The sequence below is a fragment of the Aptenodytes patagonicus genome, chromosome W (assembly GCF_965638725.1).
Source record: "Aptenodytes patagonicus chromosome W, bAptPat1.pri.cur, whole genome shotgun sequence".
Classification (NCBI taxonomy): Eukaryota; Metazoa; Chordata; class Aves; order Sphenisciformes; family Spheniscidae; genus Aptenodytes; species Aptenodytes patagonicus.
This window is the reverse complement of record NC_134981.1, coordinates 29,088,020-29,160,108: the sequence shown is the minus strand read 5'-3', so window position 1 is coordinate 29,160,108 and position 72,089 is coordinate 29,088,020. Positions and strand designations below refer to the sequence as shown.

Genomic DNA, 72,089 nt, shown 5'->3' with positions numbered 1-72,089 from the left:
GACCACCACATCTCCCACCAGTCCTTCTCTGTTTGTAAGCAGCAGGTCGAGCAAGGCACCTCCCCTGGTAGGCTCACTTACCAGCTGTGTCAGGAAGTTGTCTTCCACACACTCCAGGAACCTCCTAGACTGCTTCCTCTCTGCCGTGGTATATTTCCAGCAGACATCCGGGAAGTTGAAGTCCCCCACGAGAACAAGGGCTAGCGATTGAGAGGCTTCTGCCAGCCGCTTGTAGAACGCTTCATCCGCCCCTTCATCCTGGTTGGGTGGTCTATAACAGACTCCCAGCAGGATATCTGCCTCGTTGGCCTTCCCCCTCATCCTTACCCATAAACACTCGACAGCATCATCATCACAATCGTTGAGCTCTAGACAATCGAAACACTCCCTAACATACAGGGCCACCCCACCGCCTCTCCTTCCTTGCCTGTCCCTTCTGAAGAGTTTATAGCCATCCATTGCAGCACTCCCATCGTGAGAGTCACCCCACCATGTTTCTGTGATGGCGACTAAGTCATATCTCTCCCGCTGCACAATGGCTTCCAGCTCCTCCTGTTTGCCGCCCATGCGCTGCGTGCATTGGTGTAGATGCACTTGAGCTGGGCTATCGATTTCGCCCCCGGCATCGGCACACCACCCCTAGGCTCATCTCTAGTGAGCCTGGTTTTATCCCCTTCCCCCTTCGAACCTAGTTTAAAGCCCTCTCAACGAGCCCCGCCAATTCATGAGCCATGATCCTTTTCCCCCTGTGAGACAGCTGGACTCCATCTGCCGCCAGCAGGCTCGGTGCCGTGTAAACCTCCCCATGATCAAAGAAGCCAAAATTCCTCCGATCGCACCAGCCCCTGAGCCACGTGTTGATCAGGTGTGTTTTCCTGTTCCTTTCAGTATTCTTCCCTGCCACTGTAGGGATAGAGGAAAACACTACCTGTCCTCCTGATCCTTCAACCAGTCGCCCCAGTGCCCTGAAGTCCCTTTTGATCACTGCAGGACTTCTCTCTGCAACCTCATCACTGCCAGCCTGTAAAACCAACAGCGGGTAGTAGTCGGAAGGTCGTACCAGACCAGGGAGCTTCCTAGTGATGTCTCTGACCCACACCCCAGGGAGGCAGCAGACTTCCCTGTGGGATGGGTCCGTTCGGCATATCAGGCCCTCTGTTCCCCTCAGAAGGGAATCGCCTATGACAATTACCCTCCTTTTTTTCTTAGCAGAGGCAGTCATAATGCGTGGGGCTGACTGCCTCACCCTAGGCAACCCCCTGGATGGACCTTCGTCTACATCCTCATTTGCCTGGCCCTCAAGTTCCAGGGCCCCATATCTGTTGTGTAAGGGCAACCGGGAAGGTGAGGGAGGCCGGGCGGGGGTTCGCCTGGCACCCCGAGCAGGGACCTGTTTCCATTCCCCCCCATCACTTAGGCCCCCTCCTTCTGCCTGGTGGCAAGAGGGCAAGGGATCCTCTGCCTCTTGTGGAGCCTCCATCTGCTGCCTTTGCCTCAGGGATGGTAGGGTGTGGCTCCACCAATCTCTCTCCCTCTCACACTCCCTGATACTCCTTAACCTTTCCACTTCCTCCTTCAGCTCTGCCACCAGGCTGAGCAGATCATCCACCTGGTCACACCACACACAGGTGTTGTCTCTGCTGCCCTCTGGTACAAGTGACAGGCTCAGGCACTCCCTGCAGCCAGAGACCTGGACAGCTGTATGCTTGCATGAGGGCTCCATCTGGGTTGCCACATTCCTTCTGGCGATAGCTTTCAACCAAGTGGTAACCATAGCTGGTCCTCTTCTGCGAAGGTGACTGGCCGCCTTTAAACTGCCGCCGTCCCTCTTGTCCCGCCCACGCTGAGTCAGAGCTGCCGCTTGTCAGGAACTCCCTCCTCCGGCTCGGGGGGGGGGGGCGAGCTGAGGCACCCTCTCACTCCCTGCGCTTTTGCCTTCACGGGTTTTGCCGCGGTTTTGCAGCTTCAGGAAGGGTCCCCCGGCGCGATCCTCCGCTCCGGAGCCCCTCGCCTCGGTGGCTTCGCTGAAATGGCGGGTACACTGGGTTTTAAACTGCCGCCGTCCCTCTTGTCCGCGCCCACACTGAGTCAGAGCTGCCGCTCGTCAGGAGCACCCTCCTCTGGCTCGGGGTTGGGGGGGGTGGGGCTGGGGCACCCTCTCACTCCCTGCGCTTTTGCCTTCGCGGGTTTTGCTGCGGTTTTGCCGCTTTAGGAAGGGTCCCCCTGTTGAAGAGTATCTTAAGTTTTACTGAATCTTTAGGTTGTGAAATAATCAACTATAAGAACATTTCGATTCTAATAAGTTAGCCCCTATTGTAGCGTTATGTATTGGATGCTGTGTTACTTATTATTTGAGGCTGTGTTGCTTGAAGTCCCTATTCCCTATTCTCTGGACTCTCTAGACCATAACCAGAGCCCCTAGGTTCTATTGTATATGGGATGAGTTATTTGACAGCCTGGCAAGGTAGATATCTAGCTGGCCAACTTGGCAACAAAACCTACTTTTAAGGTGTCCTGAAGTGAACTGCCTTCATTATAATACTAAAATACACACCCACAGGTCAAGAAGACCCTTGCCCCAGGTGAAGACCCTTCCCCCGCGCAAGCGTAGTAACAGAAGAGAATGACATAACCAATATTATAGCTATATGTAAATCACTAACCAATCATTGTAACTGGGAGTGCACTACCTTATAATTTTTGTATATAAATGTAATGGTGATCTAGCCATAGGTGTGCTTGATTTGTGGAGATTCCACCTTGCACCCGGCGCCGCAATAAAGAATGCCTGCTTTCTAAAACTCCAAATTGAGTCTTAGAGAGTTCTTCATCTGCCGATTTACGGTAACACCCCAGCGCAATCCTCCGCTCCGAAGCCCTTCACCTCAGTGGCTTCGCTGAAATGGCGGGTACACTGGGTTTTAAACTGCCGCCGTCCATCTTGTTCCCGCCCACGCTGAGTCAGAGCTGCCCCTCGTCAGGAGCTCCCTCCTCTGGCTCGGGGGCGGGGGGGTGGGGGGGTGGGGCTGGGGCACCCTCTCACTCCCTGCGCTTTTGCCTTCGCGGGTTTTGCCGCGGTTTTGCTGCTTCAGGAACGGTCCCCCGGCGCAATCCTCCGCTCCGGAGCCCTTCGCCTCGGTGGCTTCGCTGAAATTCGCAATCAAGCAAGCGAAGCGGTTAAAGCCTCTCTGGTACGGAGGACGATGGCTGAAATATAAATATGGGGAGGCCTGGCAGATTGATTATATCACACTCCCACAAACCCGCCAAGGCAAGCGCCACGTGCTTACAATGGTGGAGGCAACCACCGGATGGCTGGAAACATATCCCGTGCCCCATGCCACTGCCCGGAACACTATCCTGGGCCTTGAAAAGCAAGTCCTATGGCGACATGGCACCCCAGAAAGAATTGAGTCAGACAACAGGACTCATTTCCGAAACAACCTCATAGACACCTGGGCCAAAGACCATGGCATTGAGTGGGTGTATCACATCCCCTATCATGCACCAGCCTCCGGGATAATTGAACAATACAATGGACTGTTAAAGACTACACTGAGAGCAATGGGTGGCGGGACATTCAAACATTGGGACACACATTTAGCAAAGGCCACCTGGTTAGTCAACATGAGGGGATCTGCCAATTGAGCTGGCCCCGCCCAGTCAAAACTTTTACGTACTCTAGAAGGGGATAAAGTCCCTGTAGTGCACATAAAAAATATGCTGGGGAAGAGAGTCTGGGTTATTCCTGCCTCGGGCAGAGGCAAACCCATCCGTGGGATTGCTTTTGCTCAAGGACCTGGGTGCACATGGTGCGTGATGCGGAAGGATGGGGAAGTCCAATGTGTACCTCAAGGGGATTTGATTTTGGGTGAGAATAGCCAATGAAGTAAATTGTATGATGTTAATTACTATGTAATACTGTATATCATCACTTCTGTGGTGGCTATATGCCATATCAACGGTATCACAGTAAGAATCACCCAGATTAATGAAGAATGAACTTTGATGAAACCAAGCTAAGTGCAGCAATGATAGAACCAGACAAGTACAGTAGTGATGGGACCAAAACTGGCTTCAGCATGCAAAAAATCCAACACCGCACACCATCTCTCCTGCCCTGAAGGACTGTTATGACAGATGAAACCAAAATTCATGGAGTAAATGAACCCAACAGACATTTTAGAGGGATGGCCCATAAACGAAGGGAATGATATCTGTGTGTATATATTAAAAGACAAGAAAAGTGGTGATTAAGTAAAATATATTGGAAAGTGTGGGGACCTGGGCATGACGTAGATGGTATAGAATAAGGACTGGATACTGTCCTGGTTTCGGCTGGGATAGAGTTAATTTTCTTCCTAGTAGCTGGCATAGTGCTGTGTTTTGGATTTAGGATGAGAACAAAGTTGATAACGCACCGATGTTTTAGTTGTTGCTAGGTAATGCTTACACTAGTCAAGGACTTTTCAGCTTCCCATGCTCTGCCAGCGAGGAGGTACACAAGAAGCTGGGAGGGAGTATAGCCAGAACAGCTGACCCCAACTGACCAAAGGGATATTCCATACCATATGATATCATGCTCAGCATATAAAGCTGGGGGAAGAAGAAGGAAGGGGGGGACATTTGGAGTGATGGTGTTTGTCTTCCCAAGTAACCATTACGCGTGATGGAGCCCTGCTTTCCTCGAGATGGCTGAACACCTGCCTGCCCATGGGAAGCAGTGAATGAATTCCTTGTTTTGCTTTGCTTGCATGCGCGGCTTTTGCTTTACCTATTAAACTGTCTTTATCTCAACCCATGAGTTTTCTTACTTTTACTCTTCCGATTCTCTCCCCCATCCCACCGTGGGTGGGGGGAGTGAGCGAGCGCCTGTGTGGTACTCAGTTGCTGACTGAGGTTAAACCACGACATGACCTTTGGAAGAAGGCGCAGGCAACTCAGGAGGACTACAAGGATGTCGTGACGCTATGCAGGGAGAAAATTAGAAGGGCCAAAGCCCAGCTAGAACTGAATCTGGCTGCTGCTGTAAAAGACAATAAAAAAATGTTTCTATAAATACATTAGCAACAAAAGGAGGGCTAAGGACAATCTCCATCCTTTACTGGATGCGGGGGGAAACATAGTGACAAGGGATGAGGAAAAGGCTGAGGTACTTAATGCCTTCTTTGCCTCAGTCTTTAATAGTAAGACCAGTTGTTCTGGGGGTACCCAGCCCCCTGAGCTGGAAGACAGGGATGGGGAGCAGAATGAAGCCCCCATAATCCAAGGGGAAATGGTTAGTGACCTGCTACACCACTTACTTAGACACACACAAGTCTATGGGGCCGGATGGGATCCACCCAAGGGTACTGAGGGAGCTGGCGGAAGTGCTCACCAAGCCACTTTCAATCATTTATGAGCAGTCCTGGCTAACCAGGGAGGTCCCAGTTGACTGGAGGTTAGCAAATGTGACGCCCATCTACAAGAAGGGCCGGAAGGAGGATCCGGGGAACTACAGGCCTGTCAGTCTAACCTTGGTGCCGGGGAAGGTTATGGAGCAGATCACCTTGAGTGCCATCACGTGGCACGTACAGGACACCCAGGTGATCAGGCCCAGTCAGCATGGGTTTATCAAAGGCAGGTCCTGCTTGACTAACCTGATCTCCTTCTATGACCAGGTGACCCGCTTAGCAGACGAGGGAAAGGCTGTGGATGTTGTCTGCCTGGACTTTAGTAAAGCCTTTGACACCGTTTCCCACAGCATTCTCCTGGAGAAACTGGCTGCTCATGGCTTGGACGGGTGTACTCTTCGCTGGGTAAAAAACTGGCTGGATGGCTGGGCCCAAAGAGTTGTGGTGAAGGGAGTTAAATCCAGTTGGCGGCCGGTCACAAGTGGTGTTCCCCAGTGTTGGAGTTTCCCTTTGTTCAGTGTCGACGACGGAGCGGGAGTTGCGATTCCGGAGTAATGACAGATCTCAATATGAGTATGGTCATTCTCTTTTATTTACACTTATAACAGGGCTTATATAGTTAACTGCTATGGACACGCGCTACCTGCAGCTTGCAGATAGGTTACAGCCTTGTGTTCACGCGCATCTATACTCTAGCAGATTGGCCCGTTCTTTCTGATCATGCGAAATGCCTTCATGGTCTTTATCTTGTTTTTCTCCTTCCAGCTGCACATTCCTTTCTCCGTTATTTACTGCTTAAGTGCCTTGTCATGCCAGGTGGTGCAGTGTTTGCTCATTAAAAATCAAACTCAGGAATGTCCGTTAGTGAGACTCCCATTCCCACATCTCCCCCTTTTTGTTTTACTAGAAACACTGCTGAAACCGATCTTTCAATCATTTTTCGTATACATTGCAACAAACAGGGTACACAAAACAAAAATGCATATAAATACTATTACACATATCCCTCTTAGCTTGGCTAGTCCTTTTAACCAGCCACGAGGAGGAGCTGTCTGATACCCGCAAGTCTGCAAACGCAGCAGCCAGGGGGTCTTTCTCCCCGGTCACTCCCCCATCATTCACCGGAACGGATGGGGTGGCTGGGCACGCTCTTCATAACAACCTATAATTGGTTAATCACAGCTGTCCACGCACTCACAACACCTTCGGACACGCTCTTCATAACAACCTGTAATTGGTTAATCACAGCTGTCCATGCGTTCACAACACCCTTCTCATCGGTAGCTGCCGGCTGGTCCCGCCGATCTCTGCCTCCTCCTTATCCCGGGTGTTGTTCCGCTGTTGTTGTTCATCACGTAGTGAGGCTCCTTCTTCTGCTCAGGGAAGGATGGTCAAGGTCACCAGCCGTCTTTGTCAGCATATCCCTGCTACTGTTAAAAACATGGGTTGCTCAGGGATACTAGATCGTGCCCCTGCTGTACCAGCCACTCCTCCACAATTCCCCCTTCTTGTTTTTGAGCAACCCAGACTTGATTAACAATTTTCATAATTGCTTTCTTCACACAGCTAAAAATTATACAAGAGCATATACTTATTACTAATATAACAATTAAAATGCGTAAGCTTTCTTTTATTAAACTTATTATCCAAGATGGCAGTTCCCCAAATATATTCTTAAGCCAGGTATCGAATAACCCCTGATCTTGTTGAATATTCTTGGTGTGGTCCTTTAACCATTGTAGCTGTTTGTGGATTGACTCCCCATGGTCAGACAGATTCATACAACACATCCCTTCAAAATCCTCACACCCATGTCCTTGTGCTAGTAACAGAAAGTCAATAGCAGCTCTATTCTGTAAAATTGCATGATGGAAGCTATCCTGATCTGCAAGTAATTTTTCAATAAGCTCTGTTGTCACATCAGCCTGCTTTTTAGCCCAACAAGCTAATTTCCCTACCTCATTTAGGGCCCTCGCAGCTGCAGCGCCTGGTACAAATAGTGAAAGGAAGACCTTTTCGGTGTCGCTAGGCAGAATTACGTCATCACGACAGTCTGGGGAAAGACCCGTGGCGGCTCTTTTTCGTCTTTGTTGTTGCCCTTTTCTTGTTACGGTTTTCCACCAATTTTCTCCCGGGGCCAACAAGGTCAATTTTCCTAAGTAGCATGGCCCTCCTACAGCATTTGCTGGGATACCCTGCCAGGCCCTGTCCCCACATATTAAAAATACCTGTGGGGGCAACGCCTTTGGGGTACCATTGTTCCAGATCCCTATTCCTCCCTTTGTTTCCGCTGCAGCCGCTCCTAAAGCATAGCTATTACCACTGTCATTGGTACCACAAAAATCGCCCGCATCCTGATACTTGTAGTAAGATGCGTGAGAGGTGACATTAGTCCACCCTGTCCAATTTCTTGCCTGGTAGAAGTGGATACCCGTCTGTAGGGGTCCCCCAAATATAAAACATGTCTGAGTCCAATTTTTAGATGTATTTCCAACTCGCATCGACCCTAATAGTTCCAACTCCTGGGGATTCCAGGGTAGCGAGTGATTTAATCCTTTTATCAAGTTAGCACTACAGTTGCTAGTTGCAGTCACATTAGTACAACTGCCAGTACTGAACCTGGCAAAGTCACCTTCCTTATATCCAGGCATACCTAACAAACAAGTCCTAAACGGCTCAGTTGCTGAGGCGAGGGAAAGGCAAAACGCGGGCTGCCCTGTTTTATTTGCCCAGGTTACCCACATATTTTCCCTTGGGTTAATGCGATGTATAGTTGCTGACCCTGGGATTATTAAGATTAGCCCAATTACGATCACATCTGCCTGGCTCAACATTTTCTCTTCTAGGCGAATTGCCTTTCTTTTTTTGGTTTGGTTTTTTTTTATTTTTTTTATTTTTTTTTAAATATTTTTTTATTTTTTTTTTTTTTTTATACAAACAATAATCAATTTGGCAGTTTCGTGAACTGTATTTCGTGTCCAGTGGTTATTAATATTCTATACAGCACTATTTCTTTCAGATAGCAAGTTTCAGATCACCTTTGTGCGCGCGTGCACCGGGCATACCACTTCTTATCACAATGGTAACACTGACACAATATTCACGGTACACACCGTAGGCACTCTTTGGTTTTGTTTTTTTTGTTGTTGTTGGTTTTTTTTTTTTTCCTCTTTTTTTTTTTCTTTTCTCGCTCTTTTTTTTTTTTTTTTTTTTTTTTTTTTCCCCCCCCCCACGTATCGCCCCCCACAAGCAATCGACAAAATGACTATACGCTTCAGTGGCACCTTGCTGTACAGAACTAAAGGATGGAGTGGATGAACCGGGTAAGGCTAAAAAGGCATCTAGCACCAGTTTGGCAGACAACTGCAACAAAGCAATAGGAAAAACCAACTGAGCATTAATATCATTAAACCTTCCCGTCCCCGTTATCATTTCCGCGGTAATCCCATAGAGGGGATCCCCCTGCGTTTGATGCTGTGCCGCAGCACTTGCCGCCCGCCGTGACCATTCCGACCCCCACAACAAATACTGCGTAGGTGACAATAAAAGCCGCATAAGGTTTTGGCAGTCAGCAGGGCACATCAGGTCAGCCGAAAAAATCCAGATTACAATTTGACGTGAAGCTTCTGATTTTATCCCATACTGGGACACAGTGTTTTTTGCTTGCTGTAGGATTTTCCAATCGTGAGGTGCCCACTTATTGCCGTTATTCTCTTGCAGCACAGGAAAAGCACTCGCCCCCAAGCTGGATACCGCTTGCCACTGCCCGTCCAGCATAGCGTCTCTAGCCACTTCGCTCCAGCGTCTGGGCTGCACCGTCGCTGGTGGCCCAGGGAGGCAAGGGGGTAGGGATTCCCCTGATGCCCCGGACAGGTGCTCCATCCCTCCCCTCTGGGCTGTAATTGTTAAGTCCTGTAACTGTTGCACCACCTTCTTCAGGAGCTCATTAGTCTCAGCCATACTCTGTTCTTTGCTGTCACCCTGTGGCGGAGTAGACGCACCTGAAGAGACTCCTAGAGGCGGGGCTGTTGGCCACGGAGGGGTTAACGGAACCAGCCGCTCCTCCTCTCCGCGTCGTCGCTCTTCTGCGACCGCCTCAGGTGAAAGAGGGGCCCCGTTACCGCTAGTTTCTGCATCTTTGCAGTCCGTAAGCGGAGGGTACGTTTCAAGCAGTTCAGAAGCGCCGTCACCCCCCAGAACACTATACTTGGCTTCCAAGGCAGTTCGTTTGGGGGTACCCGACATACCTCGGACTGCAGACGGCCCAAAGAACCGAAACAGTCCAGATGTTGTATTCTTCGGTCTATCAGGCAAGGGTTCTGGGGCTAGCATTTGAGTGGCTGCACAAGCCACCTTTCTTTCAGCTTTCATGGCTTTTAAAGTCTCTGACACAGACCTCCATAGTTCCCGCACTGTTTTAATCTCTTTCTTTGACTTTTCATCCCCCGTGATAGTCTGCTCCCCCACAGTATTGCCAAGCTCTCGCCACTCAAGGTCAGAAAAAATAGTTTGACTGTCCTTAAAATGTCCCCAACGTTGTCCTAATCAACGTACATAATTGTTTTACCGTTGTCTCGATCCCTCTCTTGGAGAGGATGCTTACGAGCAACACAGCTGCCGCCTCTGTTTCCATGATAGCGGTCGCTCACTGGGAGGCAGTTGGCCAGACTGCTCCGTTATCTTATCCCCCTCCGATCATCGGGATAGTACAACTCCCAGCCGCTTTTCTCCCGCTCCCCTTCTCTCGCTGCTCTTACCGCAGTCTCGAAGATATGCGCCGAACCATCCTCTGCTACCAGATGTCGGAGTTTCCCTTTGTTCAGTGTCGACGACGGAGCGGGAGTTGCGATTCCGGAGTAATGACAGATCTCAATATGAGTATGGTCATTCTCTTTTATTTACACTTATAACAGGGCTTATATAGTTAACTGCTATGGACACGCGCTACCTGCAGCTTGCAGATAGGTTACAGCCTTGTGTTCACGCGCATCTATACTCTAGCAGATTGGCCCGTTCTTTCTGATCATGCGAAATGCCTTCATGGTCTTTATCTTGTTTTTCTCCTTTCAACTGCACATTCCTTTCTCCGTTATTTACTGCTTAAGTGCCTTGTCATGCCAGGTGGTGCAGTGTTTGCTCATTAAAAATCAAACTCAGGAATGTCCGTTAGTGAGACTCCCATTCCCACACCCCAGGGCTCAGTATTGGGGCCAGTTCTGTTCAATATCTTTATCAATGATCTGGACAAGGGGATCAAGTGCACCCTCAGTAAGTTTGCAGACGACACCAAGTTGGGCGGGAGTGTTGATCTGCTCGAGGGTAGGAAGGCTCTGCAGAGGGACCTGGACAGGCTGGATCGATGGGCCGAGGCCAATTATATGAGGTTTAACAAGGCTAAATGCTGGGTCCTGCACTTGGGTCACAACAACCCCATGCAACTCTATAAGCTTGGGGAAGAGTGGCTGGAAAGCTGCCTGTCGGAAAAGGACCTGGGGGTGTTGGTCGACAGCCAGCTGAATATGAGCCGGCAGTGTGCCCAGGCGGCCAAGAAGGCCAATGGCATCCTGGCCTGTATCAGAAATAGTGTGGCCAGCAGGACTAGGGAAGTGATCTTCTAAGTAGCCGTCCTGGTTTCAGCAGGGATAGAGTTAATTTCCTTCCTAGTAGCTGGTACAGTGCTGTGTTTTGGATTTAGGATGAGAATAATGTTGATAACACACTGATGTTTTAGTTGTTGCTAGGTAGTGCTTACACTAGTCAAGGACTTTTCAGCTTCCCATGCTCTACCGACTGAGAAGGCTGGAGGTGTGCAAGAAGCTGGGAGGGGGGCACAGCCAGGACAGCTGACCCAAACTGGCCAAAGGGATATTCCATACCATGTGATGTCATGCTCAGTACATAAACTGGGGAAAGCTGGCTGGGGGGGCCGCTGCTCGGGGACTGACTGGGCATCGGTCAGCGGGTGGTGAGCAATTGCATTGTGCATCATTTGCTTTGTATATTCTTCTTTTTATTATTTTATTTCAGTTATTAAACTGTTTTTATCTCAACCCACGAGTTTTCTCACTTCTACTCTTCCGACTCTCTCCCCCATCCCGCTGGGGCTGGGGAGAGTGAGTGAGTGGCTGTGTGGTGCTCAGTTACCAGCTGAGGTTAAACCACGAAAGTAGCAAGTGATAGGACGAGAGGAAACTGCCTTAAGTTGTGCCAGGGGAAGTTTAGATTGGATATTATGAAAAATTTCTTCACTGAAAGGGTTGTCAAGCATTGGAACAGGCTGCCCAGGGAAGTGGTTGAGTCACCATCCCTGGAGGTATTTAAAAGACATGTAGATGTGGCACTTAAGGACATGGTTTAATGGTGGACTTGGCAGTGTTAGGTTTACAGTTGTACTCGATGATCTTAAAGGTCTTTTCCAACCTAAATGATTCTATGATGCTACACATAAAGTGACAGATACTGCAGACAAGCAAGCTGCACCTGCACGAGTGAACAGAACGTGTGGAGGGACAGAAAGCTGAGCAAAGCAGCCGAGCTGCGAGGGAGCAGCGGGAGGTCCACACTTCATTGGCAAAGGCAGATTGTACAAGACGTGCAGTGGCAGACAGGAAGAGAGGACCAAGCAGGTCCATTTTTAGAACTCACTGTAGAAGAAGATGAAAAGGCCTTAATAATTTGCTACTGTAGGACTGTGGTTTGACCCGACCACGAAGACTGTGATAGCAAAGATGGCTTCAAGCACCACTCCACCTTGTTCATCTCCTTGTGCTGCCCCTCAGTGTGGGGACTGACGGCACGGACTCTGGCAGGCAGCAACCAAAGACCCTTTATTATGGTTTAAGCTTTCCTTTTATACAAACCCAAGTGTTCACGCGCTATCATCAGCTTACTGATAGGGTACAGCCTTTTGATCACGCGTCTCTACACACAAGCACATAGGCTATTCTTCTATAAACACAGCAGTTCTCTGACCTTTAACTATTGCTTCATTTTCCTTCGGTACTTTCCCACTTCCTCCTTTGCGATCTTCTTACTTGTTATTCTCCTCTCAAGGACACAAGGCTCGGTCGTCAAGGTCAAACGTCGAGCTGCCTATCCCCTCAACTCCCCCTTTTTGTTTTACAACAAAGACTGCCGAAACCGACCTTTTGACTATCTTCTGTATACATTGCAACAAACATGGTAAACTAAAATGCATATAAACATTACTACGCATATCCCTCCTAGTTTGGTTAGTCCTTTTAACCAGCCGCTTAAACTCCATCCCCCGAACAATTTGTCTAGCCAGTTCCAGGGGTCCTCCATCCTTAACTTCTGCACTCCTTCCTTCAATTGCTGAATACTGCAGTAAATCGATTCTGAATGGTCAGATAGATTCATGCAACACATTCCCTCCAACTCTTCACAACCATGTCCTTGCGCTAAAAGCAAAAAATCTATTGCTGCTCTATTTTGTAAAGTAGCATGTCGTATAGAATCTACATCCATTAGTAATCCTGTTAGTGCTTCAGAGGTTGCGTTTGATTGTTTCGCTAGCCAACATCCTAATTTATTTAATGTGACCAAACCCTTTGCCACCGCGGCACCCGGGGCCAAAATTGCAACCGCAGCTATAGTGTCTGGGTCCCATAGGTCGACAGAATCATCACACTGTGAATTATAGGCATGTGCTCCGCACTTACTGTGCGTCTTGGGAGCGCCCCTTCTGTGGTCTAAGATCATAGATGTATTTGGCATTAGTAGAGTTAATCTTCCCAACGAACACGGCCCACCTTTAATATGAGAGGGAATGCCAGGCCAGGCCCGGTCTCCACATATTAAAAAGACCCCCCTGGGTAACCCTATAGGCGCATTCGACGATCTAGATATATTGCTGCTTGTGTGGTTACACCACAGTGATTCATTTTTATAGATTCCCAGGGTAGCGTTAACTGACCAGGCATGGGAAACATTGGCCCCTGAATAATTGAAATACAAACACCAATCCATTTTTGTGGACCCCAATAGCTCGAGTTCCTGAGGTTCTATTGGCAAGTGATTAAGATGTGGTAGGCATCCATCCCAATTGTCAGTGGCATGTCATCCCCCCCCACAGGCCTCCTTGAAAGGACTAGTCAGGCCCAAGTCCCAATTATCTAAAGGAAGCCCCACTAGGCAGGTGGAAAAGGGGTTGCCGGGGGAGGATATCGAGAGGCAGATGGAATCCTGTCCCATCTGATTGGCCAGAGTCACCCAAACGTTTTCTTTCGGCTGTGAGGGTACCCACAACGCAGCAACCGCACACAGCGATGCTAGCCACAAGATGCCCGCTCACAATGGCCCCATGGCTTACGTCTTCCTGCTGCTCCTTTTCCACCCATATCGCTTGTTACACTGTCGTTTGGTACTCTCCCAATCTACTTCCCACACCGTCCACAGCTGGGGGACACAATGTGATCTCTCACACACTAGCTGTAGAATCTGTGGTTCGGCGCTCCTGGTGGTGTTCCCTTTACACCTTGCGCACTTTCCTGCCCGGAATTGAGAGTGACAATACCAGTTTCCTTCACAACTATTGCATTTGCACAAAGTCCATGCGTGATGTGTTGATCCGGGACACTGGAGGCAGGGAATCCCCGTCGCTTCTCGATTATTCAGTTGCCGGCTCTCCGCCGCCTGATGTTCCCAGTCCACACGGCCAATGGCAACTCACTTGGTCCCCTATATACCCCGGCACGGCCTGGCCCACTAGGTGGCTCCCCGAATATCGAATGAGATACTTTGCGTAGTTCCCAATAGTCTACTTTAAACCATTGATGCATCTGTGGGCTCCTTCTTCAGGTACGGTCGAATGCAGCAGGCGGGTACCCATCGAGGTCCACGATCTGTGGAAACACAAGCATATCTTCTCCCCCATGTTATAAGATCATAAGGACCCTCCCATTGGCTATTTTCCAGTGACTTGACCCACACCGGAGCCCTTTCCCCTACCGGAGAAGCCGAGTTATAAGATGCAAAATGTCGCGCTATTACCGTGTTAGGGCTGTCAACAGCTGTCCTGTCTTCCCTTATTGTAAGATGATTTAACACATATACTGCTTTATGGAGGGGGGCTTGCGGTGATTCCCCTAGCATTCCCCCTTTTTGTTTTTGTAGCAGCTGCTTGAGAGTGAGATGAGGCCACTCAGCGATGCCCTGGCTCCAAGGGGAATAGGGGATACCAGTGATATGTCGAATGCCCCGCTGTGCTAAAAAGGCCTGCGTTTTTGCGCTTATGTACCCGGGCCCATTGTCCGTTTTGATCTGGTGTGGAACCCCTAGAGCAGCAAAGGCCCCTTTCCAGTGCCGTAAAATATCTTTGCTTTTTTCTCCGGTCTCTGCGGTCGCCCATAGAGCTCCGGAGAACGTATCAATGGAAACATGCACATACTTTTGTTTGCCAAATTCCCCAATATGAGTAACATCGGATTGCCAAATCTGTAGGGCCTTTTCTCCTCGGGGATTCACCCCCGTTTGGGGTATGGGAGCTAAGCGCTGACAGTCAGGGCACATCTGTACGATACTTCGTGCCGTGTCCCAAGTCAACCCAAATTGTCGACGCAGCATTCGGGCAGATTGATGGAAAAACTCGTGTGACAATCGGGCTTGTGTAGAAATGTCTGGTACAGGGACTGTCCATGTGGGGGCAGCGAGACGATCGGCTCGCGCATTCCCTTCTGATATAAAAGCCGGGAGAGAGGTATGGCTTCTCATATGGAGCACATAATACGGGTTCACGCAGCGACTCAATAAGTCCCATAACTGTTTAAACATTAAAAACACTGGTTCGCTGTCAACTTCCTTGAGCCAAGCCTTTTCCAAGCGCCTGACAATGTTGGCGACGTACTGAGAATCAGTAACCAAATTTAATGGCATCTCCCATTGGCGAAAGACCTGAATTACTGTGTATATTTCCACCAGCTGAGGACTTCCTACAACATGGTGAACTTGGTATTTCCATTCCCCCCTATCGCACCACACTATTACTGCCTTGCCTGTTCGTCCTGATCCATTGGTGAATAAGGTGGGTCCTTCGACAGGTACCTCCTTACTCAGCGATTCAGGAATTATTCTAATTCCCTCGTTAAAGGAGAATAGTTTGTGGGATGGATAGTGAACTAGAATTTGTCCCTTAAAGTTTTCCAGCGCTATCTGTAGTTCTAGGCTATTAGCCTCACACCAATTAAGGTGGTCTTTAGTCAGTGGGAGATAAGTGGTTTTGAGCTCTGTTCCCATCAATTCCAAACATTGTGCACGTCCCTTTCACACAAGCATTGAAAACGTTTCTACCTGCGTCACTATCATTTTTGGTGCTTGATGCGGCAGAAATACCCACTCGATGGCTAAGGGGTCCTGGGTACCCTTGCTGTCCCATTGGCCTAAGAGGCCCACTGCTTGTCGGGACTGATTCAGGACATACAAGTTAACTCCCAATCCTTCAATTACGCGTTGTGCTTGCCTTTCGGTAAGCGCCTGTGATATTTTTTGTAGCGCTTGTTTGGCCTCTGTCGTTAATTCTCGTGGAGATGTCAACTCAGGATCACCCTTTAACAACTTGAACAGTGGGGTTAACATGTCATTATCTATTCCTAGTAATGGGCGTACCCAACTGATAGTCCCTACTAGTTTTTGCAAGTCATTCAGTGTTTTAATGTTAGATTGCAAGGTTATGGGTTGGGGCTGTATCGTATGTTCTAAAATCTTCCACCCCAAGTACTTCCACGGGGCTTGCACTTGCACCTTTTCAGGAGCTATTTGCAAGCCATATTTCTTTAACCCCTGCAACATATCTTTCATAACTGTGGCCAGTTCCTTTGGGTCCCGTCCGGTGATCAAAATGTTGTCCATGTAATGATAACAAATCAGGTCCGGATATTTGTCTCTTATAGGTGATAGCACACATGCAACATATATTTGACATATCGTGGGACTGTTTTTCATGCCCTGAGGTAACACCATCCAATGATATCGCAACCTAGGCCCTTGATGGTTTACAACTGGTAGAGAGAAGGCAAATCTGGGAGCATCTTCCAGCGCTAAGGGAATCGTAAAAAAACAGTCCTTCAAATCGATGATCACAATGTCCCATTGACGAGGTATCAATGTTGGTGAAGGCATTCCTGGTTGTAATGCCCCCATATCTTGAATTACGGCATTTACTTGCCGTAAATCATGTAGAAGTCTCCATTTACCACTTTTCTTTTTTATAACAAACACTGGAGTGTTCATGGGGCTGGTAGTGGGAACCAGGTGTCCTTGACTCACTTGCTCGTCCACTAATGTTCACAACGCGTCGGCCTTTTCCTGTGATAGGGGCCACTGATCCACCCACACTGGCTGATCGGTGAGCCATGTGAGTCGAACGGTGGGCCGAGCATCAGTGACCCCCTCTAAAAATGTTGATGTGGATCAGCAGTTCCAATCACTATTCCCCAAGTGCTCAAGACATCTCATCCCCACAGGTTTAATGGCACAGGAACTACAAAAGGTCGGACAGTTGCAACCTGCCCTTCCGGGCTTACAATCTGTATTAGTTTAGCACTCTGCCTGGACACCGACAGGCCTCCAATTCCCACTATCCCTGTGTCAACCAGAACGGTCTCCCATGATGCAGGCCACTTGGCAGTACTGATGATAGTAACGTCCGCCCCCGTATCTATCATTCCCTTCACTACCAAATGTTCCGGTTCACCTCCCTTATTTTTTAGCGTGCACATCAAAGTAGGCTGTTCCTTGCCGAGCGGTTGAGCCCAAAAGATGCTGGGTTCCCCGGTCGAGCCAAAACCACCACTCTCCCGGGGAACTAGCTCTCAGTTTCGCACCATGCTCATAAAAGGGACCAATTGCGTGATCCTGCTTCCGGCTGGAATAAACACTGGAGGAGACGGGGTCCATAGCAACGCTTGCACCTGTCCCGTATAGTCAGAGTCGATAACTCCAGGTAAAACAAACAAACCCTGCATAGTAGCACTGGACTTTCCCAACAATAGGGCACTTAGCCCTTGGCCAAGGGGGCCCCTCACATTGAGGGGCACCCTATGTACAGTCTGGTCGTTTATTGAGAGGCTGGCAGCTGTGGAGACATCCACTCCAGCACTCCCGAGGGTTCTGGCCTTGAGGTGATCCAGGCCTGCTGAGACGACGGCCCCATGGGGCTTTGGGGTGGCATTTGTATCGGGGCGTGCTCCCGCCTCGCGCTCAACCTCCCGTTTCCTGACAGGGGTCGGCCGCTGAGATCATACTTTGATCGGCATTGATTAGCATAATGCCTCCCCTTGCGGCAGCGCGGGCAAAACCCAGGGGGCTGCTGAATCCCTTCCGATCCTCCCTTTTGCGCGGGGTTCTCAGGACATTGATGCTTAAAATGTCCCAATTTTCCACAGCAGAAACACGCCTTATTGCTGGTACACAGGGCAGTGACTAGGGAGGCTGCGAAGACCTCATTTTTATGTGCAATTGAACCCACACGGTTGCATGCGTCTATCATATCTACTATGGTGGGATTTTGCAACGTCTGCAGAACTCTTACAGTCCTCGTTGGCATTTTCTATAGCCAATTTCATAAGCAACGCCTCTTTGGCTTCAGGATTTTGTACTTGTTTCTGAATAGCTTCCTGGAGCTTGTTGATAAAATCCATATATGATTCGTTGCTTCCTTGCTTAATGTTGGTGAAAGACTTTACGGGTCGTCCCGTATCAGGGACCTTTGACATCGCCTGAAATGCGAGGTCCGCTGATTGTCTCAAAATTTCAGGCGCCAGCCGTGCCTGCAGTTGCGGCGTGCTGACAGGGGCCTCCCCCATTAACTGGGCAATCCCCACGCCTGCCAACAGATCTCCCAGATTCCTATTTAAGTTGTTTAACGACTCTAGCTCACACAACTCTCTCCAGTGCACTTGCCAGAGCACCTTTTGCGTAGGGGAGAATATCAAATCAGCTAAAGATTTTGTATCAAAAGGTGCCAATAGATGTCCCTTCAATACATTTTGCAGCAGATTCTGTGTAAATGGGGCCCCCAGCCCATACTGCATAATTGTCCTTCGTAACTCCTTAACAAGGTCCCACTGTAAAGGCTGCCATCGATTGGGTCCTTGATCACTATAACAGGGTACGCCACACAGGCAGAGGCACCTAGACTCCCTTCTGCCAAAGCTTGTTGTCGTACAGCCTGCCAATGAGCGGCCAGGTCATAACCAGGGAGATCCTCTCCCTGGCGGAACGACTGCTCCCGTGGCTGTATGGGCCACGAGGAGGAGCTGTCTGATACCCGCAAGTCTGCAAGCGCAGCAGCCAGGGGATCTTTCTCCCCAGCCACTCCCCCATCATTTGCTGGAATGGATGGGGTGGCTGGGCAAGCCGGGCCCGGGGGAGCCGGGACCGGCGGGTCAGGGGCAGTCGCCGCCGCCACCGCTTGATGGGCGGCGCGGTCAGTCTTTAACTGCTTTAGCGAATCCGCTATCAGCCGCCACGTAGTCAGCAGGTTTTTTGCTGCCTCCTCCCCCTTCGTCGCCGCGGCCCATAACAAATCCCTGGCTTTATCCCAAGTCTCTACCTGAAAGGCTGTTGCTGAGTCCGGTGGAGTCCCTTTTCTTTTTAGCCATGTAAGCAACAGGCGGAGGGTATAGTCATCATACTTAATCCCACGCTTCTCTAATAGCTTCTTAAAAATACATAGTATAGACTCCTCCTTCATTAGTTGCGATCCCATTCTTAAGTTCCCAGCTGCTCACCTGCTCCTGGCGAGGTGATTTTTGTGTCAACTACAGCTCTCCTTGAGACGCCTGAGTCTCCCGCTGTCTGTTATTCGTTCAGCTGGGCTCCCCACCGGTGCTTAGCATCTGCATTCAGGTCCCTGTTCGGGCGCCACCTCAGGAGAAGCAGGAACCTGGAAACAGCCACAGATGCGGACAACAACCTCCACTGGGGTAGGGGGAATGAGGAAGCAGGAAGAGCAACCCTGGAGCCATGCATGGTGGGCTGGCACATCTCCCTGCAGTTCTTGGTTGTTCCTGCATGGCATCAGCCTGGGGAAAGAGCAGGCAGCGTTACAGCTCTGTGTCTTCACCCTTCCTACCCCTCCAGGCCCTCCCCACAGGCTTTGGGTTCCTGCATTTTGCTCGTGCAGCATTCACAGTGGCATTTTCTTTCATGCAGATTTGGGCTTGTGATAACTGTGTGGGGAAGAGAGCTCTCCTGGACATCTTGCCCTTAGCCAAACAGCCTGTGTTTCAGCAGCCTTGCTGTCCATGCCTCCTACAAGCCATTTCACCTTCCTTCCACTATCCCCTGCCCTTTGGTGGCAAACATCCCTGTAACTGAAGTCCTCCCCTCCCTTTAATACAAAAGGTGCAGGAACCAGGCATCTGTTTTTCTCTTTAGCTGGATTGGGATGCCACCTATACTTGCAAGTGTAACTACCCCATCCCAGAAGACCAAGGAGGATGGACAGGGGCAGCTGTGACAGCAGCTCATCAGACCATATCAAGAGCCCACCGAGAACATGGGCAGCAAAGGGGCAGGCTTAGAGGCACTGATCAGCCAGACTTTAGCTTTGTCATGAGATCAAACAAGAGCAGGGCTAAGACCTTATACCTGTGGCTGAACCATTCACCAAGAGGTCTGTCTGGCCAGTTGTGGTGACAGCTGCCACCTCTTCCTCCTTCAAACTTAACACCACTGCACATGGATGCAAATTACACCCTGCATATCCCGTTCCTCCACCTGGTCTGCTGCTATTCCCTTCTGCTGCTTCCTGACAGCAGGGCACGGTGGAACAACAGCTTGTGGTAACAGCCAAGGCATTCCAACACATTTCCCCCAGCTGGCAGGGATATACATTTCCTCCACTCCCTCAGTCTTCATCTGCTGCAAACCTTTAGGAACACACAGTGTTTTAAGTGCTGGCATCATTTTTCATCCTCTTTTCTCTCTGCTTAAACTTTATAATCCATTATTTTTTACAATGAAATATATAACTTGCAGATCAAAGGCCTGTGATTAGGACAATCTTTTAATAAGATAGTGCAATTCTCTGCACTGAATACAATTTAATACAAGAGAGTGGATGAAATCTCTGCTCTTTCAGAAAGTATCTTCCTCCAACTCAGCTCTCTTGTTTATTTATACGCATTAAGTGAAGCCATCCGTATACAAAAAGAAGAATTACCTGAAATGAAACAGTTTTTGATACAGACAATATACTAATTCTCAGCTGGTAAGACATACCTTTCTGATGAGAAACTATGGAGGAGCAAAACTGAGCTCTGAAACTGTGATTTTGGTTTTCACATCTCTTGGGACCTACAGTCCATACCAGAGCATTACCCTCTCTTACAAAAAAATGCTTTAAAGCAGACAAACTACATATATGTTTTGCCCATTTCCTTTCAGTTAGGATATGAATAGATGCAGATTTGCCTGTTGCCTGCTCATGTAGGCCACTCTGGATTTCAAGCATTTGGTTCTGGCAGTTTCTGGTCAGAATGGTACTTAATGAGCTGTGCATGACCCAATTGCCTTTGCAGTAAAAAGTAGTGTTCATGCTAAAATAACACTGCAACAACACTGTAGTTTTCTCTTGCATGTCTTTAGGCTTATTATTTATTGGAAATGAGTCATTTTAACCACTTGCAAGAAGCAGTAAAGATACCTTTATTCACCACCTCAGCTTCTAACTCACAGACTGAAAGTGTTGTATTATCTGCTCTCCACAAGAGCTACATAAGATTCAAGCTTGCTGGTGTTGAGTGAGGTCTAACCTGAAAGCTATTGTAGTCCCATGTTGCTACCAAGCTTTAGTAAGTAATGGCATAAGGCCAAACTAAAAACATTTCAGAAGTTCCTAGATAGATTGCAGTGGCAAAAATAATCACTATTTTGATGCCAAGACAAGAGTTTGACAGGCAATAAGCCACCCCTTTGTATTCAGCAGCCAAAAAGCAGACCACAGAAGCATGGCTACAACTTTGTGGCCTGCATCGTTACGCACTGCAAACTTTAAAGCCCTCATCCCTTTGGAGACTCTTTCAGCACAGCAAGAACTAGCAGTCAATGAAAGGCCAAAACAAACAAAAAAGTTATGCCTTGTGTATACATGAAATGTATACATCAAGTAGTCAGGTGAACACTTCCTCTAAAGGTGGTACATTATTCAGGACATACCTGCTAGGAGGACTGGGTATCCACATATGTAATACATTCACTATTGTCAGGTCTAAAAACTATTAAGCTATGACCTACCACAACGTACTTGTTTCTGGAACAAGACACAAAAGTGACAAAGGATACTTTTACTGTTTGTTAACAGCTGAGAAGCATTGTGCTCATCAGCAGCAAAGCCCAGTTAAGAAACAGAAGCCTGTGAGGTAAAGATTTGAATGTTATCATATTGAGATGGGCTGTGGGGAAAAAAACCCAAGAATCCTCTATAGCTGCCTCTAGAAATCTCAGTAACAGAAATTTATACAGGAGTGCAAAACTGCAATTCTCTGCACAGATTTAACACAGCAGCCTTGAATGCCACTCAGACCACTATAATTGCAATACTCTCCACACACTGCAATTTCTAGCCAGGACATGAAGCAGTTTGCCACAGTATAGACTGAGAAATCTCAACACACACCCCCCCCCCAAACCAAACAAAACCCCCAAGACCACAAACAAAAAATATGCTGTACTTTTGTAGAATAGTATACATGCTAGAATTACATTTCACTCTATCACACATTACAGGTGAAACCTTGGAGTACCCCAACAGCAACAAGCTCTCCCTGGCAGGACCAAGTGCAGATACTGGGTTGAGACCATTAACAGATTTCAAGCACTTCCAGCCCCGAGACTGCCCTGTACAGGCCCAGAGCATAACACCCCGGTTCTCTTTAGCAGTTTCCGGGCATCCCTCAGCTTACTCTCCGACTCTGCTTCTCTACCACATTAACACTTCTCCCTCAACAATTTACAACTCTTCGAGAGTTTCGCTCCCACAGCTGGTTTTATCGGACGTGGGCCCTGGCCCGCCCCAGCGCGTCGCCTGGCAACCGCAAGCTGGGGCCAGGTGCATGCGCACTCCCCTCATGGATGTCACTTCTCCCGGTCTCTTCCGGGTTGCGCCGCGTTCCCGCCCCGCGGGCAGGTCCTCGCGCGACGCGGGGAAGCTTTTCCTGCAGCGGCGCCGCTGGGTGAAGCTCGTGTGTGCACGGTGGGGGCTGCGCAACTCCGTCGCCGCTGTTGCTGCCCTCGCGCACGGCCGGGGCGCCATGACTGGGGCCGGCGGGCGGGGCCGCAGTCGCCGCTTTGTCCCATGTGCCGGGTGACGACCGGCGGGCGCTGAGGAACGGGCGGGCATGGCCTCCCCGCCCGGCGGCGAGCAGCGGGCTCTGCGGGAGCGGGTGGCGGCGCTGGAGGCGGACCTGGGCGCCTGCCGCGGGCAGCTGGAGCGGGCGCAGCGCCGGCTGCGCCGCACCGAGCGCCTCTACCGCGAGGCGCGGGAGGGCAGCGAGGCGTTGAGTAAACGGGTAGGCCCCCGCCCCGGGAACCGGCGCCCCCGCCCCTCTCTTCTCCGGGCCGGGCGGCACCCGGCCCCAGCCCTGTCAGGCATCCCTGCTACCGTCGCCCCCCGATCCGGTACCCCTCGGCCCCTCCCACCTAGAGCTTGCCGAGTTCCCCCGCCGTGCCCCCTCCACCTGAGGCTGAGCTTGTGGATCCCGTGCCTCCCGGAGCCCGCCAGGCTCTCCAGGCCTGCGGGACTTCAGGGACTGGAGAAAGTGCTACTGCTACTGGCTCTAGTTTGCTTTCCTGAGTCAACGTTTAACGTTTGGCTCTAGCAGCTTGGCTTGACAGGTGGTGGTGGGGAGAATGATAATGTCTTCTCAGCTGCAAAGTTGCCTTCGCAGTCAGAAGGAAAAATGACGTTTAGCAGAAGGAAAGAAGCTTAATAAAAGAAGTGAGGTAAAGGAAGAGTGGAAGAACTGTCCCACAGATGCTTATGGCAAAATAGGGAAGTTTCGTAAATGCCACAGTTCATCACCACGGAACAGTGGTTATTGTTTGAAATTCAACTTTTCAGGTTGGGTATCTTAAAAATAACCTTGGTTAAGTTTTTCTTTTTCCTCCCAAGTGCTTGCCTTTATACCCTTTGTGAGCAGAAATTATGTTTTTCATTATGACAACCATTCACGTAGAAAATTGTCTCCTGCAAAATAAAGATTGATTGAAATAGTTACAATGCAATTATGTTTTGTCTGAACTATAGAATGTAAAATAGGATGGTATTCTTTTCTGACATAGGCTGCATAATGCAGCTTTGTGTTCTGTAACATGCTGTTTTTCTTTCAGGTTGAAGAGCTCACTAAGGAAATCCATAGTGGGAAGGAGAAAGATAAGTCTAGTGTAGAAGTACAGACAGAGGACTATGCTGCATGGTCACAAGCAGGTAGAGAGCATGGTGATTGCTTGAACAGGCATCTAGAACAGTGATGTTAACTGGTATCTTATTCTGAATCTTTTTTAATATAAAATACACTTCAAGTCCGTATCCTTAGCTGCATTAAACTCAGTAACGTGACATTGTCTTTTGGACCATTTCCTATATTTCAAGCCATTCCTTTTAGAACAGGATAAAATGTAGCATGGACTGTAGCAGAATTCCTGCCATAGTAATCTGATACATAGTAATCTCATACATTACACGCGTGTTTTACCAAGTTTTAAGGTACATTAAAACAAGACATAATTTGTTCAGTAAGAGTAGAATAAATTCAAAGTGGAGGCACTACCTAATAATTGATTCTTGTTAGGCTACTTATATGCATAAATTTCCAGTTTAAGATTTGGGATCCTTAAACGGCATTGTATAAAATATTACTTTGCTAATTTATGCAACTTCAACTTTTTTTTCCTTGCAGATTATTACTATTATGAAAATTATTACAATCACACTGATACTCAAGATTGTGCATCTGAACTACCAGTGCAGCACAATCATGGGACTGAAGGCACTGAGCATAATTCCACAGAGGAATTGCAGACAGGTGCTAATATTCCTTTAAGGATGGATATCACTGAAGTTGCTGAAGGTGGAGAAGAGGAAAATTTCATCCAGAATTCACAGGTTATAGAACTGTTTGGGGTTTTACCAATTTTGAAGTCAATACTCTATTAATATTTCATTTCATTTAAAAGATGTGCTTTTGGTCTTGATGTCATTGTATGAAATGATTTTTTTTTTGTGATGGTCTGGTGCTGATGATAGCAGACAAACATCCTTGTGCTTTGAAACTAGTTCTTTTTGTAGTAGGTTCTGAGTGTAACATAGTCCTAGATTTGTTGTTTTGGGTTTTTTTGTTGTTTGTTTGTTTTTTTTTTTAAAAAAGCGTGTACCTTCTAAAACATATGTCCAACATAGGCTGGAAGCACTGAAAGCATGGCATTTTTTTATCAACAGAATGTTTAATATGGCTGTGTACTTTTTTTTTCTTTTTTCCCCTCCATTGATATAACATATAAGGAGAAGAAAGTTGTTGGGGTGTTTTTATTTGTTTATTTTGTTGTGGGTTTTTTTTTCCCTGCTATCTAGCCTTCTCTTAGATCATCTCACTCGCTTAACTGGTTTTGTGCCTTAGCATCTAGCAACTGAAGTGGAACAGAGAGCAGAAATCTATTTTAGGAATGTACTGAAAGACATTCACTGTGTATTTTTGACATGAACCACTTTTGAATAAAGGTTGGGGGAAAATGAAAGGCACAGGATGAAATCTTGGTCCCACTGAAATCAGTGGGAGTTTATCAGTAAATTACAGCTAGATTTTTGCCACCTTGTCTAATAGTGCTCTATGGACTTGGATTATTTCAAGAACTAATTTGTTTTATTTAAAATAGGGCATTGTAAAATGCCAAAGAACCAAGGAGGTTAAGTTTTCTTCTAAAAATAATTTCTTACTTTCTGGTCTCAGGAAGCAGAAGATACTTCAGTACCAGAGGGTTCTTTGGTGGAGAGCTTGAGAACTGCTGCAGAAGCTGCTGTTTCACAAACTGGATTTATTTACGATGAAAATACAGGATTGTATTATGACCATAGCACTGGACTCTACTATAATTCGGTAAGCATCATTTTCAAAACCCTTGGCATTTTTTCTCTATTGCAAAAATTTAAGTAGTAAAAGTTGATGTGAGCAGAGAACTAAGATCTAAGCTGATTTTGATTTGAAAAACATGTTACTGAAGACTAATAGTAATGGAAGTTTGTTAATTAGTTATTGAGTTATTTCAGCCAAATTAAAAATATCAGGCTGAGAAATAAATTTAGATTTTCATTCAGTTCTTTTTGGTGTCTCCTGGATCTTTAACTTGCTTGGCGTTATAGAAATTTTATACTCTAAAGCTGCTCTGTAACTCTTTCAAAATTCAAAGCTTAAACTAAAAGATGACTTGTTCAGAACAGGACAGATTGCTGAACCTGAGTCAGTGGCTTCTCCACAGTGAAAAGTGTGTTGAGAGAAAATACAAGAAATAGGTAATTTAGATGAGTACTGCTACCAACTAGTTTGATGTTACAGGAAAGAAAATACTTCTTTAAAAAAAAGATGTCAGTGGATCAAAATTCCATAATGGTTAATTTCTGCTATATGTTTTTCATAAGAGAGCTGTTGGGGGGTTTCTTTTTGTCCTATGAGATATGTGTATACGTACATGCATATATAGATAGATATATACACTGTTACAAATCATAGTGGAATTACTGTGCTGAAAACAGAGGTTTTGTTTGCAGCATTACATTTAACTCAATTTAAAAAAAAAAGTGCATGTGGTGCACAAAACTACTTGTTTTGTGTTCAGGGATGCTTCTGGACTTAAACTCTTAAATGATACCATTGCTTTTGAAATAGTTTGTAGATATAGTTAGATATGTAAATGTTTGTTTAGGGCTATAGATTACAGTTTATGATACAATTACACAAAAGAATAAAGTATATTTTCTTGTTCAGTAAGTGTTCTGAATTACAGGAAATGTTCTTGTATTGGGTTTACGTGGCAAGGTTTTAGTAGTGGGGCAGGGGGGCTGCAGGGGTGGCGTTAGTGAAAAGAGGTCAGAGGCTGCCTAGATATAGCCAGCTCCACAGCAATTCCACTGCAGGACACAGCTGAGCCCATCAGAGAAGCTGGTGGTGCCTCTCTGAAAGAATGTTTAAGAAAGGGCAAAATGCTGCACAGCGGAGTGTGTGTGGTAGGAGGGAGTGTGAGAAACAACCCTGTGAACACCAAGGTCGAAGAAGGAGGGGGAGGAGGTCCTCCAAGCACCAGAGCAGGCAATTCCCCACAGCGTGAGGAAAAGGACCATGGTGGAACAGGCAATTCCCTGCAGCCCATGGAAGAGGACCATGCCAGAGCAAATATCCACACTGCAGTCTGTGGAGGACCCCACACTGGAGCAGATGCACTGGAGCAGACCCCACACACAGCTCATTAAGGAGCTGTGGCCTGTGGAGAGCCCACGCTGGAGCAGGTTCTCCTGGCAGGAGCTGTGGCCCATGGAGGACCCATGCCAGAGCAGATTTATCCTGAAGGACTGCAGCCCGTGGAGAGGACCCATGCTGGAGCAGTTCTTGAAGGACTGCATCCCATAGGAAGGACCCATGCTGGGGCAGGGGAAAAGTGTGAGGAGGAAGGAGCAGCAGAGAGGAACTGTTATGAACTGACTGCAACCCCCCGTTCCCCCTGCGCTGCTCAGGCAGGGGGAAGAGAGGTAGAGGAGTTGGGAATGAAGGAGTGAAATTGAGCTTGGGGAAAAGGGTAGGGAGAGGCGTTTTAGTTTTTGTCTTTGTTTCTCACCTTCCAACTCTTTTAACTGGTGATGACTTTAATTTTCACCAAGTTGAATCTGCTTTGCCCATGATGGTAATTGGTAAGTGATCTCCCTGTCTTTATCTTGACCCGTGAGCTTTTCATTTTATTTTCTCCCCCCCCCATCCCGTTGAGGAGGAGGAGTGAGAGAGCAGCTGGGTGGGGGTCTGGCAGCCAGCCAGGGTCAACCCACCACAGTTCTTTAGTACATTTGAGTATTTTTTTTTTAAATGGTATGTGGTTCTTTAACTGGGTGTGTTTTTTGAACAATGTATTTATCGAAGTAATGATAGCATTGTTCTTTGTTTCTTATAAAGGAAAATCAACTGTATTATGATCCAGCAACTGGAATTTATTACTACTGTGATGTGGAAAGTGGCCGATACCAGTTTCATTCACGAGTGGATCTGCAGTCTTATCAGGCCTCTGGTACTCAGCACGCCAAGGATAAAAAAGGGAAAAAGAAGAAAAGAGAACCAGAGTGGATGACTGCAAATGAGTATAAGGTAACTTTAGAACTGATAGATAGGAAATGCAAAACCTGTTTGGTTTTTTTTTTTCATGATGCAACTTATGGGTTGTGGGGTTTGTTTTTTATTTAGAGGATGTATGCTTATTTTCTGAAGGATTCAAACATCTTTAAACTATATACAGCAGGTTGCTAAGATGTAGTTAGTGTTAAAATAACTTTTCCATTGAGTGATTAAGGATGAAACCTTAAACTTGGATTCCCTCACTTTTTCAGTTTTATTTTATTACAATACAACTGTATAGGTCTCTAAATTTGAGTGTTAGTGAAGCGCTCTGATTAGCAAGCACACTGGAATGAATTTAGGCTACTGTGTGGACTGGATTTACATCAGAAATTGTGTTACCTCAGTGTCTTGGTTTTGGGTTTTGTTGGTTGTTTTTTTGTTTTTTGGTTTTTTTTTTTTTAATTCACATGATGAATCTAAAAATGAAGGAAGGTTTTGAAAACTCACACATACACACACCACCCCTTCTCTGTGACTCTGTATTCCAAAGTTCATTCCATTGACATTTTACTGTATCTCTACCATCATTTGGGATTGATGAAATGTCTGTGAAGTTCTAATTCTTTGCATATTATGCTCTTCTATTGATATTTTATTCGGTCAATACATTTTTGTTGTCCATAGTGTGTGAATAAGCTGTACATATTAATAAATGCCCATTGTAATTAACTTGTATTTTAAGCTATAAAAAACATAACTTCCTTTCTGTTGTTTTCCGATTGCTAAGAAAGCATACCGTATAGTACATAGTGAGTGCCTTGAAGTGTTACTTCCTCCTAAACACTGGAAGTTCTATTGTAACATAACTATTAAACCTCAAGAAGCATTTTCTTAATGAACACTATTACTGACATTGAATCAAATTCGTATGGTCCTATTCTGCAAATTTATTTTATTACTTAAGATTTAATTGAATATTGATTCCTTTAGTTTGCAGTGCTCCTTAGTTTGCATTTTTTAAAGTTATTGCTTTAACCGTTGCGTAATTTCATTATATAGGCCTCAGCCAAACTGATTGGTTGAAATCTGAAATAATTGTGTTAGTATACAAGTACTCTTACCTAATAGTTACATAGCATTGATACAGAGTTGAAAAATTTTGTATCAGGAGTGAGGTCTTCTGAAAGATTTAAAAATGGAAACTGTTTACATTAAGAACCAGTGAAGGTAGGTTAGATGGATAGGGGTAGTTGATTGATTACGGATTTTGTACATAAATTGTGGCTAATATGGGAATTTCTACTCTTTGAGAAAATGTCACGTGAACCATTCCATTTTGAAAGCTTGAGGTGGATACTTAGCAACACTAAGTATAATGATCCTTTAGACTTAAGAGAGGGGAGCTAATGCAGTTGAGGCTAGGCGTTTACCAGCATCCAAGTTCTGGGCATGCTGTGTGCAACTACTGAATTAGCATTCTGCCATTCTCAAAAGGCATTGTTAATACAGAATTTTATTCATCATGTGTCAGGAAAGCAACATGGAAAACTTGTAGGAATGAGCATTTATCATATAGTGCAATTAATAAATCTCTTAACAGTTCACAACAGAACTAAATTTACATATCGACCTAAATCTACAAGTGTATTTATAAAAGTTCTGTGGCATATATAGCTCTGACCTAGCAAATAATTTTGACTACTCTTTGGGATCCCATCGCCATCTGCTTCTGTCATCTGATTATACTGCAAATAGTTACTTGTCTTTAGCTGCTTTTATACTGATAAAATATTTTTTATGTAGATGGTCATGTTAACAAATCTTTTGTGTGAAGCCTGCACAGTCACAAGGTAGGAGGTAAACATCCACTTTTTATGATGTGTTTTATTGATAGTGAACTGAGTACTTTGCTTTATTTGTGAATTAATTTGTTCAACCAACAAGATAACAGGAAAAAAAATTAAAACAGATTCTATAGTGCACAGATCTTTGCATCTGTGAACAGTAAGTGAAGGGTAGTGTCATAGTATGACATGTTTTAAAACAACAAAAAAGGGAGAATACAAAATGAAACTTAAAACAATTACTTTCCACTTTAAACTTCAAAAAGAATAGAAAGCCTTTTTGTCAGTGCACTTTTGTGTAAATGCACTGTTAGATTTAGAAGAAAACAAAGCACCTTACTGTCATATCTTACGTAGCTGAGTTAAAATACCTTATTTTTGTTGTGTGGTTCTTATCATATAAGAAATTCATTCATTAGTTTAAAAAAAAGGTTACATTAGAATAAAAGATTATAGATTTTTCTGTTGTAAAACTGAAAAAATAGTTCATTAGCTGCACAATCCAGTTCATAGACGCATGGTATTTCTTGGCAGTATTATTGTTGTCTGGTTTTGTCTGGTATTGTTAAAGGCACTAATTAGTTCATGCTAGTTATTGTATTATATACATCCTAAAACAAAACCAAAAATGTCTGGTTTTAAGTAGAACTTTGTAGTTGAAGTGTTGTCTATTGAAATGCTTTCCTGCATGCTAATGTCCAGCCTTCTCCCTTTTCCTTCTATTCCCTCTTCCAGTCTTGACCAAAAAAAAAAAAAGTTAAAATAAAAACTCTCCCTAAATACTGATTAAATTATTAAAGTTACTACAATTATTTTGAAGATTAGTATTTCATTATTGCTTTTCCCAATGGGTTACTTATTAAATTGTGCTGCTAGCCTGAAAAATGCCTCCAAACATGATCTAATTTCTTGACCAAAGTAGGTTTTACTCTACTTTCTTTTTCTACAGCCAGTATAAGTAGGAGAATGGTTTGGTTTTTTGTCTGGTCTGAGGACCACTAACAGTGGTAAATAAAGCAATACCAGGGTCTAATTCTGGGAATATGTCACACACTCCCAGACATTATTCCTGGATGAAGATTAGGTGGTTTATAAGAATATGCATGTGAAGTGGGGGAAGATATTGAGCAGTAGATATAGGACCTCAAGTACATGGGCACCTGTTAAACTTGTTTTCTTTCTTTTTCAATTAAAGGATTAAATGTAAACAAGTATTGATAGCTATTCAGTATTACTTATAAGTTGTCAAATACAAGAAATAAGGAAACAATAGCTGTGTTGTAGCTATACAGTTCTTACAAAAATTGCGTGTGATTTTTGAATGTCTTACTCCTATTTAAACCAAATTTAATCTGTTTTTCTTTAATCTAAAAAAGACTGTAACTGAGCCAATCTGTTAATTTTCTGTTTCTGGTCACTCTTTTTTTTTTTTTTTTAGCTGCAATTTAGTTTGTAGCCATTGTGAAGAATTTGATGTGCTCGGCTATCTTACATATAGTATCTATTTAGAATTAGTACTTTGGGATGTTTAACACTACACAAATAGCAAGCGTATTCTCCACAAATATTGCAGTGTTCTTCAAAAGGCAATATAAATCTGAGAATCTAAAGAATAAAATTAATCTGTTAAAATATTATTGTATTTCTAACAAGCTGAATTACCAAACAAGAAAATACTAGTGAGCTTCTGCTAAAATGAATGTACTTCTAATTGCAAAAAAACAATGGAGGGGAACTCGCATGCTTAGGAGATACTAAGGAATGTTCCTGATTTATATAAGAACTTGCTTTAAAGAGATTCTTTCTTTTCAGTCACCAAACTTCTATATTACAAATAGTTTTCTTTTGGCTTGTGAAACTAAGCATGCTGCCCACATGCTTGCTTTTAATAGACGATCAGGATTTTTATTTGCCAGGACGAAGTATTAGATAGCCTATGTGCAGCTCGCTTAAGGACGATGGGTGGAATACTTTGGAACTTTCAGGCATCAGTTCAGTTCTGATTTCTTCTTGTAGTGGTAGGCCAAAAAAAAGTGGGGCAAGAAATATCATAATTATCTCCTGCAAGAGAAAAACCTTTAAATAAGTAAATTTTGAAAAGTTTAAGGGGGGGGGGGGGGAAACACACCCCAAAAACAAACAAAACCCCCCAAAACCAACAACCAAAAAAACCCACCCCAAAAGGTGGCATAAATGATAATGTGATCCCTGGGCCAATATCAAGATCCAGCGTTTCCATACAGGGTAGGGAGTAGACTGTGTGCAATAGTGATCGTGTAGTTCTACTTGCTGGATTGGGGCTGTTTGAAATAAAATTTATTAGACAGTAGTTTAAGAATAAACTTTAAAAATAATTTCTGGGGGAAAAAAAGTCATATGTCAAAGCCTGAATCTAAATTTTGCTACATATTTCAACGTGGTGCTCAAAATTCACTTCTGACATATTCTTTTCCATTATAGACGCATCCTAGCTACTTCTGTAGGAAAGACAAGGGTTTTGTAGTAATATTTCCCATAGAACTCTTGAAGCGGTGATTTTTTTTTTTTTTTATCACATGTAGTTTACTTTTTTGCTGATATTCGTCCCATCTTTAGGTACGTCAGTTGACAGAAACCATGGCTAATCTGAAGATTTCTTCTTTTGGATTGGCAGCTTCTGGTGAAGGTAGAGTTGAGACACCAAACACATTAGTCTGTGGATGTTTACCTTTAACCTTGATATTTTAATAAAGGAAAAATAATATCTAGTAGTTGATGTTTAGATACATATTTTCCTAAAGGAATTAATAAATTTTTTGCAGCTATTTGATCAAAATCAGTTCATCTACAAAGTAAGTTTGAAATATATTTGAAACACTGTATAAGTAAAACATCTGAAGAAAACTGATGGCATTCTGGAATATTTCAGAAAAGACATGTTTAGCATCACTGTATTAATGTAGGGTGTCGTGACTAAACAAACTGCGTTCTTTAGGTAAGACAAATTTATACTTCCTGTATTTCAGAGCCTTCTGCCAGTGTATAAAATGGCTTCTATTTTCTATAGGAAAAGCTTTACTCTTTTTATGGCTTTTTGCATTGGAAATTCGAGTATTGTGTAGGGTGGAAGACAGTAACTGGAGTACTTGTGAAATGGTGCTAGCAAGTGAAAGCTTAGTCATCTGTGTGAAAGAGCTATCTTAAACTGTTTGAAAATGTTTGTTTCTTTAGTAAAATACTGAATTTCAGATAAATATTTCAAATTGGGAGAGTTGGTGCTAAAGATTTAACATTCGGCCCTTTAGATTAGGGTAAGTACCCATGATCCCGTTAAGTCACCTACTGAACTTCTAGCAAACCAAGAAGCAACAGACTACGCATTTCTGAAAAGTTGCTTATACATATGTTTTGTATAAAGTAAATTGATTTAGAAAACAATACAGTTTAATTAGTGCATTTCTTTAAACTAGTTATGCTCACAATAACTTTTAAGTTCTAATTTGTAGGCATGCTGAAGAGTTGCATGAACATGCATGTCAATCAGGCATAATACAGAAAAATGAGAAGTTTTGAAAGAGAAAATGTCTTGCTCTGTCACAGTAAAGCAAAAAGTATAGTTAAATGCTTAAAATATTTTGGGTTTTTTATTAAAAACACTTCAGTTACTATGATTATTCACGTATATTGTAAGTAGGCCAGTCTGCACTTCAGAAGGTCTTTGAACCATCAGTTCCTGTCATACGAACATGATTTGTAATTCTTAAAAGATCACTCCTCATGGGATACATAAAAATAACATGCTGATCCTGAACCATTTCACTTGTACCTTTGGCTGTCTTTGTCAGGGATGCAGAAATATTCTATTCTATTCTAAACATGAACCGACTCAACCCTGTAGTTAAGAAATAGTTTACTATGGATATGGATCAAATTCATCCCACCTCTCAACTTTACTCATGCTTAGTGAGAGAAAAGCCAGAGATCATGTGATGATACCTAGTAGATACAAAGGTTTTTCAAAGCTGAATCACATAGAGGCAGTCCCTATCCAACATATGACTTTAGGTCTACTGACTGTTAAGGTATATTATGCAAAGTAACATACAAAGAAAAGTATGTGCCTAGTATCATGGTGTAACAGACATGGTTATAATGAGTACATCCTTGCACATTTTATGTGATGTGTCATGAGTTTGGGATGAAGAGTTAAATATCCTGCCATTGAGAAATAAAGTGCATTGTTAGTATTTGTTAGGTCATTCAGGATGATATTTACTGAATATTCTGCTTACTGCTGGTTCCTCTTTTTTAAGCAGTGGCTATATGGAGGCAAGGTATTGGTGCTGTTTGCGTAGTTACACTTTCATACATGCTACGTATGTTCTGTGTTAGTACTAGTCGTCATATATAATGGAAAAGGATTTTTTCAGCACAAGTAAAGACCCACTCAAATGCTTTATGAATACATTCAGCATCCCCAGGCTTAATGCTTAGACATTGTCAAGATGTGCATTTTAATACAGATCTGTGAAATCATAAAGGGCTCAAAATCCATATTCTTTAGGAAAGCAATTTTTAAATCCTCAATTTTGTACAAGGATTTCTAAACTTATTTATAGCTAGAACATTCCAGGAGCTTAATTAAAAGTTTAAAGTTAGTAACTTCTTCCCTCCACGCCCCCCTAAAAAAAACACTTTGCTTCCGAGGTCCTGAACTTGCAAAAGGAGTCTGTTATTGTAACTCTTTGCCAGAAATAAGTTTCTGTGCTTGACTTCAGCGGAACAAAGCAGATTGCTGTTTGTGGCATCAAGGCTAAGGTTCAAGGAATCCACATCTTGCTGATTAAAGTGTTTAAACAAGAGCTACATTATGCAGATATTCAGCTAATTTATCATATGTGTTTCGCCTAACTTGATTCCAGTTGATCTCAGTAGGAGAAATAGTGGACCCAGAATGATAGAAAATGAACTCTGACATTATTCATGTTAGTTTGAATACAAATAGCTATGCTTTCTATAACAACTTCAGTAAGTGCTTTGTGTCCTAATTAAATATGTAAATAGGGCCATTACCTCTCAGACTGACTTGTGGGGTTTCTTTTCAGTTCCACAAATGTACTGAGTCATTTTGACTTGTTTGTATGTAAGATTACAGTTTAGACAGAAGGAATATGTGAAGATTACGTTTATATCAGTACTTAATAACAGAACTATTTAGTTTATTTGCTTTATTAGGAGTTGATTGTAGTAATAGTGGAAAAAAATACAGAAACTGCTGAGAACAGGCTTAATGGTCATATTGGCAGAATGTATGTACAGAATCTTTGGTCTGTCTATAAGAGTGTTTTTTAAAATTCCTGTTTTCAACCCAGAACAAAGAGTCTACTCTTTAGTAGGCAGGCTTTGAAACACCTTTTTATTTTCTAATTTAGAATATCTGAAGTGATACCAAAAATGAGTATCACTGGATTCACTGTGGAGAAAGAGCTGAGTGGTTGGAGCGTTATACTTGGGCATCAATGTGTCACAGTCATCTTGTTGTTTTGCCTCAGTTGTGATTTGAGCAGAGCATTTAGTTTCTCTGTTTTCAGACTAGATTAGCAAAACTTTGGTAGCTCACAGTATTATGGGTTAGAAATACATTTAGGATTGCAGAGCATCTTGGTATGACTGGTATTGATCTAATATCCATGCCAAATATAAATATAGACAAAGATAAATATACTGGAAAAGATCACTGGTAAAAGCTATAACCAGATTTGCCAAAAAGGCTTCTAATGGAATTATGTGTCTGAAGTATGAACTGTGTAGTCTTACTTTTGGCTAGATTATTACATCTCTTATTTAAAATAAACAACATAGGCAGTGGCCTTGTGATCCTGTTCTTTCCTAGTTACAATACTTAAAGGATTCAGGGAGGAAGACTAGTGCATTGTAGAGAAACCCTAAACAAACCGATAGTCCTTCAGTTAAAGCATATGAGGTCTTTTAAAATTTGCTCATTATTCCTGAGAATCTGCTGTCTTATTGAAAGTGTTTCAAAAGTACACTGTAAAGTTCTATCCAATAGCTTGACTACTGGGCTGAGAGGAATTCTTGTGTTTGTCTTACAGCTGTGCCACTGATGAGTTTTTACAATTTTGAAAAGTGAAAGTGCTTTAATTTCCATGGCGTTAACATTCACATTAATTCATGTATCTTGAAATGTAAAATGCTCTATATGAAAACTTAATGAAAAGTCAAGCATGTTTTTTATTTTAACTGCTGTGTTGCAATATTTGGTACAGTTCAGGGCAATTGAATGCATTCATTCTGAATCTAAGATGGCAAATAATTTTATAATAAAATCTGAGATTTTTTTTATTTATTTTTTAAAGCCATTTGCGTTCATTCCTTTTTTTTTTTTTTTTAGATGGTCATCAGAGTTAATAGATTGAGAATTAAGTTTTCAACGTACTCTGCAAAAATTGATGTGAAACTTTAGATTTCTCAGTTCAAAAAATGTTGATGGTCTTTTTTTCTGCTCATGAAATCAAGTGGCGATGGAAGAACCTGCAATGATCTCATCTGACTAGCATGCAGTGGAGAAATTTGTTGCAGTAGAAAATGGATTCTCAGTAGAATTGTTCCACATAGCATAAATTAAACTTAAAAGTTCTCTACAGTATCTTGATATGAAAGGCTTTGTTAAAGTTGCAATTTTGGAAGGATGAAGAGCAGGTCGTTAGGCGAGCATGGGTGGGCATTCCAGATATTCAGGACCATTGTGGGGAAAAAATGAGAAGATAAAAACAGGAGTAAGGTATGACGAAGATCAATTAAAGAACTTTTAAACAAGTTGCAAGAATTGAGTAAGAGAGGGAAAGAAGTAAGCGTCATAAAAGCAAAACTGGAAAATATTCAAGACGGTGTTGTACAAGTTTGAAAGTGAGGACAAGGATCTTAAGTTTTGTGTGAGAAAAGAGGAAGGAGTAAGTGAAGGTTAGAAGAGGAGTGCAGTCACTTTCCCAAATAGAAGATGGTCTCAGTCATGTCTAATAGGATGTGAAAATGTTTCTACTGAAATGTTCTGTTGACTGCATGCGCAAAACTTTCTGGAAATTTAACCATTTCTTAATAGTCCTAGTGAAGGATTTAATTCTAGGCTGATAGCAGACTTTAGAATAACTCAATCTGTAAAGAATGTAACATTCCTCAAGTCTGATTTCTATAACTCCTCTCCAGGATTTGGACACAGAAGAGCAGAAATCATCTAACAGTCTGAATTGTTTTTCCACTACTGAGCAAGTAAGTTCTACTGAAGAAGAGGAGTCTCCAAATGTGAGAAAGAAGACTAAAATGGACACAAAAACACGAAACAGTTTAACAGCCAAAGAATCAATTTCTACAGACAATATAAATTCACGTTCACGCAAAAGTACACCAGATGTTGCAGCATATACAGACACAGTAGACACAGAAAGTGAGCCAGAAGAAGGTGAAATTACAGATTCTGAATGCGAAGCCTACAGCAGTGAGGATGAAGTAACAAGTGAAGAAAGTGCTGATTCGGAAGACTCAGAAAACAAAGGTGAATTATTGTGGCTTTTATGTACGATATTACTGTATTTTTCCAGGAGCCCATTAAGAACAAACTACAAGAAAACAGTTTGGATAATTAAAAATAAATAAATAAAAGCATCTAACTTGAGATACTTTGAATTAAAAAGTGCTTTATGTTACTAGTATTTCCTTCTCTTCTCTTGCACCACTTGTAAGTAGTGGTGTTTTTGTAAAAGCTGTTTAGGGGTATAACTTCCTGTGCTTGTGTAGAAACCTCGGTGGTAGAATAAGATTTGTTTAGATTAGGATAGTGACAGGAGAAAAAAAAGTCTATTGCTAAATAGAGATTCTAGTACAGACCTCTCAGTAATTCTGTATTAACTCTCTTCAATTAATGTATAATATTTCTGATGCTGTTCATAAACAATCACGTATAATTCAATGTAAGATGAATCCACTGTGGTGAAAAGGATGAATGTGGAGTACTCAGTACTATTTGAAAACCTATTTTGTGTGTATTCCAGTGGCAATATGTAAGAAATGGGTATAGAGAAGAAACCTGTATGCTCTTTTGTACCAAAGAAAGTATTCTCTTAGGTCCTTAAGACCTACTCAAGAATTGAATGGTCTCTTGCACACAAAAAAAACCCAAAACAAACAAAAAACCCCAAAACCCCAAGGAGAAAAAAAACAACCGAACCTGAAAAGTTTAATGCAACCAATTGGAACTATGTATATGCAAAGGATATTCCAAATCACAGAATGAAATACAACCTATAGGAGTCTGTACTACAGCCTCTGCCCTGCTCACAGTTAAACGGTCAGTTTGTTTCTTCTACTTTCATTATTTTACTTACTCAGCTACTCAGATTCTGATTGATTAATGCCATTCAATATGTGCTTGCTACCATCAGGCTTTCGGATTAAATTTCCTTCTCTTACTATTTTCTAATAATCAACTCTGCCATAATGCTGGAGTAATAAAAACTGGAGACAGTTTCTTTCCTCCTAGTACCTTTTGAGCTAGTGTCTTCCCATCTTGCCCTGTGTATTCCTAGCTGAGATCATTGGAGACCTGTTTCTGCAAACGTACATCCAAGAACAGAATTCATATAGCTGTTGGGATAGAATTACTTAACAGATACCGAGGCAAAAGAGCATACACATCTGTAGGCTCATCTATTATTTCTTCTTATTTGTATTGGTGCATAGTGCTAATAAGACTTAAAAATTAGTAAAAATACATTTGACAGAAATAATCAAATATAAAGTTTTATGTGTTAGGTTTGTGATGTGGGGAACAAAAAGTTGCTGTCTTTTCTCAAAGTAAAATTGTATTCAGCCAGTCACTAATCAGTTACGACTAATGGTCCATAAATTTATAGTATGCTAGAAAATTCTGAGTTTATTTTATTGCTGTAACTAAACAGTTGTGCATATGTAAACAATCAGAATTAGTAAAACATTCTTAATGCTTTAGCGTGCAGTCAGAAAGCCTTTGAAACAGTACTCTCATCAAACTTTTCTCTCAGATGTGCTTATACATTTCTTTTTCTGAAAGTTGCATAGGATTCAGCTAGATAATGGCTGAATGTATATCAGTTGTTTGAAAACTATGGACTATAGGGGTAAAACTGTAACTTGTTGGTAATAACAATATTTATTTTTTTATAATGATAGATGAAGAAAAGATCTGGCCTCCTTGTATCAGAGTAATTGTAATAAGATCACCAGTTCTACAGACTGGATCACTTTATATTATCACAGCTGTGAAACCTGCTACAATTGGAAGGTAAAACTGAATGGAATTTTTATATTTTTATTTTTATATATATATATGAAACTGTACCTGGCTTTGAAAGCGGTGGAAGCCACTCAAGATTGTTTGTCCCTACTGTCACAGAATCATAGAATCATAGAATCATTGAGGTTGGAAAAGACCTCTAAGATCATCGAGTCCAACCGTCGACCCAACACCACCACCCACTAAGCCATGTCCCTAAGTGCCTCATCTACTTGTCTTTTAAACACCTCCAGGGATGGGGACTCAACCACTTCCCTGGGCAGCCTGTTCCAATGTTTAACCACTCTTTCAGTAAAGAAATTTTTCCTCACGTCCAATCTAAACCTCCCCTGGCGCAACTTGAGGCCATTTCCTCTCGTCCTATCGCTAGTTACTTGGGAGAAGAGACCAACACCCACCTCGCTACAACCTCCTTTCAGGTAGTTGTAGAGAGCGATGAGGTCTCCCCTCAGCCTCCTCTTCTCCAGGCTAAACAACCCCAGTTCCCTCAGCCGCTCCTCATAAGACTTGTTCTCCAGACCCCTCACCAGCCTCGTTGCCCTTCTCTGGACATGCTCCAGCACCTCAACGTCCTTCTTGTAGTGAGGGGCCCAAAACTGAACACAGTATTCGAGGGGCGGCCTCACCAGTGCCGAGTACAGGGGCACGATCACTTCCCTACTCCTGCTGGCCACACTATTTCTGATACAGGCCAGGATGCCATTGGCCTTCTTGGCCGCCTGGGCACACTGCCGGCTCATGTTCACCCGGCTGTCAACCAGCACCCCCAGGTCCTTTTCCGACAGGCAGCTTTCCAGCCACTCTTCCCCAAGCCTGTAGCGCTGCATGGGGTTGTTGTGGCCGAAGTGCAGGACCCGGCACTTGGCCTTGTTGAACCTCATACAATTGGTCTGGGCCCATCGATCCAGCCTGTCCAGGTCCCTCTGCAGAGCCTTCCTACCCTCGAGCAGATCAACGCTCCCGCCCAACTTGGTGTCGTCTGCAAACTTACTGAGGGTGCACTCAGTCCCCTCATCCAGGTCATTGATAAAGATATTGAACAAGACCGGCCCCAAAACTGAGCCCTGGGGAACACCGCTCGTGACCGGCCGCCAACTGGATTGAAATCCATTCACCACAACTCTCTGGGCCTGACCGTCCAGCCAGTTTTTTACCCAGCAAAGAGTACACCTGTCTAAGCCATGCTTGTCATGCTGTCATGCTTGTCCTCCTAGTGTGCAGCAGTTGTGAGTTAGATTAGCCTACAGTAAGACATTTCAGTCACGTCACATAACGTCATTTTTGCTGTGATGACAGCACACGCAGTTGATGTAGCTCAGCAGTCATGAAAATTTGTTAGTGATAACTTGATCTCGTGTCTAAGTCCTAATGGCGGCATAGCTGCAAGTCATTCTTTGAAAACTGTTGTTTTCGAAAAAGTAAGTAAATTTTTTTTCTGGGCCACTAAGGTAACTTTTTCAGAAATGGAAAAATACACTTCAGAAATTCAGGATCCCAAGAAAGCATGTCCTGGGCTTCCTCACACATTCAAGTTCCAGTAGGGTTGATCCATCATTTTGAAATGATAAGTTGGGTTTTGTGGTAGCCTGTATGCATTCTTTCAGTTCTGATGTTTAAAAAATTAAAAAAAAATAATAATCTGGTTTGTTCATTGTGGATTATGAACGCATGAAGAATTTAATGATGAATTAATGCTTTCTTCAGTGTTTACTGAAAACCTCACCCCTTTTCAGCTGCTTTTAACTAATGCTGATAGATGTGTTTTAATTTGCTCTTACAGCTGGAGTTTTCTAGGTGCATTTATGTGAAGTTTAACTTATGACAAGTCTCCTTGCAATTTGCATATAGGTCCTTTACTAGCTGCATTGCTTCTTCATCCCTTAGTATAAGAAAATAATACACAAATCCCTTCTTCCTCCTGCAGTGATTTTGACAAAAAAAAAAAAAAAAATCTTATATAGATTACTCTTTCATTGCTTGTATTACCTGCCTAATGCTACCAAGAATTCTACTTCAGCATTGAAGACTGATGCCATGATGCAATGAAGAGCTTGAAGGAGTTGTGGTGGGTTGACCTGGGCTGGATGCCAGGTGCCCACCAAGCTGCTCTATTACTCCCCCTCCTCAACTGGACAGGGGAGAGAAAATATGACGAAAGGCTCGTGGGTTGAGATAAGGACAGGGAGATCACCCAGCAATTACTGTCACAGGCAAAACAGACTCGACTTGGGGAAATTAATTTAATTTATTGCCAAACAAATCAGAGTAGGGTAATGAGAAAATAAAAACCAAATCTTAAAACACCTTCCCCCCACCCCTCCCTTCTTCCTGGGCTCAACTTCACTCCCGATTTCTCTACCTCCTCCCCCCAAGCGGCACAAGGGGATGGGGAATGGGGGTTGTGGTCAGTTCATCACACGTTGTCTCTGCCGCTCCTTCCTCCTCACACTCTTCCCCTGCTCCAGCGTGGGGTCCCTCCCACGGGAGACAGTCCTCCATGGGTCCTTCCCACGGGCTGCAGTTCTTCACGAACTACTCCAGTGTGGGTCATTTCCACGGGGCCACAGGTCCTGCCAGCAAACCTGCTCCAGCGTGGGCTCTCCACGGGGTCACAGCCTCCTTTGGGCACATCTGCTCCACTGTTAACCTCCATGGGCTGCAGGGGGACAGCCTGCCTCACCATGGTCTTCACCACGGACTGCAGGGGAATCTCTGCTCCGGCACCTGGAGCACCTCCTCCCCCTCCTTCTTCACTGACCTTGGTGTCTGCAGGGTTGTTTCTCTCACGTATTCTCACTCCTCTCTTCCATCTGCTGTTGTGCAGCAGTGTTTTCCCCTTCTTAAATATGTCATCACAGAGGCATTACCACCGTCACTGATTGGCTCAGCTTTGGCTGAAGGGGAAGAGCATCTTCAGTCATAGGCTTGCCAAGCTGGTGAAGAGGGCTTTAAACTAGAGATGCCAGGGGAGGGGAACCTCAGTCCATCCCACTCTTACCAGTTTGACGCCAGGGCCAGCAATAGATGCTCAGAGCCTGGAGAAGGATCACAGGTCAGCAGGAGAGCGCCTGAAGAGCAGCACAAAGGAACTCCAGCCAGTAAGACAGCTTCATCGGGGGCCCAACTTAAATGCCTCTATGCAAACGCACGTAGCATGGGGAATAAACAAGAGGCGTTAGAGACGTGCACACGCCTGCAGGGCTATGACGTTATTGGCATCACGGAGACGTGGTGGGATGGCTCCTATGATTGGAGTGTTGGGATGGAGGGATACAGGCTCTTTAGGAAGGACAGGCAGGGGAGACGAGGAGGGGGTGTCGCCCTCTATGTCAATGACCAGCTGGAGTGCATGGAGCTCTGCCTGGGGATGGATGAGGAGCCGACCAAGAGCTTATGGGTCAGGATTAAAGGGAAGGCAGGGACAGGTGACATTACGGTGGGGGTCTGCTACAGGCCACCTGACCAGGAAGACCGAGCGGATGAGGCCCTCTATAGACAGATAGGAGCAGCCTCACGCTCACAAGCCCTGGTCCTCATGGGGGGCTTCAACCACCCCGACATCTGTTGGAGGGACAACACGGCAGGGCATAAGCAATCCGGGAGGTTCCTGGAATGCATCGATGATAACTTCCTTCTCCAAGTGGTAGAGGAGCCAACGAGGAGAGGTGCTATGCTGGACCTTGTTCTCACCAACAAGGAGGGGCTGGTGGGGAATGTGAAGCTCAAGGGCAGCCTGGGCTGCAGCGACCACGAAATGGTGGAGTTCAAGATCCTTAGGGCACCGAGGAGGGCGCACAGCAAGCTCACTACCCTGGACTTCAGGAGAGCGGACTTTGGCGTCTTCGGGGATCTGCTTGGCAGAGTGCCATGGGACAAAGCCCTGGAGGGAAGAGGGGCCCAAGAAAGCTGGGTAATATTCAAGGATCACCCCCTTCAAGCTCGGGAGCAATGCATCCCAACAAAGAGGAAGTCAGGCAAAAACGCCAGGAGGCCTGCATGGATGAACAAGGAGCTCCTGGACAAACTCAAACACAAAAAGGAAGCCTACAGAGGGTGGAAGCAAGGACAGGTAGCCTGGGAGGAATACAGAGAAGTTGTCCAAGCAGCCAGGGATCAGGTTAGGAAAGCTAAAGCCCTGACAGAATTAAATCTGGCCAGGGACGTCAAGGGCAACAAGAAAAGATTCTACAGGTACGTCGGGGATAAAAGGAAGATGAGGGAAAATGTGGGCCCTCTCCAGAATGAAACGGGAGACCTGGTTACCCGGGACACGGAGAAGGCGGAGGTACTCAATGACTTTTTTGCCTCGGTCTTCACCGGGAAGTGCTCAAGCCTCACCGCCCAAGCCGCAGAAGGCAAAGGCGGGGACTGGGAGAATGAAGAGCCGCCCACTGTGGGAGAACACCAGGTTCGAGACCATCTAAGGCACCTGAAGGTGCACAAGTCCATGGGACCCGATGAGATCCATCCGCGGGTCCTGAAGGAACTGGCGGATGAAGTTGCTAAGCCACTATCCATCGTATTTGAGAAGTCGTGGCAGTCCGGTGAAGTTCCCACTGACTGGAAAAGGGGAAACATAACCCCCATTTTTAAAAAGGGAAAAAAGGAAGACCCGGGGAACTACAGGCCAGTCAGTCTCACCTCTGTGCCTGGGAAGATCATGGAACAGATCCTCCTAGAAGCTATGCTAAGGCACGTGGAGGACAGGGAGGTGATTCGAGACAGCCAGCATGGCTTCACCAAGGGCAAGTCCTGCCTGACTAACCTAGTGGCCTTCTATGATGGCGTGACTACATCAGTGGACACGGGAAGGGCTACAGATGTCGTCTATCTGGACCTCTGTAAGGCCTTTGACATGGTCCCCCACAACATCCTTCTCTCTAAACTGGAGAGGTATGGATTTGATGGGTGGACTGTCCGGTGGGTGAGGAATTGGTTAGATGGTCGCATCCAGGGGGTAGTGGTCAACGGCTCAATGTCCAGATGGAGATTGGTGATGAGTGGCGTCCCACAGGGGTCCGTATTGGGACCGGTACTGTTTAATATCTTCATCAATGACATAGACAGTGGGATCGAGTGCACCCTCAGCAAGTTTGCAGACGACACCAAGCTGAGTGGTGCGGTCGACACGCCAGAGGGATGGGATGCCATCCAGAAGGACCTGGACAAGCTTGAGAAGTGGGCCCGTGTGAACCTCATGAGGTTTAACAAGGCCAAGTGCAAGGTCCTGCACCTGGGTCAGGGCAACCCCTGGTATCAATACAGGCTGGGGGATGAAGGGATTGAGAGCAGCCCTGCCGAGAAGGACTTGGGGGTACTGGTGGATGAAAAGCTGGACATGAGCCAGCAATGTGCGCTCGCAGCCCAGAAGGCCAACCTTATCCTGGGCTGCATCAGAAGAAGCGTGGCCAGCAGGTCGAGGGAGGTGATTCTGCCCCTCTACTCTGCTCTGGTGAGACCCCACCTGGAGTACTGTGTCCAGCTCTGGAGCCCCCAGCATAAGAAAGACATGGACCTGTTGGAGCGGGTCCAGAAGAGGGCCACGAAAATGATCAGGGGGATGGAACACCTCTCCTATGAAGAAAGGCTGAGAGAGTTGGGGTTGTTCAGCCTGGGGAAGAGAAGGCTTTGGGGACACCTTATTGCAACCTATCAGTACTTAAAGGGGGCTTATAGAAAAGATGGTGGCAAACTTTTTAGCAGGGCCTGTTGTGACAGGACAAGGGGGAATGGCTTTAAACTAAAGGGGGGTCGATTCAGACTAGATATAAGGAAGAAATTTTTTATGCTGAGGGTGGTGAAGCACTGGAACAGGTTGCCCAGAGAGGTGGTGGATGCCCCATCCCTGGAAACATTCAAGGTCAGGTTGGACGGGGCTCTGAGCAACCTGATTTAGTTGAAGATGTCCCTGCCCATGGCAGGGGGGTTGAACTAGATGACCTTTAAAGGTCCCTTCCAACCCAAACTATTCTATGATTCTGTGGCCAGCGGTGGGTCGGTCTTGGAGCCAGCTGACACTGGCTCTGTCGGACATGAGGACAGCTTCTGGCATCTTCTCACAGAAGCCACCCCTGTAGCCCCCTCCTCCGCTACCAAAACCTTGCCACTCAAACCCAATTCAAGGATGCAGAGTTCAGACTATTATTTACAGGGCTTGTATGAGATTAAAAATTCAGGTAGAAATATCAGGTTTATTGATAAAGCTGTACCTTTAATTTTTTATCTTATATTCATTATCTACTGTTTAGATTATGGTTTGTCGATGGAAGAAGGGATGTGAAGTAAGTCTTCACCTTGTATATATTGCAACACAGTACTTTTACATCTGTAAAGCTCCATAATAGCTCAGAAGAGAAGCACAGTATTAAGGTTCAACTAAAATACACCTTTTGTAAGCCACTATTAGAACTATTTCTACTTTGTTGCTATTTATATATCAACTTGCCTTTCCAGAGAAAAAGATGCTGGGCACACACTTCAGATTCCTGAAGTTGGAGTCAGTAAGGTAACTCTTGTTTCTGTCTGCTGAAATGTAGATAAGTGTATGGATGAAGCTTTAGATTTTATTGCTTTAAATTTTGCCAAATCTTATGTTAATTTTAAAAAAAACCCCAGCTTTTAGAATGAGATGTGGTTTTAGCCACTTCTTTGAAGTCAGAGAAAGGAAAAGATATGGTATTTTACTGAATGGGAATTTAATGCAAACAGCAGCGTGATTTCAAAGTCTAGAAAAGCTAATTTATATTTTTAAATTGGAGTCTTAGTAATCAACAGTGTAAAGCGCTGGAAAAAATTATACTTTGAGTCTTGAATTTCTTAGTTATTGAACTTGAGGAAAATATATTATTGTGTTAGGTATTGATCATATTATAAAATATTGATGTCAACTAGCTAGAACTTTGTCATAAAGTAATCCAATCCTTGTAGTTGAGCTTAGAGCAACAGGTTTTGTTTTATTTTTCTTCAACCGTCTAAATATGTAAATGATGTACAGGGAGTTTGAAAATTTAACAGAATTTTTTTGTGACAGATTGTAATGGAATTTTTTTTTTTTCTGGTTAAAAGGGATTAAAGATAAATTATGTGCTCTGTTTTGCTAACTATTTTAACATGGACCATAAATACAGCACTCAGTAAAAAGAAAGTAAATTGACAAAGACGTGTCATCCAAACAAAAAAAAAATTTGATAAAAATATCTGCAGATGCAAGTATCTGAAATATGCTTTACTGTGTCTGTTCCAGATGATAGTTCTGATTGATCAGCCATGTACCATATTTTATACTGCACAATTTCCAGAGAAAATCTTTCCCTGCTGTTAATGACTTTTTCAGGCATGTATTTGAAATTGGGTGTATAAAGCAGCCAAAGGGTTTTTATTTTTCTGTAATGTTACCATTTTCTCTATTGCTTCTTGTATGGATAACAATATTTATTATAAAATTATTCATGGGTACCTGAGTCGCTTTGAAATACCTTTCATTAAAATAATTGAATGTCTGCATAAGAAGTTATTTCACTCTGCAGATGAGGAGTCCAAGTTAGGAAGATAAATGACATATCTGTAGAAACAGAAAGTTACCACTGATTTGTTTTCCTCACTATTCATAGTTGATAGTTGTGGACCACTTTAGTATTTGCTTTCCTTAAATGTAAGGTGAGATTTAAAGAAACAAAATTACACCCTGCAGATTTAGCATCTTAATAAGTAGTTTTGGTTCATCCTATTCAATAAAACAGAGGTAGAAATTAAATTATCTATTGAATGAGCTAGTCAATCTTTCCACCATTATGGGAGTATTCCTATTGTAAATTTATGCTAGCCAATCTACAAATTTTATTTTTTTTTAATTAATGAATGTAGCAACTACTCTTGCTCAAAGATAAGGGATTTGGTTTTAAATGAGCACTTTCTTCCCAGATTGACTGTTGGTTTTTTTTCTTCTACTATAGCAAAAGGCATCTTTGCTTGTCAAATTTGAAACTGTCATTTTTTTAGACTTCTGGTTTTTTTACTGGGAGTCTTAGTAGGCTGCAGAAGTTGATATTTTGGTTTGCTTAGTGGCCGTTTTTGGAGGTAGTGTATGTGTTTGTGAGTTTGGCCTGGAGTTGTGTTTTCTGTGTTCTATCTGGGCTTGGGAGCAATACCTATATAGAATTGTAACAAAAAAAAAATTAGTTTGTTTAGTCTCAATATCAGAAAGGAGATAAAAGGAACAGCAAATGATGGATAGTAATTGTGTCCTGGGCATTAAGATGCAGGTGAAAGTTAATTACATGAAATTTACTAAAACACAGTATTTAGTCAGCTATTTCAGATATGAAAGACCAAGTAACCTGAAACTGTAGAATGAGATCAGAATTTTTTTTTAATTGCATTTCTTTCAGCATCTTTTTTGATGCACTCCGGAAAGAGAAAAATTGAGAGTGCTATAACATACCTTACAAGAAAAAAGCTTTTTATTTATAAGAACAGTTAAAAATGCTTTATTACTGTATCTTGCAGTCCTTTAAGTAAAGCATACTTGCCACATTGGAGGTATATACCTTTTCAGTACTGAATCAGTTTATGGTCAAAATAGTTATATTATTAATAGAATACTTTAGCTCATATTGTTGTGGCCCATTAATTTACATTTCAAATAGATGAAATCATAAGGCATGGAATACTCTATTAACTTAGAGTACCAGAGCCACTCAGTTAAAAGACCCCAAAATACATTCTGAAATCTTACTGTAAAATAGCATATAAATTGTGAAGTATTTGTTTAATGAGAACATTTCGCTTAGGCTTCTATTTATCAGTTCCATGCAGAAGTATATTTTGACCACGATTTGCAAAATTATGTTCTTGTGGATCAAGGCAGTCAGAATGGAACAGTTGTTAATGGAAATCAGATTCTCCAGGTGAGTACTTGTTATAATGCTGTATATGTTGCAGAAAACAGTAGTCATGGTCATTTTAAATGTTATGGCAAATCACTAACAATGTCATTGTATGGCTTCTTTCATACATTAGTCTCTTCCTCGGTTCCCTTCTGGTTTTAGGGCCACTTGTAATACTTCATGTTTGGTTTATATTAGGAAAAATCCACTATGGTTACAGTTACTAGAGTGAAATACCCACTGTAGTTAAATATTTGCCTGCATTTGTGAGACCAAACTGAATCACTAAATTATGAGCAGTATTCATGAAATAGAGTTGGTGCCCTTCATTAGTAACTAATAAACATGGCTGCCAAAACTTTCTTTTGCTGTAGCCTAAATCAAAATGTGATCCCTACATCTTGGAGCATGGAGATGAAGTGAAGATTGGTGAAACTGTACTTTCTTTTCATATACATCCTGGCAGTGATACTTGTGATGGATGTGAACCAGGACAAGTCAGAGCACATCTTCACCTGGATAGGAAAAAGGAAACTTCTGGTTAGTCATGTTATCACTGGATATGTTTTTTATTATAGCTCTTTACTTTATAAACATAATTACTTCAGATAGTTTTCTTACAATTTTCTTGTCAACAGGGAATAGTTCTATAATACATGATGATGTATTTTCTTCTTGGTATGTGTGTCTGTGTAATAACGTTAGAACAAAATTTCTCACAGTTGTCTTATGTTTCAAAACATTGTTACATTATTAATTAGAAATTCAATCCTGTATTCTTCCTTTTAGTTTGCCCAGCGCTTAGCAAAGAAGAGAGAGAGTTAGTCAGAAGAAAAGCATTAAAACAAATACGGGTAAAATATGGTTTACAGGTGAGTTTACAGTAGAAATTGATTAAGTGTTTGAAGTCTATGTCTATTCTGTGATTCCTATTTTAAGCCATAGACTTCAGTGAATAAGGAAAGTTTTCAAATGCACTCAAACTTGAGCCTGGTGGTTTTACTCAGGTTTGTCTTTTGTACACTAAATAATTGTTTTTTACAAACCTCTACAGAGAGAGATGATGATAACAGGGCATGGAAGTTCTGTTAAAATTTTAGGAAAAAATGATCAGTTCCAATGTGTACAAGATTCCTCATCCTTTTGAGGTTAAGATTTCTTAAGACATAGCTATTTTTATTTTTCCAAATTAAGTTGGCACTAAATTGCAGTGCTGTGTTTTATTTGGAAAGGGAAAAATAATGAGCAACTGAAAAAATGATGGAAGGAAGAGGGAAAATTTTTAAGTTTTTATTTTAAGTCTGCTTTGCCATAGAAAAATGCCAACATGAATGTACAGGCTATATAGTATATAGGTATTCAAGTTACTTCTGTTTTAGAGATGATTTTAATGATGGGGTTGCATCTAGCACTTGTAATAAGTACTCATGTAGAAATCAGAATGCCATCGTTTCTCTCAAATTCTTCTGCTACTCAAATAACATTGGTACGGAATCTATACAAGTGCTTAGTTGTGTTATCTATTCTGAAGAAATAGTTGCTGAAGAACAGGCTATATGTTTAAAAAAAAAAGTCAGTGGCATGTCCATATGGTTTTCTGCTTAATATGGAGAGATTGATTCTTCATACCAAGAGAAGATTCAAGAGAATCTGTTAATTTATTTACAGCTTCTGTGAAATTAATTAATTTGGCAATATTGCATTATTATGCGATGGTGGCAATAACAAACTACTGAATGAGAACTATAGTTTTTTGGTCTAAGATTTAGAATTAATGAAATAGGCTGAAGCTGTGCCTTACTTTTGGAGGGAAGCAGCAAAGTTATTGAAAATAAAGAATTTAAAGCCAGCTTTCTTTGCCTTGATGGAATTTAATCTGTTTGCAAAGAACGCAGAGTATGAAGACAACAAAGCAGTGAAGAATCCAAAGTACAAAGATAGAGCAGGAAAGCGCAGAGAGACCACTGGAAGTGAAGGAACCTTCCAGAGAGATGATACTCCAGCTTCTGTCTATATGTAAGTTTGGGGGGGGGGGGGGAATCCTCTGTGTCCTTCTCTAGTGAATCTTAAAAAATGATGATGCAGTAAGTATCAATTAGTTACTAGGATACAGTTTGTTAGATTATGAATTACCTGTATATAATGTGTTAGGAGAGCTAGAAAATACTCAAGTTATTCTCACTTCCCAGTTCATATGCTATTTTTATTAATTCCTCATGTTCTATACAGAATTCAACTTGGTAGTAAGGATGCTTTGATCACTTTCTTACCAACTCAAACAATCAGGGAATTCCCCAGCAGCACTATTGACACCGTCAGTAGTGTCTATTTTTCAAGTGCCTCAGTTTCTATCCAGTCCCAGCAATAGCACATATGCAAATTTTTTACCTGCAGTTTCTTTCGCTGTCAATATCCAGCCTATCATAGGACATGCATTTACATACCTCTTAAATGACACTTATTTTAATCTTCCTCTTTAATTATTCCTCTGCTTCTGTAGTTGCTTTTTTGTTATGTGTTTGTTTGGTTTTTTGGGAGGTTTTGGGGTTTTTTTGTTTTGTTGTTTTGGGGGGGTTGGTTGGTTGGTTTGTTTTTAAGAAACATGAACTTGTAGGTGCTTGTAAGTTAGTAAAAGGAAGTGTGAGACAATGAAATATGTGCATTAGGATGATTTGGTGGTGAGGTAGTGATAATGCCTTTTCCCTAGTGCATTTGATTTGCACCCACCTATGCTGTATCTTTCAACTCCTAAAGTAAGCAAGTAGTTCAGAGGGAGCTTTAAGAAAGTTGGTATTGACCGAAGACTTGGCATAGCTTTGGTAACCGAAGATATTAATGGAAGAACTTGCAAAAGGTGGCACTAGGGTCTTCTGGATAGCTCTTGATGGAAGTAGGAACAGCATAGTAGTTGAGTCCTGGTTTCTAGAGCAGCATATACCTGCACATTTCTGTCCTTCAATATTTGAGTTAGAGAGCATACTCTTTGTATTAACTCTTGCTTATCAGTTATCTTAAACTTTTTCTTTAAAGTGAAATCAGCAACAGCAACAAAGGACATAAAATGTTGGAGAAGATGGGATGGAAAAAAGGGGAAGGCCTGGGCAAGGATGGTGGTGGTATGAAGGATCCGGTAGGTCTATCTGGTTTTTACTTGGAGCAAAAAGATATAGAAATGCATTTGCAGTCAAAAATGTCTAATTGTAAGCCACTATTCACTTGAAACATTTCAAAATCCTGGGTAGGAAGGAATAATCTCAGTAGGACTAATCTCAAATCACTTTTGACTTGATTAATGAAGTATTTTGAAATTTTTCAATGATTTCATCCCTTCAGTGGAAAATGCCAGTAATGTTTGTGGTTGTTGGGAAACTAAGCAAGGGAGGACAGACAGCTTCTAGCTATTGAATTAATAATCTCATATTTAAATACAAAGTTTGGAGGAAGATTTAAATAATTTTAAGTGATGTGAATTCAAGATGGGCTTATGGTGGAATCCTTCACTTTCTGCTAGGCTGATGTAGCACAAAATTCAAACTAGGTGATGCACCATGAGAGAGGAAAAACTGGCTGAAGTCACTTACTGTAGCCACCAAGTTCTAGGCCTCTGTGGCAGTCATCTTAGCCCCATTTTTGTCACCATTGTGGTGTTGTCTTTTGGCAATAGCACTGCTCAGAGCCACACCATGCCTTGTGTTGTCAAACTACCCAGCACAGGGCTCATACACTATTCATTTAGTTAGGAGTACTTCACAGTGATGTTAGTGGCAGGTGACATCAGCACTCCAGATCGTAGTTCTAGAGGTGGTGATTTGACACATTGTTTTAACAGTACTTTAGATGCCCATCTAAATCTAGATCTAAGTATATTAGAGCCTTAAACAAAGTGCTTGGGGAGGGGGGAATTAGTATTATAAAATATGATTTGAAGTATTTAGAATACCTAACTTGCAGTTACAACAATATTTAATGTATTTGACAGATCCACCTTCAGTTACATAAGATGCATGCAGGTTTGGGTACAAGTAGACCAGCCTCAATTGAAGATGTTCAGATCATCCAGAGCAAGAATAAAAAGAACTGGGATAAAGCAAGAGAAAGGTTTGCTGAAAACTTCCAGGAACCTAAATCACAAAAGGATACACCTAAGATTACGCCTTGGATTAGAGGGACTGTAGAGTAAAGTATCTGGTCTCACAGCAGGGTAATTCTTGTGTATAAATAGTTGGGAGAGAATTTATTTTTATTCTTTTTTTCTTTTGCTAAAGCACAAGTTTGGTGATATGTAAAATACAGTTGTGGAAAAAATTATGCAAGATTAACTCTTATGTTAATTGGTTTTCTGTGGTCTTCATGCTTTTATTAAAACACATTTTTAATAAGAAATGAATGGAATTTAGAGGGATATTCAAATTTAAGTACTTGAAAGTAATTCTCATCATGAGCAGGAACTTCCTTCAGTTGTGTTTTTAACACAATACTTCATGGAAAGTCAAACAAAACGTCTTTTAAATATGATACCTTTACCTTTTGAACAGTGGTTTAAAAGCAAGCAGAAACAAACAAAAAAGAAAAAGAAAATCCCCCAAACCCTACTAACAGAGTATCATATTGCCTTTTCCTCTGTTGTATGTTTATTCATGATTGCCATGAAATGCTCAGCAAGAGGTACACCACTCTTAAATTCATACAGTTCAGTACTACTCACATATCTCAGCTTACCTTAAGGGGAAAAAAACTTGGTTTTAAATGATCCATCAGTACTGTTTAAATACTCTATTCCATGAAATAAACTACCAGCATTGGTGAAGAAAACAATGTTCAGAGAACAGCTTGTACCAAAATTTTCTTCTGTGAAGAACTTGCACGAGACTTGTTTAGTAAATCTGTATCGTGCCTTTAAAAGAGGAGGTATGTTTAGAAAACTGCTATCTGTGTGTATTATTTATTAACAACTTCTGATACATACCTTGCTGGCAATGGAGTTTATACTAGGAAAAAAAAAACAACCAACGAACAGATTTTTGGTGGGAAAGGATTGCCAAACTGAAGCTAAAAGATTAGTATTTATTGAATGTTCCTAAACAAAATAAATCATTGTCGATTTAAGCAGTGTGCTTCTTGATACTGTCTTGTGCATACGCTGGATATGAGTGCTCTTCTAAAATGAGAAAAACTTAATCCCATTTTAGTCAAGTTAAAGTTCTGATACTTGTCCAAGTAAGGGAAACTTAGTAGTTTCACCATCCTATTGGATCATGCAGGCAACTGTCAAGCACTGTTGAGTAAAACCAGGACAAGTTGCTAGTTATTTATCTTAATATATCTTTAGATGCATACAATATAAAGCAAAATAGTCAATCTATGTTATTTAAATCATTAAAGCACACAGCTTTTTTTTTTTTTAACAACCTGAAGTACACCTTACTTCAGCAGTATACAGTTGGAGATAAGGCTATGAGCAGTGCCTGCGGCAGTATTCCTTAATTTAATTAAAATCAGCTCACCATTTGCCATTGTAAGCAGTTCTCTTTTCACTGTTTTAGTAATAGTTATGAATTATTGGCTTACTTTGCTGATGCATTCCTTTAGAGAATCATAGAATCATAGAATAGTTTGGGTTGGAAGGGACCTTTAAAGGTCATCTAGTCCAACCCCCCTGCCATGGGCAGGGACATCTTCAACTAAATCAGGTTGCTCAGAGCCCCGTCCAACCTGGCCTTGAATGTTTCCAGGGATGGGGCATCCACCACCTCTCTGGGCAACCTGTTCCACTGTTTCACCACCCTCAGCATAAAAAATTTCTTCCTTATATCTAGTCTGAATCTACCCTCTTTCAGTTTAAAGCCATTCCCCCTTGTCCTGTCGCAACAGGCCCTGCTAAAAAGTTTGCCACCATCTTTTTTATAAGCCCCCTTTAAGTACTGATAGGCTGCAATAAGGTGTCCCCAAAGCCTTCTCTTCTCTAGGCTGAACAACCCCAACTCTCTCAGCCTTTCTTCATAGGAGAGGTGTTCCATCCCCCTGATCATTTTCGTGGCCCTCTTCTGGACCCGCTCCAACAGGTCCATGTCTTTCTTATGCTGGGGGCTCCAGAGCTGGACGCAGTACTCCAGGTGGGGTCTCACCAGAGCAGAGTAGAGGGGCAGAATCACCTCCCTCGACCTGCTGGCCACGCTTCTTCTGATGCAGCCCAGGATACGATTGGCCTTCTGGGCTGCAAGCGCACATTGCTGGCTCATGTCCAGCTTTTCATCCACCAGTACCCCCAAGTCCTTCTCGGCAGGGCTGCTCTCAATCCCTTCATCCCCCAGCCTGTATTGATACCGGGGGTTGCCCCGACCCAGGTGCAGGACCTTGCACTTGGCCTTGTTGAACCTCATGAGGTTCACACGGGCCCACTTCTCGAGCTTGTCCAGGTCCCTCTGGATGGCATCCCGTCCCTCTGGCGTGTCGACCGCACCGCTCAGCTTGGTGTCATCTGCAAACTTGCTGAGGGTGCACTCGATCCCACTGTCTATGTCATTGATGAAGATATTAAACAGTACCGGTCCCAATACGGACCCCTGCGGGACGCCACTCGTCACCAATCTCCATCTGGACATTGAGCCGTTGACCACTACCCTCTGGATGCGACCATCTAACCAATTCCTCACCCACCGGACAGTCCACCCATCAAATCCATACCTCTACGGTTTAGAGAGAAGGATGTTGTGGGGGACCGTGTCAAAGGCCTTACAGAGGTCCAGATAGACGACATCTGTAGCCCTTCCCGTGTCCACTGATGTAGTCACGCCATCATAGAAGGCCACTAGGTTAGTCAGGCAGGACTTGCCCTTGATGAAGCCATGCTGGCTGTCTCGAATCACCTCCCTGTCCTCCACGTGCCTTAGCATAGCTTCCAGGAGGATCTGTTCCATGATCTTCCCAGGCACAGAGGTGAGACTGACTGGCCTGTAGTTCCCCGGGTCTTCCTTTTTTCCCTTTTTAAAAATGGGGGTTATGTTTCCCCTTTTCCAGTCAGTGGGAACTTCACCGGACTGCCACAACTTCTCAAATACGATGGATAGTGGCTTAGCAACTTCATCCGCCAGTTCCTTCAGGACCCGCGGATGGATCGCATCGGGTCCCATGGACTTGTGCACCTTCAGGTGCCTTAGATAGTCTCGAACCTGATCTTCTGGTTTTCCCCAGGGCTCAGTTTTGGGGCCGGTCTTGTTCAATATATTTATCAATGATCTGGATGAGGGGATTGAGTGCACCCTCAGTAAGTTTGCAGACGACACCAAGTTGGGCGGGAGTGTTGATCTGCTCGAGGGTAGGAAGGCTCTGCAGAGGGACCTGGACAGGCTGGATCGATGGGCCGAGGCCAATTGTATGAGATTCAACAAGGCCAAGTGCCGGGTCCTGCACTTGGGTCACAACAACCCCATGCAGCGCTACAGCCTTGGGGAAGAGTGGCTGGAAAGCTGCCTGTCGGAAAAGGACTGGGGGTGCTGGTTGACAGCCGGGTGAACATGAGCCGGCAGTGTGCCCAGGCGGCCAAGAAGGCCAATGGCATCCTGGCCTGTATCAGAAATAGTGTGGCCAGCAGGAGTAGGGAAGTGATCGTGCCCCTGTACTCGGCACTGGTGAGGCCGCCCCTCGAATACTGTGTTCAGTTTTGGGCCCCTCACTACAAGAAGGACGTTGAGGTGCTGGAGCATGTCCAGAGAAGGGCAACGAGGCTGGTGAGGGGTCTGGAGAACAAGTCTTATGAGGAGCGGCTGAGGGAACTGGGGTTGTTTAGCCTGGAGAAGAGGAGGCTGAGGGGAGACCTCATCGCTCTCTACAACTACCTGAAAGGAGGTTGTAGCGAGGTGGGTGTTGGTCTCTTCTCCCAAGTAACTAGCGATAGGACGAGAGGAAATGGCCTCAAGTTGCGCCAGGGGAGGTTTAGATTGGACGTGAGGAAAAATTTCTTTACTGAAAGAGTGGTTAAACATTGGAACAGGCTGCCCAGGGAAGTGGTTGAGTCCCCATCCCTGGAGGTATTTAAAAGACGTGTAGATGAGGCGCTTAGGGACATGGTTTAGTGGGCATGGTGGTGTTGGGTTGACGGTTGGACTTGATGATCTTAGAGGTCTTTTCCAACCTTAATGATTCTATGATTCTATGATTCTCCCACAGTGGGCGGCTCTTCATTCTCCCAGTCCCCGCCTTTGCCTTCTGCGGCTTGGGCGGTGAGGCTTGAGCACTTGCCGGTGAAGACCGAGGCAAAAAAGTCATTGAGTACCTCCGCCTTCTCCGTGTCCCGGGTAACCAGGTCTCCCACTGCGTTCCGGAGAGGGCCCACATTTTCCCTCATCTTCCTTTTATCCCCGACATACCTATAGAATCTTTTCTTGTTGCCCTTGACGTCCCTGGCCAGATTTAATTCTGTCAGGGCTTTTGCTTTCCTAACCTGATCCCTGGCTGCTTGGACAACTTCTCTGTATTCCTCCCAGGCTACCTGTCCTTGCTTCCACCCTCTGTAGGCTTCCTTTTTGTGTTTGAGTTTGTCCAGGAGCTCCTTGTTCATCCATGCAGGCCTCCTGGCGTTTTTGCCTGACTTCCTCTTTGTTGGGATGCATCGCTCCTGAGCTTGAAGGAGGTGATCCTTGAATATTACCCAGCTTTCTTGGGCCCCTCTTCCCTCCAGGGCTTTGTCCCATGGCATTCTACCAAGCAGATCCCTGAAGACGCCAAAGTCCGCTCTCCTGAAGTCCAGGGTAGTGAGCTTGCTGTGCGCCCTCCTCGGTGCCCTAAGGATCTTGAACTCCACCATTTCGTGGTCGCTGCAGCCCAGGCTGCCCTTGAGCTTCACATTCCCCACCAGCCCCTCCTTGTTGGTGAGAACAAGGTCCAGCATAGCACCTCTCCTCGTTGGCTCCTCTACCACTTGGAGAAGGAAGTTATCATCGATGCATTCCAGGAACCTCCCGGATTGCTTATGCCCTGCCGTGTTGTCCCTCCAACAGATGTCGGGGTGGTTGAAGTCCCCCATGAGGACCAGGGCTTGTGGTAGCCCTGGTAGGAGTGGGATGGACTGAGGTTCCCCTCCCCTGGTATCTCTAGTTTAAAGCCCTCTTCACCAGCTTGGCAAGCCTATGACCGAAGATGCTCTTCCCCTCCTCTGACAGATGGACCCCGTCAGCCCCCAGTAGACCAGGTTTCTCAAAGCGAGTCCCATGGTCTAAGTAGCCGAACCCCTGGCTGTGGCACCAGTCCCGTAACCATTTGTTGACTCGCCAACTTATATTGGCAACTTAACATTTTCAGAGGCTACCTATTTCTAGCTGTGGAAAAAAAATTGTTCTTTGTGAAACGGTTACATAGAAAGTTTTAGTTCACCAGGTATCTAAAAAGGCACTTCTGCTAATAGGAGGTGGGGAACCTGTATGCTAAAAGAAAGTTTTTGCCTTTTTTTTTTTTAAGTTGACCTCTATGGTCTTTGATAGTAAATCAAACTACAAATCTTAAAATGAAGGGACAGCAAGCCATCTTGTACATGCCTTAGTAAGAACCTTAGCTTTCCCTCTCCCCAATTATTCAAGTAACAGCTCTAAGAATAGTCAATCACTGGTTTATTGTTGCCATGCAAAGAAGAAACTTGAAAGGATTTAACTGAGTTTGCTGAGTTTGCATTTCATAAAGTTTTTTGAAGATATCATTCACCTTCTGTGAGAGGCATGGTCTCATGCAGTCAAGCACTGACTCTGCTTTCAGTACTGCAGCTTCCTCTTTCAAGCAGTTGTGTGCCTTTATTGAGTAGGAACACTTGTATTGAGCTAAATAGGGCTTTTCATCCCCTACCTTAGTGACCCCTTAGAAAGTTTTAAGTACAAATGAGTTAGGTGAAAGCCACCAATGGTGTGCAAGCCTTATGTGCAAATGCAGTACTGCTTTCCCTCACGTCAGGAGGGGAACATGAGTTGCTGTTGCACTATTATAATTTTGGAGGCTATAACCAGTAAGATACAGCATAAAGTTTTAACTGTCTTACCTTCTCAGTCCTCCAAACATCCTGTTGTCTTTTCCAACTTATGCTACTTAATATTCATCACAGGCAAAATTGCTTCTCTGTACATCCACAGTCAAAAGTTTTAGCAGTTTACTGTGTATGTATAAATATTGCTAATGAATAGCAAATAATGAATAATCTGTTATATATTTAACTGTTAAGAATAACATTACATTAATCACTTTATATAAACAAATTATTTTCTGTAGTCCTAATAGTGAATTTTGCAAAGCACCAACTTACCAAACGTATTTCTGAAGTTTAAAATAAACTAAGAAGAGTAGGTACGTTCATATCTTCAGTGCTGAACAACCCAGCAGGCAAGTAAAAACACAGAGCACATTTGTCATTGTGTGAAAGCCACTGGACTAAACACCTATGCCAACAGGGGCTCTGAACTATTGTATACATATGAAATATTTTTATAAAACATACCATAGATGAAACTGGAGTTTCTGTTCTAGGAAGAATGGACCCTTTGCTGCTGCAACTGGCTGTATTGAATGTACCTGACATGGGCTTTCAGCCAGTAGATAATAAATCCATAGCAGCAGGAAGAGATGTCAAAAATATAGCATCCTGTTATGAACAAGATGCATTTAAGAGAACGTGCATACCAACAGATTTTGTTTTATATGGACTTTTTATAAGTGCTGCATATCTTTGTGACCAAAGAATGTGGATTTTTTTTCTCATCCAGTTGCTGCCTTATAAATGTTTTTCATCTGCATCTTATTTTAATCTGGCAATACCTCTCTGTTGATGAACATGCCTGCATACCGGTTTCTGTCACACAACTAGCATTAATCTTGGTACAGCCCTACAGTGTAGCAGGGCACCATCCATTTGTGCTGAAGTGTCTCGGTGTTATTTCAGCACTGCAAACAGGACACGCGCTGTCTCTTCTGCTGCTCCTAAAACTCCTTGGTTAAGTTGGGGGGGTGGGGGGCGAAGAGCGTTAGGGCCTGCCTGGCCGTCCCACCGGCGGGGCCTTTCCTGCGCGCACACGCGGCTCTGTGCCAGGGAGGCCGGGCAGCGGGCTGGGCCCGGCAGCACCTCCCGCCGCTTCCCTCCCGCGCCGAGCCAACCGCCCGCCTCAGCCCCCCCCACGGATCCCTGGGAGCCGCGCGGCCCCGGCGCCGCCCCGGCCCGCGACGAGCGGCCTTTACCTCCCCGCCGGGTCCGCCGCCGTCTCGTCCTGTCCCGTCCCGTCCCGTCCCACCAGCGGCCGCGGCGCGACGCTCTCGCCGCTGCGGCACCGCGCGGGGGCGACCAAGGGAGGAGCGCGGCCCGCCCAGCCCGGCGCTGCCGCGGCCTGGACTTCGCGCCTCACGTTCGCTCTTAAAATTCCTTCCTCTCCACCTCCCCTTCCCTGCCTGCCTCACGCCGGGGCCGCCGTGGGCTGCCCAGTTTTGCCGTGTGCTCAGGAGCTCCGGGAAAGGCAATGAATTGGGATGTTACCCTGAGTTGGCAGCTGATGTGCTACCCTGCAGCTTGGGAGGAGCATAACGAGTAGGGAATCCATCACAGGAGGACAACATAACCAGAGGCCAAACAGACACAAAAGAAAACAAGATCCATAGATACTACTTTAAAAATACATCTAAATTACTTTTTTTAACATTTAGGATCAGAAATGATCCTAAGAAAGAATGGGTGGAGTCTCAGGAGTGATCCTGAGAAAGAAATGCCAGGGAGGAGCCAGCATAGAAGTAGCCTCAGCCAATTTGTGGGCCAGCAGAGCACCTCATCTTGTGAAGAACTGACTCAATGTGCTGTTCCCTGCCCTTCTATTGTAAATGTCTTACAGCCCCTACTCCTCAGCCTCCCTCTGCTCACCCTCCGTGTTTCCTCCCTTTTCTAACCAAGGACAATGGTGGACTCACCTTGTCTTAATATGCTTAGATCAAGCCTGGTTGCTACTGCAGACAGTATGCTTTAGCCAAACCTCAACTGTTAGGCTATGTGAGACTAAAAAGTCTGCACAGGTGATCAGACTAGAATTTGTAGCAACTTGAGTCTTGCACTAAAATCTGTTCATCTTCAACCTTTTCCCCTTGCAGTCCTTCACTTTCTTTTTCCCCCAAGCTCTTTTTTTCCTTTTAAATCATCAGTTATTTTTCATTTAGCTACTTTCTACCCACCAAAAAAAATATCAAACAAACTGCTGATTAAATAAAACTGTGATACTTACTTGAGTTACCACCATCACACTCGTCACTGGATTTGGTTTTTTTCAGCATTTTATCTTCTTTATTCAGCCTGTAACACCACAGGGCAGGAATAGTCTCTAAAGTGCCCAGCGATGTTGAGTAAGGCTTAGTGTGAATCAAAATTATAGTTGCAGCTCCTTAACTTCCTTGGCAAACCTCTGATCTTTCTGTTTGATTCTTTATCTGCACAGTGGGAATAATAATACTTGTTTTCACTCCCTCCTTAGAGATATTCAAAAAACGTCTAGACATGGTCCTGGGCAACTGGCTCTAGGTGACCCAGCTTAAGCAGGGGGTTGGACAAGATGACCTCCAGAGGTCCCTTCCAACCTCAACCACTCTGTGATACTGTGATTACCATAGAAGGTGCGGTGAAGAACTGATTGGCAGTTGGATACTACAGGGATAGAGGCTACAGACATATCTAGGCAGGCAGAAAGAAGTCTTGTACCAACAGTAGTAAGAAAACCAACAAAGAGCCTAAGGAGAGTGGCCAATTCAAGACTTAATGGAAAGAAACAATTTGCTGTCCAGCCTACCCTTCACCAGAGGAACTCGCTTCTACCAGTTATCCTTGAGGTCAGGATTCACGACCCAGAAGAGGTTAAGCTGTGAGAAGAACAGCAAGCACATGATGAGTTTGAATGGTAATTATTAAATAGGAATTTTGGAAAGTACACAAGTGATTATTCCTTAGTGTAAATGCCAGCCTATGGATTGGAAAGGCTAGAATGAAACTCCGCCAAACCTTGCCTGAAGCAGTTTGTGCCGCCACGGTGGCAAGTGCCATAGGCCAACCACCCTCCTCCAGCTTGGCAAGTCTAGCATTCCTCTGCGCAGCATAACAAAGAAACAATAGGTTAAAAAAAAAAAAAAGGAATACAATGCACAAGTAAGTGGCACAGCACTGGGCTGTTTCGGCTTTTTGAAACATTGTCACATGCTTTATAAAGAACAATTCTCCGTTGCCTGACGTTGTGCAAAGTCCTGGTGTTCCCAAACTTTTGCTCAGAGGCAGGTCCGAATAGGACTCTATTCATAGACGATTGCTTTGTGTGACATAGGTGCAAAGGCAGTGGTAAGGAAAACACTGCTGAGGTGTTTCTGAGGTATGTTTTCTGTTTGGAGATTTTTTTGAGAGATTTTCTGATCCATGCCAACCAAGAGGTTGGGGTTTTTTTGGTCATGATTGCTGTGGGAAAGCAGAGCTTCTGGCTGGGTGGGTTATTTGATCATGAGCAGTTGTTAAGCTTTTTACTGAGGAGGTCTGTGTGATGTGGAAATGATAGCCAGGAAGCACTAGAGATGGGCTTCTTGTGTTTGTTCTGGTTGAGCACAAGATAACTGGGTGATCGAGACCCCTGTCTGGCTTTTTAGAGCTTGTTTAAAGCACTTCACGAGAAGGAGAGTGTAGTTGGGATGTTTTTGAAAAGTATGATTTTTTGGAGACTTGTTCTATTTTTCATTTTACCATATAAATGCTTCATTTTAGACATCTATCTTTATACAACAAAGACTCGACTTGGAAATTGCTCACAGTACACATCAGGAGGAAAATCACAAGTTCTTTAAAATAGCTTTATCCAGTACATGTCTTAATGTCAAATTTTGGAGGTATTTAAAGAAGGATAGCTCTTCTAGTGAATTTGCAATATTTGGGGTCTATTATGGATTCAGATATTCCATGTATGTTTTGACTTGACGGAGAAATATATGTGAAAGATGACTGTGAGTTTCAGCTTTATCTGCTTTCCCACATGTCTGTACATGTGGCACCCTGTAGAGATCCTGCCACTGGGCTGACGGTTGAAATTGGCACCTTACTTGCTCAAATGCCCATTTACATTGAATTTTGCCACAGCCAGAATTGAGTGAAAACTGAATGTGGTTTTAAGCTTGTAATCATTCTCACTTTGGGTAGCTGCTGCTTGTTCTTCCTCAGACCTTCTGCAAAAACCTGGTTTCTTCCAAGGCTATATATTTGGAGTTATTCGAGGGATGGTGGGACATTGCAAAAATGTTTTAATAACTGTCTACAAAATGTGATGTGAGCCTCACCTGTTTCCTCGCTGTCCTATGACCTGCATTCATGAAAGTATTTCCTTTCCTCTAGACACTGCTAACACCTGGCTATGGTAATATTCCAATTCCCAGTATTCACCATTAAAATTAATGAACTGTTGAAGCCTAGATAAATCACTTTAGTCGTTACAAATAAAGATTAAGAAGGTTTAACTGAGTGTAAGGCTGATTTTTAAAATGCTTCAGTGGATGCATTGTCAGGAGACCTTTAAGTTTTGAGGTCTCAGTACACTTGAAGAGGCCTCCTATAACAGCTGGCAGGATTATTAATAGCTGCCACAACTGATTTAGGTAAAGACTGTGTTTTCCTGGGGGATTTTAACTAATGAGTTATGCCATTTTGTTCATCTTAGTTTTTATTTGTTTTGCTTTGAAAGGAAGACATTTTTGTTATGCAGACATGGATACAGACAGTGTGCCTGGGTTTGAAAGCTCGGAAGAGCAGCCTACAAATTCTGGAATATAAGGGCAGGAGTCTCAACTGGGATGTCACTGTGTCTTCAGAGAGTGCATGCTAACTTACATCGGCTAATGATCTGGCCCCAGATGCTCATAGGCTAGTGTTAGTAAATAGATAATAGCGTGGGTGTTGGTGCAGAAGTCTACACACATATGCACATGCCCTAACTCTTCAAACTGGAGGAGAAATTAAAATGTTTATGTTAGACATCAGAAGAACAACATGACCCCAAACTCAGAAATGTGTCCCTTTTTCACAGCACCATCCTCCTGCCAAACTGTGTATGTGGCACCACAGCAATTAGCTAAGGAAGATCTTTCTATTGTCATTCATTTAGAAGCCCTGATATGTTTGCTCACCTAAATGAAGTATTTACCCCCTGCTTGGATTCAGCATTTCGGATGACAGCTGCACTAATAGTTGGCGTAATCATAGTGCCAGCCAAATTGCAGCAATGTTACAGGTGTCAGGATGCTTGCTTATTTTCAAAACACTGCACATTTCAGATTGCGCATTTCTCGTCTGAATAATTACATGTTTTATGTTCTTTTACACGCTGTTAAAAATAGTGAAGAGCCTTAAAATCCATAACTCTTGACAGCTGCAGTGGTGTGATATTTACTGACTTCAGTTGGAGTGACTCAATCATCTGACAATTAGCAATGATTTTACAAAGCATATTTTGGAATCTACAAGGTTCATTCAGAGTAAAAAATTATTTTCTGCAAAGTGAAGATAGCAGTCTTTACTTTAGGCTTTCACACTAGTATTTTTCACTAGCTACTCGCCACTTTAAGTTTCTACTGATTATGTAAGAATAGGATATAATTTCATTGATACTTGCATCAATTTTTTATGACAGCGCCTCTTCTGAGTTCAATGCAGTTACTTGGAATTTACACTAGTATTAATAAGAAGAGAAATAGGTCCCCAGCCCTAGATCCTCAGAATGGGAGGTTGTCGAGGTTTAATTTCAGTCGGCAACTAAGCACCACACAGCCGCTCGCTCACTCCCCCCACACACGGTGGGATGGGGGAGAGAATTGGAAGGGTAAGAGAGAGAAAAAACTCGTGGGTTGAGATAAAAACAGTTTAATAATTAAAATAAAATGATAATAATAATATGATAATAATAATAATACACAAAACAAGTGATGCACAGTACAATTGCTCACCACCCGCCGACCAATGCCCAGCCAGTCCCCGAGCAGCGGCCCCCCCGGCCAGCTTTCCCCAGTTTATGTACTGAGCATGACGTCACATGGTATGGAATGTCCCTTTGGCCAGTTTGGCTGTGCCCCCTCCCAGCTTCTTGTGCACCTGCAGCCTTCTCAGTCAGTAGAGCATGGGAAGCTGAAAAGTCCTTGGCTAGTGTAAGCATTACCTAGCAACAACTAAAACATCGGTGCGTTATCAACTTTGTTCTCATCCTAAATCCAAAACACTGTACCAGCTACTAGAAAAGAAATTAACTCTATCCCTGCCGAAACCAGGACAATATCCACCCCTTATTCGATACCATCTGCGTCATGCTCAAGTCTCATATTTTCCAGTACATTTTCATTAATCACCACCCCTTTTTTTATATATATATATATATATACACACACACACACACACAGATATCATTCCCTTCGTCTGTGGGCCATCCCTCTAAAATGTTCGGTGAGTTCATTTAGTCCATGACTTCGGGCTCCATCTGTCATAATAATCTTTCAGGGTAGGAAAAAATGGAGATGGTATGTGGTGTTGGATTGTTTCATGTTGAAGTCAGTTCTGGTACCATCATCACTGTGCTTTGCTTGGTTTCACTGAAGTTATTCTTCATTAGTCTGGGTGATTCTTATTGTAATAACATTAGTGTGGCATATAATATTATAAGTATTATTAGTATATCTGTGTATTATTAGTATAACTATTATAACTATAATTAGTACTTAACATCACATAATTCAGATCATTGGCTGTTCTCACCCAAAATCAAATCCCCTTGAGGTACACATCGGACTTCCCCATCCTTCCGCATTATCCACCAAGGGCACCCAGGTCCTTGAGCAAAAGCAATCCCATGGATGGGTCTGCCTCTGCCTGAGGCAGGAATAACCCAGACTCTCTTCCCCAGCATATTTTTTATGTGCACTATAGGAACTTTATTCCCATCTACAGTACGTAAAAGTTCTGACTGGGCAGGGCCTGCTCGATTGGCAGATCCCCGAGTGTTGACTAACCAGGTGGCCTTTGCTAAATGCGTATCCCAATGTTTGAATGTCCCGCCACCCATTGCTCCCAGCGTAGTCTTTAACAGTCCATTGTATCGTTCAATTTTCCCAGAGGCTGGTGCATGATAGGGGATGTGATACACCCACTCAATGCCATGGTCTTTGGCCCAGGTGTCTATGAGGTTGTTTCGGAAATGAGTCCCATTGTCTGACTCAATTCTTTCTGGGGTGCCATGTCGCCATAGGACTTGCTTTTCAAGGCCCAGGATAGTGTTCCGGGCAGTGGCATGGGGCACGGGATATGTTTCCAGCCATCCGGTGGTTGCCTCCACCATTGTAAGCACGTGGCGCTTGCCTTGGCGGGTTTGTGGGAGTGTGATATAATCGATCTGCCAGGCCTCCCCATATTGATATTTCAGCCATCGTCCTCCATACCAAAAAGGCTTTAAACGCTTGGCTTGCTTGATTGCAGCGCATGTTTCGCGTTCATGGATAACCTGCGCAATAGTGTCCATGGTCAAGTCCACCCCTCGATCACGAGCCCATCTGTATGTTGCATCTCTTCCTTGGTGACCTGAGGTGTCATGGGCCCACCAAGCTATAAATAATTCACCCTTATGTTGCCAGTCCAGATCCACCTGAGCCACTTCAATCTTAGCAGCCTGATCCACCTGCTGGTTGTTTTGATGTTCTTCAGTGGCCCGACTCTTGGGTACGTGAGCATCTACGTGACGGACTTTTACAACCAGGTTCTCTACCCGGGCAGCAATATCTTGCCACAATGCGGCAGCCCAGATGGGTTTGCCTCTGCGCTGCCAGTTGCTCTGCTTCCATTGCTGCAACCACCCCCACAGGGCATTTGCCACCATCCATGAATCAGTATAGAGATAGAGCACTGGCCACTTCTCTCGGTCAGCAATGTCTAAAGCCAGCTGGATGGCCTTTACTTCTGCAAATTGGCTCGATTCACCTTCTCCTTCAGCAGTTTCTACAACTTGTCACATAGGACTCCATACAGCAGCTTTCCACCTCCGATGCTTTCCCACAAGACGACAGGACCCATCAGTGAACAGGGCATATTGCTTCTCATTTTCTGGTAGTTCATTATACATTGGGGCCTCCTCAGCACGCGTCACCTCCTCCTCTGGCGATATTCCAAAATCTTTGCCCTCTGGCCAATCCATGATCACTTCCAGGATTCCTGGGCGACTGGGGTTTCCTATTCGAGCCCGTTGTGTGATCAGTGCGACCCACTTCCTCCACGTAGCATCAGTTGCATGATGTGTACAGGGGACCCTCCCTCTGAACATCCAGCCTAGCACCGGCAGTCGGGGTGCCAGGAGGAGCTGTGCTTCAGTGCCGATCACTTCTGAAGCAGCTCGAACCCCTTCATATGCTGCTAATATCTCTTTTTCAGTTGGAGTATAGCGGGCCTCGGATACTCTGTATCCCCGACTCCAAAACCCTAGGGGTCGACCTCGAGTCTCCCCTGGTGCTTTCTGCCAGAGGCTCCAGGTAGGGCCATTCTCCCCGGCTGCGGTGTAGAGCACATTTTTTACATCTTGCCCTGCCCGGACTGGCCCCAGGGCTACTGCATGAACTATCTCCCGTTTAATTTGTTCAAAAGCTTGTCGTTGCTCAGGGCCCCATTTGAAATCATTCTTCTTCTGGGTCACTTGATAGAGAGGGTTTACAATCAGACTGTAATTTGGAATGTGCATTCTCCAAAAACCCACGACGCCTAAGAAAGCTTGTGTTTCCTTTTTGCTAGTTGGTGGAGACATGGCTGTTATTTTGTTGATCACTTCCATTGGGATCTGACGACGTCCATCTTGCCATTTTATTCCTAAAAATTGGATCTCCTGTGCAGGTCCCTTGACCTTACTTTGTTTTATGGCAAAACCGGCCTTCAGCAGGATTTGGACTATTTCCTTCCTTTTTTCAAAAACTTCTCCTGCTGTGTTGCCCCACACGATGATGTCATCAATGTATTGCAGGTGTTCTGGAGCCTCACCCTGTTCCAGTGCAGTCTGGATCAGTCCATGGCAAATGGTGGGGGTGTGTTTCCACCCCTGGGGCAGTCGGTTCCAGGTGTACTGGACGCCCCTCCAAGTGAAAGCAAATTGTGGCCTGCACTCTGCTGCCAAAGGGATTGAGAAAAACGCATTAGCAATATCAACTGTGGCATACCACTTGGCTGCCTTTGACTCCAGTTCGTATTGAAGTTCTAGCATGTCTGGCACAGCAGCACTCAGCGGTGGCGTGACTTCATTTAGGCCACGATAGTCTACTGTCAGTCTCCACTCTCCATTAGACTTCCGCACTGGCCATATGGGACTGTTAAAGGGTGAGCGGGTCTTGCTGATCACTCCTTGGCTCTCCAGTCGACGAATCAGCTCATGAATGGGAATCAGGGAGTCTCGGTTGGTGCGATATTGCCGCCGGTGTACCGTGGTGGTAGCGATTGGCACCTGTTAGTCTTCGACCTTCAGCAACCCCACAACAGAGGGGTCCTCCAAGAGACCAGGCAAGGTGGACAGCTGTTTAATTTCTTCCGTCTCCAAGGCAGCTATACCAAAAGCCCACCTGTACCCTTTTGGGTCCTTGAAATACCCTCTCCTGAGGTAGTCTATGCCAAGGATGCACGGAGCATCTGGGCCAGTCACAATGGGGTGCTTCTGCCACCCATTCCCAGTTAGACTCACTTCGGCTTCCAATACAGTTAGCTGTTGGGATCCCCCCGTCACCCCAGAAATACAGATGGGTTCTGTCCCTATATATCTTGATGGCATTAGGGTACACTGTGCACCGGTGTCTACTAGAGCCTTATACTCCTGTGGGTCTGATGTGCCAGGCCACCGAATCCACACAGTCCAGTAAACCCGGTTGTCCCTTTCCTCCCCCTGGCTGGAGGCAGGGCCCCTCTAATCCTCATCACAGTACTCATTTCTCATTTCTTGTACGTACGAGTCAGAAGTTTCTTCGTTAAGATCAAGAGTAAGATCAGCCCTTCTACTCTGTCTGGGGAACTGCCCGCTGGAAACTGGAGCAGCAATTTTCCTGGAAGAACCTCTTTCTGTGATTGTTTTCCCTTGCAATTCGCGTACCCGTGCCCCTAGGGCTGCAGTAGGTTTTCCATCCCACTTCCTCATGTCCTCTCCGTGGTCACGCAGGTAAAACCATAGGGTGCCCCGTGGTGTGTACCCTTTATATTCTCTCTCTTGAGCAAAAGAACGCTGACTCCTAATAGCCGAGATATTGGTCCGTACAGGTGAGGAGTAGGACCTATCCTCTCTGAGTTGCTGGATCTCCCGGGACAGTTTTTCGGACAGTTTCTCCACAGCCGAGACGAGGGAGGAAGAGAGACTTTCCTCATATTGCCGGAGTTGACCAGCCAATTCATCCACTGTTTGTTCCTCTCCATCTTTCCAGGTCATCACTGCCAATGAATTGGCGTATGACGATGGTGAGCTCCTTATAAACTTCCGCCACATGGGTCGTGTGCACTTGACTTCGTCTGGATCTTTGGATAGTTGTTCATTGTTCAGGTCATCATAAATCACCTCCAGCACAGCTAATTCTCTCAGAAACTGGATACCCTTCTCCATGGTGGCCCATTTGCTTGGGCGACATATGACATCTTCCTTAAAGGGATACCTTTCCTTCACGCTTGACAAGAGTCGCCTCCAAAGGCTGAGGACTCGTGTCCCTTTTCCAATTGCTTTGTCAATGCCCCCTTCCCTAGAAAGGGATCCCAGCTGCTTGGCTTCCCTACCCTCTAATTCCAGGCTACTGGCCCCATTATCCCAGCATCAGAGCAGACAGGTGACAATATGCTCACCTGGACGATGGCTGAAATCTTTTCGTATATCTCGCAGCTCACTCAGGGATAGAGATCGGGTGGTCACTGCCTCGTTTATGAGTTCTTCCTCTTCCTCCTCCCCGGTCAGCGGCCGGCTGTCCTCCTGCTGTTCTCGTGATGGCCCTTCTCCAGGGTAGTCGTACAGTTCTTCCTCCGGTTCCCTTTTAGAAGAAGCTTCTTCCTCCCTTACTAAACGAGCCGACTTCCGCTTCCAAAATTTCTTCTTGTGTACAGGGGCGACTGATACCGGCACAGGCTGGTTCTTTGGTTCAGCCACAGGGCCTGTTGCCGGGGTTGGAGTGGCCGCAGTGCATGTGCATGTCACCAGAGTCTGAGTGGCCGCAGGGCCTGTGCATGTCACCAGAGTCTGAGTGGCCGCAGGGCCTGTTGCTGGGGTTGGAGTGGCCGCAGTGCATGTCGCCGGGGTTGGAGTGGCCGCAGTGCAAGTGCATGTCACCAGAGTCTGAGTGGCCGCAGGGCCTGTTGCCGGGGTTGGAGTGGCCGCAGTGCATGTTACCGGGGTTGGAGTGGCCGCGGGGCCTGTTGCCTGGGTCGGAGTGGCCGCAGTGCATGTTACCGGGGTTGGAGTGGCCGCAGAGCCTGTCGCCGGGGTCGGAGTGGACACAGGGCCTGTCGCCGGGGTCGGAGTGGCCGCAGTGCATGTCGCCGGGGTCGGAGTGGCTGCAGGGCCTGTCACCGGGATTGGAGTGGCCGCAGTGCATGTCGCCGGGGTCTGAGTGACCGCAGTGCATGTCGCCGGGGTCTGAGTGGCTGCAGAGCCTGTTGCCGGGGTTGGAGTGGCCGTAGTGCGTATTGCCCGGGTTTGAGTGGCCGCAGGGCCTGTTGCCGGTGTCTGAGTAGCTGCAGTGCATGTTGCTGGGGTCGGAGTGGCTGCAGGGCCTGTTGCCGGGGTCTGAGTGGCTGCACGGCATGTCGCTGGGGTCGGAGTGGCCGCAGGGCCTGTTGCCGGGGTCTGAGTGGCTGCACGGCATGTCGCTGGGGTCGGAGTGGCCGCAGGGCGCGTTGCCCGGGTCTGAGTGGCCGCAGTGCGTGTCGTTTTACTGTCAGAGCCAGAGACCTTCTCTTCCCTTTGAGGGCACTGAATGGTGTTGAACAGGGCTCGGTAGGCACGGGCCAGGCCCCAGCACGTTGCAATGATCTGCATCTCTCTGGAGTTGCCAGGGTGACAGCATACTTTGTCCAAATATTCTACTAACTCTTCAGGATTCTGCACTTGCTCAGGGGTGAAGTTCCAAAACACTGGGGGTGCCCATTGGCCTAGGTACTTGCCCATCTTGTCCCACACACCCTGCCACTCATAACCATTCAGCCTTGGGGCAGATCTCTGGATGATATTCTTAAATTGCTTACCAACTTTAGACAAAACCGAAACAATATTCCCAAGAAGTATTAATAGAAGTATCTTAACTGCCCAAGGATGTTCAAAGTACTGAAAAATTACTGTAATGAAGGAGGAAACATCATAGAAGAAGGAAGTGACCCTGCCATTCTGTATTTCCTCCGTAAAAAAACTCTCAGAAAAGTTACTGCAATTGCTAGTTGTCTCCACAAAATGGTCTCCGTGGTACAGTAACGGATTCATTGCGAAGTTTACATACCACACTAACGTCAAGGTCAATGTTCTAAAAACAAACCTCACAAGCGAGACATCACTATTCACTGCAGACCACAGCAAACTGCAAAACCCAACACCAATCTTTAACATGTACAGCAGGAAAAAGAGTGCGATCCAGATTATACAAATCAATATCGAGAACAGAGAAACCAACATTGTGACCCACAACCACTAACAGATATAAGTTCCTTAATACACTCCGGTTAATCTGTTCTTATCTCAAACCCTTCGGGCCCCACGTTGGGCGCCAAAAAGGACTGTCGTGGTTTAACCTCAGTCAGCAACTAAGCACCACGCAGCCGCTTGCTCACTCCCCCCCACCCGGTGGGATGGGGGAGAGAATTGGAAGAGCACAAGTTAGAAAAAACTCGTGGGTTGAGATAAAAACAGTTTAATAATTAAAATAATAATAATATGATAATAATAATAATACACAAAACAAGTGATGCACAGTACAATTGCTCATCACCCGCCGACCGATGCCCAGCCAGTCCCCGAGCAGCGGCCCCCCCGGCCAGCTTTCCCCAGTTTATGTACTGAGCATGACGTCACATGGTATGGAATGTTTCTTTGGCCAGTTTGGCTGTGCCCCCTCCCAGCTTCTTGTGCACCTCCAGCCTTCTCAGTCGGTAGAGCATGGGAAGCTGAAAAGTCCTTGGCTAGTGTAAGCATTACCTAGCAACAACTAAAACATCGGTGCGTTATCAACTTTGTTCTCATCCTAAATCCAAAACACTGTACCAGCTACTAGAAAGGAAATTAACTCTATCCCTGCCGAAACCAGGACAGAGGTTGTAACCAAAACATATCTGAGCACACTGATATTTATATCACACACAAAATCAACATGGTAAGTACGTTGTTAACATTGTACTCAGGCCCTCAAGTGTTGCAGAAATGCAAGAACTAGAGTTGCCTGAACATTTATCAGAATTTCCAGCTGTTGAATGCTTAACTGCATGATGCTAACGGTGTTGTTTCAATGCAGTTTTCTTGCTTCATGTTTTAATATATAATTATATTCTCATGCCCTCTTTATTTCCAAAGGCCCTCTATGGCTTTTGTTGCACAGGAGGGAATGTGCTTAGCTAGCAAGCAACTGGATCAGAGTTTTTCTCTTCACTTTCCCTTTTCCTCACTCAAAACTCTTCTTCACGTCTTCTGGCCTGCACCAAAAATCCCATGTTCTCACTTGGACTATCCCTTCTTTTCATCATTAGGATTCCCATGCTTCCCGCACTGTACCATCCGTGCTACAGCAGTGCAGTTACAACTAGTGCATGACACGAGGCTGAAGAAGCTGCAGCAAGTGGTGCCGACAGTTGAATAAATGACTCTTTTATGATTTCAAATTTAAGCACATCAGTCACCTACTGTTTTCAAGTCCTGTTGGTTATTCATGTATTTAAAGTCAATCACCACACTTCAGTGATTTGATGTCCAAAGCCAAGCTTTGAAGGCTCTGATCAGTACATGGCCAGTGTCTTACTGTGCTGCAGTCTTCCAGAAAAGGTGGAAATCTAAGATCTTAACTTCTTTGGGCTGTTAAAGTTTCCATAAGGTTTTCAGCACACATAGAAGTATTTTGACCAAATTCCAACCTCAAGAATCGCAGCTCAATATGGATAAATTTTCCCTGTGCTTTCTGATGGCTAAATTTTCTCTACACTTTTCATTGTTGCTTCTTGTCAGAAGTGGTCATGCGATAGCTGTGCACTGGCATACCATTGCCTCGTTCTTCTAGGGCAGTGACAGTATTACCAGGAGTGCAAAAGGTGGAGACCACTTTATCTCCAGCAT

At 44.4% G+C, this 72,089-nt stretch overlaps 1 protein-coding gene and 1 non-coding gene across 2 annotated transcripts; one reads left to right on the top strand and one right to left on the bottom strand.

Annotated features, from left to right (window-relative positions):
* Window positions 1–22,753: 22,753 nt before the first annotated feature.
* Window positions 22,754–52,884, top strand: LOC143172098 (angiogenic factor with G patch and FHA domains 1-like). Its single transcript, XM_076361349.1, has 14 exons — window positions 22,754–22,924; window positions 23,745–23,841; window positions 24,314–24,519; window positions 25,361–25,507; window positions 27,566–27,754; window positions 36,772–37,117; window positions 38,770–38,881; window positions 45,347–45,398; window positions 47,698–47,799; window positions 48,153–48,318; window positions 48,568–48,650; window positions 49,667–49,794; window positions 50,809–50,908; window positions 51,758–52,884. Exons 1-14 carry the CDS (start codon window positions 22,754–22,756, stop codon window positions 51,956–51,958), a joined length of 2,100 nt encoding a protein of 699 aa, XP_076217464.1. The 3' UTR covers window positions 51,959–52,884.
* Window positions 52,885–57,684: 4,800 nt separating this feature from the next.
* On the bottom strand, window positions 57,685–57,814 carry LOC143172296 (small nucleolar RNA SNORA47). Its single transcript, XR_012997319.1, has one exon. It is a non-coding gene; the product is annotated as a small nucleolar RNA SNORA47 (small nucleolar RNA).
* Between the last annotated feature and the right edge of the window lie 14,275 nt (window positions 57,815–72,089).

Bases quoted from the DNA above. Each gene is read 5' to 3' on its own strand.
- LOC143172098 (XM_076361349.1), top strand. From the start codon at position 22,754: ATGGCCTCCCCGCCCGGCGGCGAGCAGCGGGCTCTGCGGGAGCGGGTG. The intron at 24,520-25,360 runs GTTATAGAACTG...TTCTGGTCTCAG, and splicing joins ATTTCATCCAGAATTCACAG to GAAGCAGAAGATACTTCAGT. The intron at 27,755-36,771 runs GTAACTTTAGAA...ACTCCTCTCCAG, and splicing joins TGACTGCAAATGAGTATAAG to GATTTGGACACAGAAGAGCA.